We start from the raw sequence: 61,434 nt of genomic DNA, 5'->3' as shown, positions 1-61,434 counted from the left end.
TGTGGTAGAGGTGACCATACTGTAGTGTGGTAGAGGTGACCATACTGTACAGCGTGTGGGTGAATGTCTTACGGTCACTTCATTGCTCTGGTCTTATTCTACCCAGATTTGATTGTTTTTGGAGTTTCAGATCAAATGTTTCCTTGAGGTGCTCGCTCGCTTTATAGAGGGGAGGACTTTACAGATGTATTTGCATTCACTATATTTTTTTCTTTCTTTTTAAGTTTTATGAATCATGGAGAAAGTACCTAGTACTTTGAAAATACTCTAAAGTATTTTGTTACAAATATGTTTTTAAAGTAAACGCCAATTGCTCAAAAGGTAATACAAGTAACAGAGATACTGCTTCTTTCTGATTGTAACCTTTCCAAATATGAAATAGCTATTGTCTCTTTCAGGCGGACATTTTCAATTTTTAGTGTTTCTCTTTTTCCGATTATTTATTAAGAGGTTTTTCTATGTCAAAGTGAATACTTTTAGGGGGACGATTCCAGTAAAATAGCTTTTGTAACGATTTGTGTGAAAACTATTTACATTATTAATGGACTGCATTACAGTAGCCAGATTAACGATAATAATATAATACTAATACCGATAACTGAGCTTAAGCTCGACTGCTGATGCCAGAAATGCTCCGCCGCACCTTACACATTAATTTAGTTTCTCAATGTACGGTGTTCACTGAGCTGTTTCTAAACCGGCTGATCTGGGAACAGAAGCTGAAGGCGAGTGGAGAGGAAGCGTTTCCGGTAGAGAGACCGCAAACTCGTGTTACATCATGCCAGAAACACCAGAGATCTTTTCAGAGTTTATTTTCTGGCAAACAGCAAGAATGCCACACTTTGCATTGTATATCCAGAGAATTAAACCAACATACGAGAAAGAAAAAATGAAAACAATCATCGACCTTCATTTTTACAGACAATATTTTAGCCAATAAACAACGAAGAGATTTTGGGGCGTAGTGTCACTAGCTAATCGCTCGCTGGACAATACGGTTTGGATTTTAATAACACAAGAAAGACAGAAATTCAAAGAAAATCTCGCAAAAAGGCTCTTAAGAAATACAAAACAATATTGTAGGAAAATACCAGATAAATATCACATTGTCACGTGTCAAATTATGACCTTTCTTGGTGTCGGAACCGAATGAAAGTAAATTCAGAGCCTTTTTAACATCAGATTAAATAATGAAAATGCCTGTTCAAATAAGAAAAAGAATAGCTCAGTCGCACTACGCCCCAAAGAATTCCTTGTGATCTTCAAGCTGTCCATTTAAAAAAAAAAGTAACAACGGCTGCTAATAGTTTAACTTTGCAGTACAAAGAATGAAATCAAATGTACACTCAACAGGACGTCCGCACCGTTTCCCCTCATGCTTCATGCATGACTCAGACGGATCAATAACGCGACTTCAATGTGACCGACGGTGATCTGCAGCCAGTTGAGACATAAGATGATGGATGTCACACAGTGACAGGATAAATGAAGCCACACACATTATCTGTTTGCTCGAGCCGCTAAAAGCTAGCTAGCTAGGCTATCTAGCTTAGCAGGTGAGCCACAGGACAGCCAATGGAATGTAGGAAGGGGTGGAGGGGGTGGGGGGGGGGGCAAGCGCCAGCCACTGAAAATCCGTACTGGGGCCAGTTTTGGCACAGTCGGCAGAGTGTCGATAATGTACACCCTCTTATCTCAAAATATAACAATAATCTATGTCCTCCGGCTTAATAACTCAGGAGGACAAGTGCAGGGAATGCCGTCGCACAGCAAACCGTTCTGACGCGACAGGAGAACCGCCTTCGTTTGGTCCGTCTCAAGATTGTCATTCATTGACACTTTCAAATCCATTTTTTTTTTTTTAAAGTAGCAACCAAACTGATTTTGTTGCTGCTCGACTACTGAAGCTACAAAGACCTCGAGTATTTACAGTTCATCTGTTCATTTAAAATCTGCATTAGTGTGACAACACAACCTCTTAGTGTAATGAAATGTCCACTGCAGGGTGGTCCAATTGGAATAGGCACCTGTTTGGAACTCAAGGAAGCACTCTATATAAACCTAGTAAACCGATAACACTTCTCTACTGTCTGTCAATGCACATTCTGAAGCGGCTGATTCTTACAAAAGATACAAAGTAAAGGCCTAACGACCCCGATCGAACGGCTACGGATTGTCAAACTGTTAAAAAAAGAAGTTGGTCCGACATTTGTGATATCTAGTTTCTAAACAAAAACATGAAAGGCTTTGTCAGCGGTGTGAGCTATCACTATGAACTACAAGGGTTTAATAATCCCATTGAATTAGACAATAAAACATAACTCTGAAGTGATAAATGGAGAAAATTGCAGCAAAAAAAGAAAGCCATTTAGATGATCGACCAGGGAAAGTCAAGGTAGAACACTTTTCTGTTTTGACACTGAAAGCTGTCAATACATTTTGAAGGTGAAGCTAGATGGTTCCATCTGGGCGGAGCTAGCTAAAGCGAGCGCTCCGCCGGTGCTGCTCCAGTGGCCGGGGCTTGGCACAGAGAGAGACACGAGATGTTTCACTCACAGCGGGACGACACCGGGACTCGATGATGGATGGAGCGCGCACACCACAGATGTACGAGGCATGGATGGCGGGACACGGCACAGGGTGATGGGTACGAGATGAGCAGGAGGGATAGCTGACAGCACGCTAACAACAGGTGATGATGATGATGATGATGATTATGATGCATAGGCGGTGAGCTGCCGGGCTGTGACAGGAAACGTATTTCCTGCACCACCTTCCCGTCTGCAGCTCTTTATTTAATTTTTTTAAAGATGAAGCTTCATGGCTCAGCGTTGCTGGAGGGGCAGAGTGTAAACATCACCGGCAGAGTCACGAGATGGAGGCAGAAGCTACCGCTACATGTTTGGGATGGAGGCACTAGCCACGAACGAGACCCACACCGCATGCTAGACTGGGCCGCTGCATTGCGAACGAAGCATGTTAAGGCCAACTATTGATGCGTCCAGCTCTCCCTTCCTTCACTCCCCCCACCCCCCACTCTTCTTCACTAAAAGCCAAAATTGATAATGATGCGGTCCTCGAAGATGGCGATGAGCAGCATGATGGCGAACCCGGTCAGCATGCCCAGGTTCTGCAGAACGAAGTGTCCCAGCTGGCAGCGCTTGTGCTCCTCACTGTCACCGTGAAGCATTTCTGGCAGCTGTGAAAGAGACAAAGTGACCAGTTGGGATCAGAGACCGAACGGGGGGTGGGGGGGGGGGCGGGGGGCGGATGACGACAATTATCACTCTGGGGCCGTCGGCTGGAGCGAGCTAAACTTACCATATCCACCAGAGCCACGTAAAGGAACATGCCAGCCGTGATGGCGAAGATCCAGCTGGTGACGTTGTGTGTGTACTGGCCCACGGCGGTGCCAATCACCATGCCAAGGTAGGCCATGAGGGCGGACAGCAGGTTGTAGAAGATGGCCTGCTTCACTGACATCCCGGCTTTCAGCAGCACCGCAAAGTCACCTGTCACACACAAACACCATTAAAGCTCCTGTGCACCCGTCTCTTATTCTGAGGTACCCAGCCTCTGTGTCTTGAGTGATTACGTTTGCTCGCAGGTTGTATATGGAAAGGTTAAAAGTAACAGGAAGTGTAACGCAGTGACAGCCGTGAGTCCGATTCTTGTGCTGCAAAGTGCGCGAAACCCTGCATCGGTAAATAACTTGGCACTTGCCACGCCGCGTTCGGTTTTTAAATCTTATTTTTTGTCCCGGCCTATTATGCCTCTGCCTTTCGATGACGAGGTGAGAGCACTCAAAGCGTCTGCCTCCGCTGTCTGCCGTCGAGCAGGTGGGAAAACAGACCAAGAGCCGCTCTCGAAGAAGAAATATGTCCTTTAACTCCTTTCTGATACGCTTATGATTACACATGCATGCCAAAGCCTCGCTAGCCTCTTCAATCATTGCCGGGGTCAAAAGCGGGACGAGGCCTTAAGTCTCAGCGGAAACGCCCTGGATTTGGAGAGAGAGGGAGAGATGAATACTTAGAAGCGGGTGGCCTACATTTCCTGCACCGTGTAACAAGCGGCCTCTTTTCCTAGCTAATTACCCTCAATGAATATATTACCGCTCTGCTCTCATCCATCAATCAAACCCAGAGTAAAAAGAGTGGAGGCGGGGGGGAATTTAAGAGACAGTCCACACCCGCCTCACTTCAATGGACTTGTTTTTTTTTTTTTACTCCGGCGTTTCCTGCCTCCCTGGTTCCAATCCGTCCGACAGTCAGACACGCCTGCCGCCACCTCATCTACTGCAATTAACACACCCATCACTGCCAATTAGCTTCACTCAGGGTGGTTAAAGAACCCTCATACTCATCTTTGCCATCCAGCTGCCTGGCTGGGAGGGGGGGGGCTTTTGTGTTGAGGAGCCGAGAGGTGTACTTGTCAAACTGCTGGGTTTGTCTGACGTGTTGGGGGGGGGCGAGAGACAAAGAGAGAGACTAATCTCGAAAATCTACACGTGCCGCTTGAGACGGGCGCACTCAACCATCTGGAAACTCGAAACGGAGACAACATTTTTTTATTAAAACGTTGGACCAGAATCAAAGCTCCTCTGTGCGATCCTCACGGGCCTTGTGACAGCCAGTCACTGCAGACTTCTCTTTGGCAGTTAAAAACGGCAAAACACAAAAACATCACTGACTTTTAAGCGGGCGGTTTGCAGCGTTAGTTAAACCCAAATGCATTTCACCTTCCCCTTTCACACGTCGATGCTTTTAACAGAGGCAGATGCCAAGCGAGGAGAAGAGTGATGGTTATTGACACCGCCGTGTTCTTTAACAAGTTCCGAGGGACCGGAGAGGACGTGAGACTCCCACGGATTAAAGTTCCCGAGCAAGTAAGAAAGAGCCAAGTTGTGACGCCTTCGCTTTCCTTGTTAGGTAAATGAGAAAACCACTTGTTTGCTTTGGTCTGACACTTCCCTTCTGTCTCACTCCACTTACCAAGTTCGTGAGGTAATTCGTGGCAGAAAACAGCCACCGACGTGCTGATGCCTCCCGTCAGGTTTGCACTGAATGCCGCACCTGTGGAGACAACAAAAGAAAATGAGGAATTGTCCCATGTCTGTCACGCTACATGTGAAGCTAGAGCCAACTAGCTTAGCATAAAGACCAGCCAGGCACAGTGACTTTCTGGAGTCTCTGCTCCTCAACACTAAAAAGTAAATAACCAATAACCAACCAGAACTTCTTACCTATCGCCAGGCCGTCACTGAAGTTATGCATGCCATCGCCCATGATGACCATCCAGGCGATGCTGGCTATGCCGGCATCCTTCATCTCCTGGTCGGAATGGCAGTTCCCTCCGTGGGAGTGGCCGTGGCCATGCGAGTGGCCGTGATGCTTGGCCTTGCCCCCGTTCTCCTTGGTGGGCGACTGGCGGCCCTGCTGGACGTTCGTCGGCGCCAGCGGCGTCTTGTTGGTGGGAGAGTCGGGCGGCCGCAACTCCGAGAGCTGCGTGTCGTTATGACCATTGTCGCAGGAGACGGCGGTGCTGTCAGGGTCTGGAGGGGTCGGAGGAGGAGAAGCGTCACGGCTAACAAAAGGCCTCGCAAAGAAGCTGGCAAAGGCTGTCGATCCGCCGTGGCGACCGAACACTTTCTTACCTTCGCTGAGCGGCTTCAGGTGCAGCCACTCCGCATCCGAGCGCCGGTTCAGCTTGTGGTCGGACAACTTCCTGCCGATCTTGCCCTCCTCGATCGCCTTCTTCCTGCCCTGTGAGCGGCAGAGACACGTCATTCTATGCTCCGCCCACAGGAACGTTACACATGTCGGATTTAGGTGTCTGAAAACCGCGGGGCTCGGCCTAGTCCACCGTCCTCAGCTGCGTCTCTTACCCGGTGGTCTTTGTAGTGCTTGAACATGCCGATGCAGTGTTCGATGATGAAGAGGAGGTAGATGCCAGCCAGCGCCGTCAGGCCCTTCCACACCCCGTCAAATTTTGTGATCAGATCAATTTCCTCAGTCATCCCGTGCTCCCCGTGCGCGCCGTGCTCGTGTGGCCCTTGAGACTGTGGACGAGGAGAGGAGCAGGGAAGGAGGGGAATGAGAGAGTGCGGTGTGGGTAATCACACATTTGTCAGCACTTAGATTTCATTTCCTCGAGTCACACGGATCCATTCCCTGAAGACTCGTACCGGGACAAGAATAGAACGAGGATGGTTGATCTGACTGCACACAGGTGGACTCGGTGCGTTAGACATGTACTGGCACAGGGTCAGAGGAAAGAGTGGAAATACTAGAACACGACTGCCCTTCAGAAGAGAAGGACTCCTAAATGAAGTGGAACATGGTAACAAATGTCTGAAGGCTGTTTAGTCACATTATTTTGCTCCGACGCCGACAGACAGGAATAGGACTCAGGAGAGGATCAAATGTCTGATGGTAAGTTAATAAAAGATGAATAAGGTTTCTCCCACATGTAGCCATAGAGTAAAAAATGTAACGGCATGATGGGTTCATCGGGGATTCAATTAAATGTTTGCACGTTCGTCAATAATTATATTACTCAAACTACAAATACAATGAAAGCAATGAGTTTGAAGGCAATGAAACAGAACAGAATTTTTATAAACCTGCCATTAAACCGTTGACGAACGAGTGTTGTTTTTAGGTTGACCCGTTTTATTTCCATACAGTCACTTCATAGGGCCTCAGCAGTTAAATGACCATTTAACATGTTCGCTGTAACCTCGTTAGATTTGTATGAATAACACGGCTAAGTCAGCTAATCATGACATGGTGCTCACGAAGCTGTGACGAGTGCTGTGAGGCGGCCCTCACGGGTCACCTCTGCTGGCCCGCTATTGGCTGATTCAAGAGCTTGAGATGATGATTGCAGTCGGCACTGATGAATCACACTAAGACGTTGTTCAAAGTTACTTTTAGCTTCTTTATACAAATCTTTATACAAGAGATTTCTCTGGCGCTATATAAATCCCAACTGGGGTTTTATTTGTCATGCTTCTACTGTAAAAAATTCCACAAAACCGCGTGTGCACAAATGGTGGCGTACTCACGTGAGGCAGCAGATGAAGGAGGGCGTCACCGCTGAGCGTGCCCACTGCCAGCGCCACCAGGAAGGTGAGCAGGAACTTGAAGCAGGACTGTTTGAGGATGGGCACGAGCACCACGCCCAGCAGAGACAGCAGGCTGATGATGGTGATGGACACAAACCCCCACAGCCACACCCACCCTGGAGAAAGAGGGAGACAAAGTTACTCCACGGCCAGGGGTCAGGAGCCCCCAGGGCTTATTAGCCACATCCAATGTTTTGGAGATGTGTCTGTCCATAAAAAGGAGCCGCCACGGCTCTATCTGCTGGCTGAAGCTATCTTCTCCCATCCACTTCACATGTGAAGGGAACTATCCTTCAGAGGGTTGTTTCAAACCCTCGCGTCCTTGTGATGACACACGATACAAAAAGCAAGAAAATGTGAAGTGACATTTCAGCAGAGCTCGACTCGCCTCGTTTTTCCATTCGAGGCCGCCCGACGTGACGCGGACGAGGGAGAAAAAGTCAGAAAGGTACACTATCATTTAAACTGTCAGCCGAGGACGCCTCTCAAAACAGACGCGAGGCGGAGTGAGACAAATCGTCGCAGAGGACAAAATGTTTAATGTCGTATGAAATTCAATGTCACGTCAAAGCTGGCGACGTTCGCTTATAGGACTGGAGCACAGTGTGCATGTAATGCACGTCTAACAGGCGATTGACTCCCGTGAGGCTTCTCAGGGGGAAAGTCAACAAACTGTACATTTAGAAGTGAAACGGTGAAGCAAATCTATGAGCTGGTGATTTCGGATTGGAACAATGAAACTTAATTGCCCGGGTTGTCAAGGTCATAGGTCGTTTGACCCTGGGAAATATTGAACCATTACTTGTGCCCCGATACATTTTGTCAACACAGTACACACTAGGGGTGTCCTTGATTAAGAATGTACATAGTCAAATCTGATTGGTCAAGTCCCGTAGCGTCAAGGGATCTTTTTTTCTTTTATCTTGCTCATGGATTGCCTTCTGTTTTATTTAAAAGGCCAGGGAAGTGAAGGGAAACGACCAGGAAGCCAATCAGTCTCCTTGCATGGAGTTATCGAATAGTTGACTACCCCCACCCCCCGCTAAACTACTGAGATGGCTTGATTCATCTAAACAAAAGAACCAAAGCTGACATCTAGCCAGAGGGGGAAGATGACTCATAACAGCAGAATCACACTGGCAGACACACTTCCTCTCCTCATGTAATCGGCCCCAGGTGGTGTCGCTGGGAGAGATGATCTGAAACATGTCTTATGCCTGACAGATTGCTCTTAAGAGAGACTGAATCAAGCTGTTACTGTCCCATTACCCAGCTGTAGGATTAAAAAACAGTGCAAAAAAAAATAAAATATGCCCCGCCTCCCCTGGCAGCAGTCTCCTCACTCCAAACAGGAGTTCCTCCAAGGAAAATATTTTAACTGAAGAGGAAGGCCCCGATGCTCGAGTGCTGATTACAGACACTTTCTCATTTTTTTTAGGAAGCTTGCTATGCAAACCTGACCCTCACTGCAGGTCTACGCACGTCTTCTGAAGCCATGACAGAAAATCTCCCCTGAGTGTTAAATTGGGTGGAGATCTGGTGACTGTGGAGGCCTAGCTCACACTCATCACACCATTCAGTCCTGATTGGAAGCGTCAACATTAGTTATGTCTCTGCTCAGATTATCTTGAGGAACCCGCTCATGTTTTCTGTTGCTGTGGAGTTTTTCAAATACATTTTATTTTGGGTGCACCACAAACCGAGGGCCGTAAAGTTCCATTATAGTGGAGAGAAGGCAAACACTCTACAAAAACAATCAAGATGGATGAATAGCACTATAAGAGTCTTTTTATTTCATTTATATTTGTGTGTGTGTGTGTGTGTGTGTGTGGGGAGAGGGGGGAAGGGGGGGTACTGTCCCTTTAAGGCCAAATTGACTATGCAGTGTGCAAGCCACAACTGAGCCCCATACTCATTCAGGACTCTTTGAGCTCTTTTAATTTAAACCATAAGGCATATTTACATTATGTATACTGCCAAACTATTTTTTTGTACTTGGGGAACTCAATAACCTGACTCGCCAGATGGTTTGCTATGCAGAACCATCTGTCATTAGGAACTGTTTGGAAAAGGGCAGGCACTTTAAAACAAAATACTTGGCAGGTGATTTGATGAGCAATCTGTCAATCAAACTCTTGCTGAAGCCAGTTGGGAGAAGAGCGAAGAAAGTATATTTTCCAGTGGAAAAAAACCAGAGTGTTTTTCTTTGGTCTTCTTCCAATAAAGAAATACTCTCCAGTTTGATATCTAATAAAGATACCGTTGGTAACACGGAGTAAAATGTGGATCCAGAATCTGTGTCCCTGCTACGTGTCAACGTGACCCTTAGTCCATAGTCTCTATAGTCAGAGAGACAGTTAATATAACTGGATCAATATTTCAGACCACATATTGTGAACAATAATGTGACATCTGCTGCAGCTGAAGCACGGAGCACCAGTTTACCAACGGTCCATATTGTGGAGAGAAACCTCATAATTATGAGACAACCTGGACCGGCTGAATCCATTTCCTCATCACAGATGAAAGTGTCGTTAATGACCCTCACTTCCTCGTTCTATCGTCTCCAGCGTTCTCGCCGTGCCTTACAAAAGTAAAAAGGCGCTGCGGTTGGCTGCTTTCTTATTTGTTGAATCGAGCAGAACAACGCGCGTCTCTGAGAGGCAAACTGTACATCAGCCATCAGACCTCAGACCTGCGGGGTCCCCGCAGGTCCTTCGCAGGTCGCACAGCTCATCGACTTCTCTATCTCATTACACTCCTGCAGTCCTGGTTCTGTGTGTCGACGTGGAGGTAGGCAAAATGGGCGAGAACGACCAAAGGCGTGATGAGGGAACAGAAGAGAGGAGAAGAAGACCCACTGGTCTGTGTCTTCTCTCCAATTACGCATCTCCTATCAGCCGTGGCTCAGACTAAAAATGGCCCAGGGTGTTGCTAAGGTTCTCCTAATTGGCACAGCGCAAAAAAAGAGAGGGGAGTGGGGACCGGAGGAGAAAGCCGGCTTCAAATTCCCCCCCCCCCCCCGTAGATGCCGACGGGAGGTAAACGAGAGGTAGCTTCCGCGGCGTGTGGCGATGCCTGCGGTTGACTCACGGCGCACAATCGCAGACAATGGAGCGGCTCTAGTTTCCCACTAATGAGGAGCCTTTCCTGCCCTTTTGACTCGTTCGCTCTGCGTTGCTCGTTCATCATTATCATTTTTATGACTCGTCAGGGCGGCACACTGCCACCTGAGATACAGGTGTCTCCGGAAGGGGAGTGTGTGTTTAATAATTAAAGATCTAAGAGGACGAACGGTTTGGGATTTCCTCCAATCTCACGGTTGAACTTAAGTACCAGATGCTTTGACAGTTTAATTCAGTCCTAAAGTGTTCACAAAAACTATTGCAGACACACACACACACACACACACATTAACATTGCACGTTTTACACACGCACGCACACACTAACACCTTTATATATACTGTATATATAATAAAAAATATATCAGGTTGTGCAGAACATCTTGTGACCCCAAACTTCCCAAGTTGTTTACAGTAATAAACTTCCTACCTACTTTGTAAAGGAAAACTGAAACCCAATTGAAACACGGTGAACAAATGTGCCAGGTGTAAATGCAGCATGGAGAGATTGATGGTCTCAATCCACGGTGCATTTCCATTCCAGGTGGCCACATGTTATCTGCTCCTCGAGATTTACATGTCGGACCCACATGAAGAAAGAAAAGCGCCTTTTTCTGCCGCTTGCTGTTTTTGTGTGCAGAAACCAAGATCACTGGACCGGTTTGATTTACAGCCCACTTTTATGGATCTATGACCTATATTTCACAACCTGTAACTCATTCACTTTAAAAAAACACCGCAATTTTATATTTTACATTCTCATAAACTGCCTCACACTGCGAGGTCCCAAAACAGGGCTTTGTATTGACCTTCATTCTTTATAGCTGGTCTCTTAGTTTCTTTCGGAGTTTTAAACTTCATTAGTTCAGGGATTTGGAACACAAACTGGAGGAAAAGAGATCGCTGCGAGAAAGTCTCCCTTTCAACAGAAGTGGGAAGAAAAGTAAAAGTCCCTTTTGTAGTTTCATGCACATGATTGGGTCAATCATTTGCTGCCATGGCTGCTGCAATTATCCAATGACAAAGGACACACATTGTCATGGAGAAGTGCCACAGCCGGGTGAGTGAATGATCCTGATTCAGTGTGTCAATCCTCGAGTGTGGGCTGCTCCATTAAGAGTCAGAGGTTATGGCAAATTGGCCGCACCCATTTATTGGAACGTGAACTTTCTCCCACTGAAAATGGCCCACGGTGACAAGGTGACATGGCTTGTGGACTTTTCTACAGATTCTGTAGTGTGTTCACTTGCCAATCAACTCCCGCTGATGGCCATTAGCTAAGCATGACGCTCACTGGGACTTGTGACTGACCGAAAGAATCAATCAATTCATAATTATGCTAAATACTTCCTGCAGCAGCAATCACATCTAAAAATAGCCAACATCTTTTCTCCACTCATATGGTTAATGCAGTATCAATACTACAAAAAAACAAACATGTAGGCTATAGAAGGTCACCCCCCCATACCCCCCACTTCCATGCCATTCACATTTTTCATATGGATCTGGATGTAGTTGACCAGGACAGGGCAAAATAGAAATGTGGGTGTTCCACGTATCAACCACCAACTTGAGTGCCAGCCCAAGAAATGAGTGGGTGAGTCTGAGAGGGACCCTCTGCATCGATGAGCGTGCCCATGAGTAAACCATTTAGTCCCAGACTGCTCCAGTAGAGTGGTCACATTCAGCCCTTTGTGTACAAATGTGTCCAAGAAGCACGATTTCCTGACGGTTTGAGAAAACCTTTCCGAGTGTAAACAAATGTGTTGAGATGAGTCCGTGGTGGTGTGCGGTTTCAGACTCGGCGCAGCGTTATCCAGATCAAAGAGCACGGCTAACAGCGAACAGGAGAAACCTCTTTTCATTATGAGGCCTTGCCAGTGATAGCTAATCCGTCTGTCTCGCATCCAAAAGTCATTAGACAGTGAGCTGTCGTCATCTGTAAATAAAAGCCAAATAAGCGTCGGTGTTGCAGAAATGCAAGAGGCTCGAGATTAGCCAGCAATGGCTGACTCCTAGTGTCTGGGAGCTGCGCTCTCAAATGACTTAAATAAGCGTGTACTGACTGTCAATATCTTGTTTGTTTGTACTGGAAACTACTATCTGTGTGCTTGTTACGCTCTGGATGGCAGAAAGGGAGAGAAAAAGCCTGCCCTATCAAAAACTAATACTCATGGGATTATGGTTACAATAACTGCTTCACTTCAGTTATTATCCCTATAAAATATGGCTTGATTATTTCAATAAACGTTCTATTATGCTGGTCTGCCGCCACTCCTCATTGAGACTAGCTGCAGGTTATAGATCCGGATCGCATCACATTATAAACCTAATGATTTATTGCGATTGTTCCTGTGGTTTCCTGCTCATGAACATCTGGCCGATGGTACCAGATAAGACAGGAACTTTTTTTCCACTTTCATAGACCAAATTCTTACCACTGTACAAGTTGCTCTATAGGGCTGTGAGAAACTATATCGATACGCTTGAGTATTGCGATGAAACGTTTTGCGGTACAGTGCGGATATCGCTTTTTAATTCATAGTTTGCGTGCAAAGATTTGTAGATTGCACAAAAAATATTGCTATGATGTCGGATGTTACAGGGACTGTGATGTTTGGACTCGATGCATATCGTGTGTCCTTTATACTATGACAGTTTTCATCAAACTAGATTTTAAAAAACATTTCAATACATCGTATCGTAAAATACATACACTGTGTATATATATATATATATATATATATATATATATATATATATATATATATATATATCTCACTCTTCCTGCTTCTGGCCTTTTTCCCCCTTTTCTTGTTTAGGTAAAAGATACTGTCTGAGGATCACAGTCATGATGATATCACTGTGTTATTGGGTTCTGACGAGGAAACAATGATCTACAGTGAACAAACACGGCGGGTGGATTGTGTTCCAAATGTGATTACGCACCGATGGGTTTAAAGGAACTGTTACTTGATCCATTGTGCAAACAAAGTTCATTGTGACTCCGTTTGGCCACATCGGTGTCGAGAGGACACCACTTTCCAAGGCTGAACACTGGCGATATCTAATCATTGCAATTGTGTTGCTTTGCTGTGTAGAGGGCTATTGATCTTTACAAGCCATGTAAAGAAGAACAAACAAAAACTGAGAGGATAACATTCAGCAGTGTATGGCAGCCCAGCAACAGATTTCTTTTGTTTTTTTTACTACGATCACAGAAACTTGAACAAACTGGGCACACACACACATCACAGGAAACATGTGTTTCTGAAGAAGAGTGGACTGATGCTGGCACGCAATTTATTTATATGCAGAACAATGTTTAGATCAAGAACTGCAACCGCAAACCCCAAACATGCATAATGAGGTAAAAACCCTTCAAATGTTCCTTTATATTCACACTTTAAAACATAAGAATATCCCCAACAACAACCGGACAGAACGAGTACAGTCTGCTGGTCACAGCCTTATTTGGGTCGGAGTAAAACCCTGAGTGAGGTCTCAAAGTCAAAGTGGCCTGGATAAATACAAAACTTGGCACTTACCGGAACTGACTGAGTCCATGGCTTCCTGCTGCACATCCATGTCGTGATGGCGGATGCAGACACGACTATCTATCTGGTAGAGCAGGGCAGGACACAGGTAGGTGAACTGGCTGGGGGAGATGAGCGAGTTGGGATTCAGGCCGTAGTAGGCGAGGAGCTGAGTCAGGTTCAAACACTGGAAGGAGAAGGAGACAGAACAGTATTAACAGTAGACTTGGGGGGTCGGGGGGGGGGGATGTAACAAATTAAATGATGGTGTAACAATATCCACCTCTATACTCACCTCTGTAAACTTGAAAGGTGGCTGTAAAGCAACGTGACCCAACAAACTATGGACACTGAGGCTAAGAGGTTTCTGTGATTTACTATGAAATCAAACACGTTAAGAAATATCCAATACTACTATTATGTTAATGTTCCACACTCATATTCAGATGTTTTCTCTTCTATCAGACTAAATGTGCCATTTCTAGGAATGAAACACAAGTTGTGGCTAGTGGGTTCGAACGAGTCCTACCTCCTCATGCTGATGAGACAATCCTAGGTGGCCAGACAAGACCGGGACTGGCAAAGTGGGGTGGCTGGCAGGCCCTCCGGTTGCTTCTCTCTTTTCTTTATGAGATACGAGGCTGTGACTGTGTTCGGATTGATGGTCATGGTCATCGGACTGCGGTACAAGAGGCGAAGGGGTTCTGTTTCGCATTCGCTGTGCTCTGGCCCTGGTGGGCTTTCTCGGCTTCTTGGGACGACTTTCTGTGGTGGAGGGAGAGGACTGTGCCACCTGAGGGACTTGGGACGGCTCCAACTGAGGAGAGGCAGTAATGTCTGTGACTGTCTGCAATTCGGGGACATGATTGTGGTCATCGCTGTGGCCATGGTCGCTTTGGTCGCGGTTGCTGTGATCGTGATCGCTGTGATCGTGAGCGCTGTGATCGTGATCGTTGTGATCGTGAGCGCTGTGATCGTGAGCGCTGTGATCGTGATCGCTGTGATCGTGAGCGCTGTGATCGTGAGCGCTGTGATCGTGATCGCTGTGATCGTGAGCACCGTGGTCGTGATTGTCAGCACTGTGATCGTGAACACTGTGATCGTGAGCGCTGTGATTGTGAGGGCTGTGATCGTGATCGCTGTGACCGTGATCGCTGTGATCGTGATCGTTGTGATCGTGAGCACCGTGGTCGTGATTGTCAGCACTGTGATCGTGATCGTGAACACTGTGATCGTGAGCGCTGTGATCGTGAGCGCTGTGATCGTGATCGCTGTGATCGTGAACGCTGTGATCGTGAGCGCTGTGATCGTGAGCGCTGTGATCGTGATCGCTGTGATCGTGATCGTTGTGATCGTGAGCACCGTGGTCGTGATTGTCAGCACTGTGATCGTGAACACTGTGATCGTGAGCGCTGTGATCGTGATCGTTGTGATCGTGAGCGCTGTGATCGTGATCGCTGTGATCGTGATCGCTGTGATCGTGAGCGCTGTGAGGTTGGGAAGAGAGATCCTTTTGGTTTGAGTGGACCTGTACCGGCTCACGTTTGTGCTCTTTGTCATGTGCGTGATCATGGCCGTGATCATGATCGTGTGTGTCCTGCACATGTCCATCAGAATTTCTCTGGTCACTATCCTCTACCTTGGTGTGGTCATGATTGTGTTCTGCGTCATGTTTGTGGTCGAGCCCTGCGGCTGCACCGGCAGCTGGACTAGCAGCAGTGGTGTGCTGGGTGCAACTTGTGGGAACTTGTTCCGTGTGTGGATGGTGGGAGCCGGGCTTGTGGTGCGGATGGCCCTGCCTGTGACCCTGGCTATCCTCTTCATTGGCGGACGAGTGCGAGTGAAGCCCCTCCTTCATATCCACCAGGTCGAGGTGACTCACGTGGTCATGGCCCAGCTGCTCGTGATCCCCATCTAGCACCTTCACTTCACCCAGACCCAAGCTGAACAGCATGCTCTGAAATCCCTGGAAATCCAGCCGGTCTTTCTGGCCGTAGCGCGTGAACAGCTGCTGGATGTAGAAGCGCTGCTCCTCCTCTAGAGTCGGCCCTTTAGGACTTTTGGAGTCTGGGGACAAAGTGGCTCCTCTCACGTACGGGGCCTCTGAAATCTGCAGGTCGCTGTGGGTGTGGTCGGCATGGGGATGTCCGCCGTGCTGGTGCCCGTCTCCATGGCAGTGGTTGCACTGATGGAAGAGCAAGGTGAGCACGCACAGGAAACAAAACTTGGTGTGCACGTGTACTCGCATGGTCCCCTTACTTCTGGTGCCCTGCCAAAACAGGAAAGTAACAGAAGCGGAATTTAGTTTGTTAACATCATTCATCATTTTAGTGGCTAGTTTTATATCCAGTTGCTCAAAAGGATTGGCTGCCTGGACCTGCCTAAAATATCAGGATATTGAAAGTTGGACTGAAATATTAAAATATTCATATTTTCCTGACTGATATATACCGGCCCAAACTGTTAACAAAAAGGCACAGCTGCTCAATGTTACGGTATATCCTTACTCATTACTGTTTGTTTAGATTCATTCTTATGATGCCAGTAAATCAAATCAATATCGGCCTTAGAAAAGCCCCATAAGAGCTTCCCTAGCACAGTGCAATGTTAGTTCCCACTTAAATATAAATTACACACATTAAAAGATTTAGGATAATAAGCCTGCACACCACACATAAAGACTGCAGACAACCCCTGAAAGCTGCTACCTTCAGTTTACCATAACAGATTCTAATAACTGAATCAGGAAGCCCCCTGGAGCAGATTTTCCACTGTGAATTGTTTAACAAATAGCTTGTTTTCCCCCCACAGAGTAAAAAATATATATAAAAGAAGCCTGAAGCAGCAATATCATCCCAGTCAAATGATCCTCATAAGGTCTCTTGTGAAGCCTGTGGGTGGAGGAGGAAAATGGGAAAATGGTGCACACAAACACAGAGGTCTCTGGCAGCCGGCTGGTTAGCAAAGTGTGCGCTGGATTTACAGCTTGTGCGTCTTGAGGGATTAGACGTGTGTTGTGCTGACTACGTGTCCTGGGCTAAATATTAGGAGACAAATGATAGATGCTCCTCACAGTTGTCAAGGCCGGCAACGACAGCCTGCACACTGTGGGCAACAATAACAACAAGGAAAGAGCCCTGCATAGGTTTCTATACATGTGTGTGTATGTGTATATATATATATATATATATATATATATATATATATATATATATATATATATATATATATATTATGTTGAATACACAAGGCGTTGGTGATAGACTTACAATCGGCTGTTGTTTTTGGGTAAAGCATGAAAAAAAAGAATAATCTACTGATTTAAATTATCAATCCCTAACAATACAGTGTTTTTATTCAGCCCACTAAACAAATTGACAGAACACACAAAAAGATTCAGCTCGGCTCAAACAAAGCCCTTGTTAATGCTCTAGGGCCTTGATCAAGGTGTTGACGACATCAACATCTTATCAGCTGATGACCATTAGCTCGTCTTGGACTTCCTTCTCCCCATATAACAAGATCAAGACAATGTGCAAAAGCAGTCTTTTGTCATCAGCATTTTGAAAGTGTGTAGGTGCTTCAGGTAAAGTCATATTATGGGTAATGTTGTCAAAATGGAGACAAGGAGCATAGCCGTCACTGACATTTCTCTGCAAACTACAAGATTAAAAAACGTCAACAACAAAAAGACAGCGGTGAATAAAAGATTTAGCAGTCACGTTTAGAAAGTGGAAACGAGGCTACTTACCACTGTGTGCTCTTGAAAGTATGAAATTAAGTTTGGCCACGGAGTGAATGATGCTGCTCTGATTCAAGGCTGCAGACAGTTTAGTGTGGCTACAAGTCTCCTTCACAGTTGTCTACAAGACAGTGTTTATAAACATGAGACAGCAGTGACCTATGAACCTTTACAGCACGGGGGGGGGGGGGGCAAACCCAGGACCTATTTCTAAGAGCACACCCTCTTAGCAGCAACAGAGCCTGCTGTGTTTTCCTGATTGGACTCTTTGTTAGTGCTTGTTGTTTGGAAGGGAACATGAGAATGACTATTTATTATGAGAGTTCAACTGTGTGTCACACCAACCACAACCTATTTTAGTACGCAATACAAATTCCTTTTGCAGCCAATGTGTAACCTGTTTTTTTCCCTCTAAATTGAGATTGAATATCACCTTATTTACTGTAAACATTTACAACTTCACATTCTAATAAATGACAACAAAATACAGAGTGATCTGCACTGCAATACGCACCACAGTGCCACTCGTTTGTTTTGATTAAAATGGATCTTAATGCAGGAAACGGCGTATTACCTAAACTGTCGGTGATGAAATCACCGTTTGTTTCAGGAACAACAAGACAAGAAGAATTATCCCGTTGTTGTACAGCACGGTAACTCACCGTAATACGTCTCCTTTAGCTTGGCCCCCCAGTCCTGATACTGCTGCTTTTTGGGGGGGGGGGGGTTCCAACTTGTCTTAAATTGTGCACTCTGGAAACAAATCAAAGAAGACAGACAGTTGAAATTGGGAAATCACCCGGACACAATTGTTACTTCGAACCAGTACAATTTTCGCATGACAGAAATTCACAAGGTGAGTAATGTGACAAACCCTTACTTACGAGATACATTTGTAAAATGTCTTCCTCACAAGGGAACCATGGCAACTGTAATGTATGTATTAGTGCAGTCTACACTTGATACTTAATTTCTTCTTTACAACTGACATTGTGGTGGGACCAGCCTCGGGTGCCTTCAAGGGCTTCTCCTGAACAATCAATTTAAAAGAGGACTCGACGTGTACAACACAACCATGACTGAGAAGGATTATTAGCAGCTTGTTTAGCAATATTCTAAGAAGAACTTGTGTTCAAGGCAGGTTTACGGAAATCTTTAGATGGTTTGTTTTTGTAAATAGTTGGTCTTTCATGAATCCTTCGGATGTGTAGCTCCACCCTCTCGTGTCAAAAAAAGAAGAAAAAGACGACAGCCAAAAAACCAAGATGGCGACGACCAGAAGGCCAAACTCTGGGCTTCAAACGGCGGTCCACAAACCAATGGGAGACATTGCGGTGACTACGTCCACTTCTTATACACAGTCTATGGCGACGCCCCACCAAATGGCATTCAAAGAAAGTCACTAAAGCCGTGATACTGACAACTATCCCGAAAAGGTTTAGGCCATGAAAGTTGACAAGACAATCCAATTGTTTGTTTCATCACAAGGGGATTTTTGGGTTGATTTGACCAACAGTGTGGCTCAGTATGATGAATTTGTCGCTAATGTTAACAGTAACACCTGGGCTTTTCCCACTACAGATGTCCGTTGCTAAAAGAAGGCCTATTAGAGACCACAAAGTTTTGAAAATATATGAAATATGCCAGGGAGTCTTGTGAGGCCAACACACTGGGAATTACAAGACAGGCTGAGGAGTAATACAAACCTGTATATCAGTATGTGTTTTAAATGAAATAACCAATTAATGTAACAATGACTTCTCATTGGCTCACAGCAAAACAGGGAAGAAAGAAACCCTCCCTGTGCACATTCAAAATGCCCTCACGGATCGACAGACAACCAGACAGAATTGGTAGAACAGGAGTTGAATAAAATCTAATTATGAGATAGAATTACAAACCCGGCTGTTCAATATTTAAAGATAAACTTTGACTATGACCTCTGTTGTTCTCTGTAGCAAGTCTAAACATGTAAGATGTATTAGAGTAGTAAAAGAACAACTTCATTGTCTTTTTATTATTAGCAACAGTGAAGAAAGACTACACCTTAATGGTACATAATACATAAAGCAGTGTATACTTTTACACAACGATTCAAAATCCTCTATAAAAATAATACTATTGCCTGATCTGAATGTCCTCAGTTCAGTTTTGCAGAGGACAACCACCACAGGTATGACATTTGTTATGGCAAAACAATATGGCAATAAGGAAGCTGGCAGCTGCCAAACCTGACTTCATAAAACGTATTCATGTAGTTTATTTTTCATGATTTCGCCATGTCTTTTCCAGGTTGCTAATGACAATAGGAGCCCTGTTTTTCTCTCAGAAACTTGCCTCAGAAAAACGGCTTTGGCCCCTAAGCTGTTTCATATGATTTTCACGCGACCATGCACATCCTTCCCATCTCAGTATTAAGCCGCTGTCTGCAGGGACGGAAAAAGAAAGAGGAATGAGTGATACAAATCTCCTCCGGTATTCAAGAAATGGCACAAACTGGCAAATGCTTTTGTTACGAAACAAGTCGATACATGCATTCAAATACATAACCCATGAACATATCTACAATATTTGTTAAACAAGTGTGGCGTGTGAGAGAGAGTCATTGTGGATCTGCATGCTGCAAAAAGCCAGGGAACTAACTATACAGCCAAAGCTTGCACTAGGTAAGGAGTGGGGGTGAGTCATAGGACAACTACAAACATGAAAGAGTGGAAGGTTTGCAAAGAGGGCAGATGATGGCTGCAACCTGGACCCAACCCAAAGCCGACGGTTAGTGTGAAAAAGCTTATGGCTTTTTCACACTTAAAAGTCTGAACCAAAGGGTGGTGGTTTTGTCAGCCTCCATTTGTGTACATTTGATCATTTTAGTTTTGTTCTCACACTGCAACGCTTCACAGCAGGGCTATTTTCTACCTCTGTAGACGCTTCATTGTAATGAGGCACATGCCATCCACATGATGTAGATCCAGTATATCCAGACGGACATGATACCAAGGATGCCTCATGTGTAATGTCAGAGATCAAGACACACCCTTACACTGACTCCCCATACTTCCTTAAAAAGGTTAACAACAGCTCCTCTAAAGTCCCAGTGAATTTCTGTCCCTGTTTAAAGTGTACATTCATCTATAGTTATATGCCAAATGCGTCTTTAAAAAGCACTGAATAATAACTATCATATTTTGGTGTAAACCCCTTTTCTTTTGTATTCTGTAAAGTGGATTAAAATGTTCAATGACTCAGCATTTACAGAGAACGCCTAAAACCATGCCTGAACTTCCTGTTGGTTCACTCAAAAAACATGCGTTCATACTGGAAACAAACCATACCATTGGTTCAATTTCATCCGGATAAAGACGACCTTGAGGTTGCTGTTTCGTCTGAGGGGTGGGGGGGAGGACTATGGTCCCCTAAGAGGACCATAGTCTGCTGATTTCAGTTTTACCCATCGACGTTTCCTAAGCATTTACTGAGACGTTACCAGCGCCGGCAGACAGAACGTGACATCATTACAGCTCAAGCGCTTGCAAGCAGCACAAGCTAGTATACACGTTTTTGTTGCTGCTGCAAAAGAAGAGGAAGAGAAAACAGCGACGAAAGTAGTCATTTTGACACGTCAAACCAGCAATCCTTTGATCAAGAGTAGCTATTCTGTGGAATTTGTCATGCGGTAGGTCTCCTGCAAATATGACTCAAAGTACCAGTTAGTCACGACTACGAAGAAAAAGCCAGCTTGGTAATAGCACTCATTATAGCAGACTCCGCACAGGTGGTAGGTGAAGACACATGTTTACGTGTGAGTTGATCTCTGCGCCCTTGTCATCACCTGAATTTGAAGAAAGATTGATGACGATATGGCTGTGGGGTCACCGTGACACATTGCAGGTTCAAATTAAAGCCAAATGCAAACATGCCACAACCTCCCTGAACTTCTCACTGAGCCAAACAGCCCCCCTCACACCGCATCCGATTCGGGGTTTTGTAAGCACGAGGCCACGGAGTCGCTGAGACAATGTTGCCGTCGGAAGATGCTGCCGTGTATGGAATCAAAAGGAGCAGCAGAGGCATCACTGTGGCGAGGCGCAGCTGCACAAATGATGCTCCGTGGCCTGGAAGCGCATTCCTCCATGAGAGGGTAAAAGAGCCGAGAGGACGAGTAAACGGAACAATCAGCTGAGGAGTAAGCCGCGCAGGTGGTGAAAGAGAGTGGCGCTTACCTTCAGTCGCAAATAAGGCCCTTCACAAAACAACAACAGGAGTTTGCGCCACACCAATACAAAAGCGTTCATGCCAGCACCGACATCAATAACAGGTTGAGTGTTTTTGAGGATTTTGAGTCAAGTGACTTAACTAATTTGTAGAGGGAGGAGGGGAGGCACAGTGCGGGAATGTGTGTGTGTGTGTGTGTCTGCATTTTTGAGCAGCAGTTTGGGAGCACCTGACCAGCTAATCACGATGTGGCTGTAAGTGTACTATTGGTGGGACAGTCTGCCCGTTTTGCCTTGATGTAAATCAGCAACTTGAAATGCGTAAAAAGATATCAAAAGGCCACCGCGGTGTTGTCTTTCGCCTCCTGGTTTATTAAAAACAGTGGAATGTACTTGAGAAATATTATCCTCGGTAAGTTTGCAGAAACGTTTCAGCTCATCCACCTACGTGCCTCCTCCTGCACGCCTGGTAACAATAGATTTATTCACTAAACCGATGCTTAATATGGACAGTGTTCGAGCTAAAAGCTGATATTCAACAAAACAATAATAATAATTTGCTGAGGTTGGAATGAATGCACTGGTTTAAAAAATGTTCGCCAGCATGACTCAGAAAATGCCCTGTCTGCATGAAAAGGGCCGTATCGTAAAACAGCAGGAGTGTGGGAAAGGTGTTACGTGTGCAGCAGATTGCAAACATATTGAGCACTAAAACAAATTCACCCGCCAGGCCCCTGTATACACAGTTCGTATAAGAAGCATGCAGCTGGCAGCGACGGGGACTTTCACCGAGGCGTTTGTAAAGTATCAGGGTAATGTTACATTTAAAGTTTAACAACCTCCCGTGCTTTACCATTATTCGCGCTTTAAAAAAAAGGGAAGGTGGAAGTGTATCCCGAATTTAGGACTGATTTTTAACATCTCTTTTTTGTACCTGTACGCTCCTGCGGACACTGGCATGGAACCAGCAGACAAATGTACGCAAAGAAACAATTTAGCTCACACAAAAGGTGGTTCATAACCCTGAACATGAATGAAGCCCTAACACTCTCAAGCTTCCGGGCTGTTGCACTCCTTTCTACAGATTGTCCATCGTAACAAGGTACTGTGGGTTATTTTGCGAATAGTCTAGGTTTTGTTGGCCAGACCTAATATCTTTTGACATAAAGATTATAATATTACAAGAAATCAGGGGATGGACCTTATCAGCAGATGGGTTGCCAAAGGCCAAAAAGTGGCATACTAGTAAACATATAGGAGGCTGTAAACAATATTCAGCCATGTACAAAAGAATATTACCCCAAACGTTAATTTGTTCATTTACATTAGTGGTTGGGAGGTTATTCTTGGATTTCTGGCTTGATTTCAGCATTCGCATGCGTCATAATAATGCCTTTTTATTGTACTTTGGAGGGATGTTAACGACACTACAAAAGGCAACACAAAATGCGGCAGTGAGTCAGTGCACGATATCCTTTATAAAAATTGGCCATTTTGATTGTCTCTCACCGGCTCTCAACATGTCTGCAGCGGGCCATCGGCCCGCTGCAGACATGTGGTGACAGCAGCGCGATAACGGTGCAAACTACGGGCGACGCACTGACGGAGCCAACGCCGTATGAGAGCGGTGCCGAGCATGTGTCAACGGAGCCAGGAGAAGCTCTGATAGCAACCCACACACACACACACACACAGTGAGTTACTTCATTCTTTGCTCAGGTAGATGTGACGCCACCCTATCTTCACATAGCTAATTGTTGTTTGCTGCCACGTCAATGTTCAGAATGTAAAACACAGCTCCTTTAAACTGTAATTTCAAACTGCATGCTGCAATCATGAAGCCGTATTGGTGTGTTGTAAATACGGTTTGGTAACGCAGTGCTATTCTTCAAGGGGAAATTTCACCAATTTCACACACAAAAAGTTCAGTGTACTAGTCATGGTGAGTCCTCCTCAGACTGTGGACGCAGTTGTATAATGTCTTATGCGGATCTGGTGGAGCTGTTAGTTCTGGGAAAACATCATGTGATTTAAGTGAGAACAGTACGGCGGACAAAAACATAACTAAGCCATTCAAGACCTGCGTTATTCATCCACTCTGGAACATGCGGGAGGCACAGATTTACAGAACGTGGCACAAATTAAATTGCAATGGATATTTTACAGAGCAACACTGAAGCTCATGTGTTATATTACATCAAACATTCTCTAATCCCAGGGGCACAGCATTTCTTTGTACCTCTTTTATTAGACTGGGGTTGACGAGACGGAACAGTTAATACCAGGATGTTCCCCACGGCAAATGTACTGGCTCCAACAACAAATATAAAGCCAGTTCTACCTGCTTTACTGAATCAATTTTGATTAATTTTATTTTTTAACTGTGCACTTACAGAGTTCTGTCAGTTGCGTTTTGAACATTTCTTCCATAACATAGGACAGTTTGCATACTGGTATTATATATATTAGATATTACATTACCTTAACAAGACCGGGCCAAAATAAAAGCTACATAACATATGTTGTATATTTCGAGCAACATTCAAATGTAGCCTAACTCTGTACCAGGAGCTCATATGGTGGCATTTGTATGACTGGTGTGTGGCTTAAAGAATCCAGACAGAGAAACACATACAACGTGTTGCATGTCTGCATATCATTTCACAAGGATCACAAGAGGATATTTTAGGCGACAGGAGTTGTGTTTAATCTTTTCCATAAAAAGATACCTTGAAAACAAACACTGATTACATTCTTAATCCACAGACATTTTAATATTGCAGTTTAACAGTGAACGGACTAACGAGGATGCGCTGTACGATTAAATGAAAAAGCACATTTTACAACACGCATTTTTGGCCATAGTTCTGTTCATGTGCTGCTGCGTGTATGTGCCAATGAATGCGCGTACTTTATAGCACACTGTTACTGACGCGCGCTCTGAATAAAGCTCTTCAAATGTCTCTAGTACCTCACAATAAGACGCACTGAATATGGATCAGCACGGACAATAATACTTAAATGTCAAATTTACATAAATAACACACATTCTGCATTCACCCGATAAGGGGGCGTGAAAATACACTTTAAACGTGTGTGTGTGTGTGTGTGTGAAATATTGTTATTTTTAACAGTAACTCGGTCACGTTGTTAAAAGAAGCCCCGACGCGATATACCGCCCGCCAAGCCTCGTCCACGGAGCGGGGCTTAAAACGCCGCACGTGGTGCGCATACGGCAAACGCCGAGCATCCCTCTTCATTGAAACGTGCCTTACCACGCAGTGGGGTTTAAAACCTGATCAAATACGTGCTCCGTCGGCACACAACTCGTCGCCATTGTGCCCCGGAGGGCTGCCAGGGGCACGAGCTCAAAGCCGCCCCCCAGAAAGTGTGTCCAAGAGTCGCTCCTCGCGGACCGGCTAATGCTAACGCTAACGCTAGCCCGGAGAGGAAAGCAACTATTCCGCCAGCTAACGTTAGCTAGCAGACGACTCGCTGGAATTTGTCTCTCCGCCGACTGAGAGCAATGATAACGTGTGCTGCTCGGATATTCCGTGACACGCGCCCACAATAGTGGTTAATAACATGTACGCGTCGCGGCGAACGCCGCCCGGGTCCATGTTGTGGGAGTGAATGACAACAAATGGGTTTTTATATAGCTACCTCACTCGAGTGCCGTGTGCATCTCCTCTTCGCTCGGTACCAAAAAAAAAAGAGAAAACTCCCAGCCCGTTTTACGTCGACGCAAGGAAGGCCTGGCATTCACCAACGCGTCTAACGAACTTTCCGTAGGGTGCCGACAGCGGCGGACCGGCAGTCTGCGCTATTTGCGCAGGAGAATCGAATAACTCGATGACGGTTCTTTCCGCCAGATTGTGTCTGGGATGTCATCTGACTGGCTCAGGAAGTGATGCTCGGATGCTCAGGTCCAGGCAACGAGGAGCAACTGCCACAACTGCGTCATATGCACCCTCTCATTTTGTTTTCTGTCTTGTGGCAGTTATTGCAGATCCTCACAACAGGGAGCTGAAGTCATAACACTCTGACACTTGTTTTGTTAAAGGGTGTAATGCCATTAACAAGTGAATGGTAGGAGGAGGTCTCTGAAAGTAGACAGAGAAAGTAGATGTTTTAAACTCGTTTTAGTATAGTTTAATCTTCATTTGCCAAATCAATATGTCACAAAGCTGCATATGTAAAATAATATTAACAATGACCATAATAGCCTAATACTATTAAACTGTATTCATACAGCACTTTAAAAAAGAAGAAGAAGGAACAGAGTTACATAAGATTGTTTAAACAAGAACAAAATAAAAGTCTGCATTTTGAACCAAACATAATGAAGACAAAATGGAGGAAAAAAAGTTTGTTTTAGAACTTCTTACAATCCTGTCCGACAACATTACGAGAGTGTGACGCAACCACTGGTTCAACTTGAAAGTAGTGCAATTTGTTTTTGTACAAAGTTTATACATGAATGTGAAGGCCTGGACTCTGCCAACATACCATCACATATAGGCTGGTGATGTCTGTGTGAAATGCATACGCTCTTTTAGAAGCCGAGTATCTAGTTTTATACTAAATACATATTTTGATATTTACATTGCTTGGAGAGTGGGCGGATATCACGGCACTATTAGCGCAAATTCAAACTAAATCCAAGCAATATACATGTAGGTGAAACATTATCTGAGATTAAGTACATAATCTCCAGAGTGGTTTTATTCTGCACCTTTTTAACCCTGGAGTTAAGGTTAGTTTCATAACTTTTTGCTACGTAAAACATTTTTGTTATGTTCGTTAAAATGATAACAAACTTAAACATTTTTTTAAATTTTTTAAATTTTCTTCTATCTTGGGTATCGGGGTATCTGACGATCTGCTGCCCTTGGCATATATTTCTGCCTGAATTAATAACAGTCTCCCTTTTGAAATCCAAATTCCAGCCCTGGCTCCTGTTATGGGTTTTATAATTGTTACATTAAATACATAACATTTTGACTCTCACCAACATTGGCATACATTATTTGAAACCTGGGGCCGTAAAGAACTGGTTACCCCGACTCAACTCAAAAGGTTCGTGGCCAAAGACATCACGTGTACATAATGAGAACATGCTTTGTGATCGTTGGATTATGCTGTGTGAGAGCCACATGCGGAAGAAGGAACACATGCATGACTGGACTCAAAGCAACACTGTCGCTTTTGTGAAACAACGCCCCCTGTGGTCACAGGGGGCTATTACACAAGACGTTGAGTTTCACTTTATTTCCCAAGATTGTGCGTGTGTGTGTGCATGTGTGTGTGCGTGTGTGTGTGTGCGTGTAAGAGCGCAAAGCTCTTGGACGCTCTGAGCCGAACACACCGCTAATGTCTGTCGTCCTCCCACCAGCTGGGTCCAGCTCTCATCTCCTCCCGACTCCAGGTCTCACGTCGGCTGTCCCTCCTGATCACTGAGAGATTAATATCAAGTGATTGGCAGCCGCGTTCCCACTTAGCGCTCCAGTCAAGGTGCCCCGGGGTCTCTGCCGGTCGTAAAGCAACGGTGGAAGTGCCATTGTGGCTTTCACTGTCATTTAGCCGGTACCCGGCCCCGGCAGACGGAGGATGAAAAGTGCCGACGACCGCATTGAATTATGAGCTCGACTCAGCCCCGGCCCTGTATATACAGCCCGTTTCCCGTTGAAATGCCTCTTGCTCTGCAGATTACTGAGTAATATTTCCTGCACTGCAACTGGAGTGGTTACGGTCCGCAGGCAATCTACCTGACGCAGCTTTTTCCCACGAAGTGACGACTGGCGTGAGAGACGAGGCCACGACTGCTGCTGAAATTGCTTCTTTTTTCTTTCATTTTTTTTTTTTTTTATCGTGCGGCGGTGAAAAAGTGCTTCTCAATGAGGACAACAAGTCAAACTTTACACAGCTGCCTGAGGCCACACGGGCTTGAACTGCCATCGTGTGCATAATTACCGACACAAGTGAAATAGTACATTCCGAGTCATATACCCTATTTTATTACCGGAGTCAATGTTGAATCTCAAAGGTCGTCCGTATTGAATGGGTCTTTCAACATGATGGAAATAGGCATTTGGGACATTCAGTGTGTGTGTGTGTGTGTGTGTGTGCGTGTGTTCTTGGCTGCAGAGCAATATTGGGACAACAGCGGACTCGCTGGTGCTCTGTCCTGGAGGGCAGCCAAAGGCAGAAAAGAGAGGAAGGGGGGAGAGAGGAGAGGTGTGGTGGTGGTGGTGGTGGGGGGGGGGGGGGGGGGGGGGGGCAAGTGACGAGTTTTAAATATCAGCTCATTAGCTACCTGTAAACCCATCTAATGAGCCTTCATGGATTTTTTTCATTCCCTTTAATTGGGTGGAGGTTGGAGAAAGGCGAGTGCACTTGCTTGTTTCCCCTCAGGTTTGTTGTACTTTGCCAAAGCTATAACACGCACACACACACGCACACGCACACACACGATTACTACGATCGCCAAGCAACAGCCACCCTCTCCAACTCACACACTGTGGATCGATGGGAGCAGAGGGAGAGCGCCCAACCATCTCCATTAGGCTTGCTGTTGGTCCGTATCGTTATCCACTGAGGTAGAAGGGACTACTTTACAGTATTAATATTCAACATGCACAGAAATGATGACGATGATCTCATGTCGTCTTTTATTTTTACACCATTAAGCTTCGCGGAGAAACCCCACTCACCTTATTATGTGAAATAATTACTGTTTGATGCTTTGCGATAGAGACGCATGCATCCTCTCCTCTCCTACGTGCCCTTTAAAGTTCCCTTTGTTTGACGCCTGATGTCCAGACACTGAGACTCTGCAACTCCGTTGCTGTGGACAGCTGGGCATACCAGGTGTGTAATTATGGTCTGAAGATTGACAGATTGACAGGTTTTGTTTGGCCACTTGGGGGCAGTATGATATATTATGACCTTATAAAGCTTGTTAGCAAAGCCCCCCATCGACAATGTGTCTCCAGTACAGCCCAGAGAGGTCAGGGAGTGTATTTAATTTGCGCTGATGCATATCTGAACCTGAGCGTAAGCCCTAAATCGCACTACGGAAACTCTAAAGACTTTTTTTTTTTTAAACTGATTTTTTTTATAACCATAAACTACATGAACAGGTACTGAAGGTACCTGAGATGTTATTCACTGCTCCACGCACAGTATGGGCTGATTTCTGCTCACAATAAAAGAACATTAATCTTTCAAGCCAAATCCTGTCTTTCTCCACACACAGAGGAGTGCGTTTGATTCCTGACAGCCCTGACATTTTCTTAAATTCAGCCGCAGCTACTCCTGTCAATAGCAGCTTTGTTGCTATTGCTCCCACTCTGAGATCTTACAGGGAAGGAATCGGGCACGTTCAAAGGCTGCCTGCGGTGAAACATCATTTCAAAGGTGCTCAAAATCTCAATGTCTACACACGAGGGTCGATCAAAGTGAAATGTATTTCATTTGCTCCAAGTGACGTGACCGAGATGAAAGGAATTATTTAGCGACATTGCGCTCTCTATTCTGCCCCGTAAGAAGAGTATGTACTCTGTCCTGGCCATTTTGTACTTGTTGTAGAATGTTGTTCATAAGTCAATGGAAAACTTTTAAAAGTTTGCTGCAATGCAGATCTGCTGAAATTAAACCATCTCCTGCATGGGTGCATTACAGATTTGTTCTGTCCCAGTGTGAAGGCGGAGCTTGACCAACATCTGGGGGTGCTAAGAAAATCAATTTCCATTCGATATAAATGAAGTTTTTAATTGAATTTGGCTAAAGACTAACCAACGAAATAGCTCTAAACCTTTTACAAGTGAACACAAGTTCACGACGTCTTGAACATGCAAAGGGGACAGATTCAGCACCGGACAGCGCCCATGCAGCCACAGCTGATGTTCACAACACAATATGACAACAACAACTAATGGAGCAAGTTCAGCAGACAGGAAGACCATACCCCTCAAGCCCGCCTGTCTGAAGGGCCGATGGTACGCGGCCCACCGTCCTCAGAATCAAAAATTAATTTGAAGGAATTTAAACACAGTTACTGTGTGGAAACATAAAGTGTGACGCAACGGTGCAGACACAGTGGACAGCGTTGACCTGACCCGTTCTCATCACCCAACCCGTCACATCCTGACGCTCGGTCAGGACCCCTTAACGTCACTGGGTAACCCTGTGCGTCAAACTATGATGCTGGTGGCAGTAAACACGTTTCTACACTCCACCTCCCCCCACCATCTCTTTCTTTCCATGTCTGCCACTTATTGTTTTTGTTACATGGTGAGAACTGTCGCTCATTTGAAGCATACCTTCTGGGTGTCATTCTTTACCACCCGCCCGCCCCATTCATTTGCCATCCTCCTCTTTTTTTTTTGTTGTTGTTGTTTTTTTGTCCCGCTTCTTTCTCTTTTTCCCTCTGCAACAAGCCCACAGACACACAAGCACACAAAACCATTGCGTGCAATGTACGCACATTTTTATTTCTCACGTCACATGTGATCAAACACACACTGTAGTTTAGCATTATTATTGCCAAAAAAAACCTCATGTTACATAATATAGAAAGCTTTCCTTTCCTCTCTCATATCTTCCAGGTATATATGGCAGTCATCACAAGTTGGAATTGCAGCTCACACACCATGACAAAAAGAAATGATTACATTTTTATTTCACTCGCATGGGAATTCTCCATTTTGATCATTTCTTCTTGGAAAAAAAATTAAAACTCCTTTACACACAGAGCCGCTAATGCACAATCACTCCTATTCGTATATTCAACGAAAGCCCGCAGCTCAGCATAGCAATACAAAAGGTGATTTGATATATGCAGATTTTATTACACTACCCAATCATTATCATAATTTTACGAATTTCCCGTCACATTTGTTATGAAAACTGTTCTTCTGATGGCTGTGGCGAGCCTCTACCCTGACATCACAAATCCGTTTTGCCACATGCTGTCATGATCCATCAGTTTAATTTGAGAGATCACAAGCATACTTAGCCACAAGCGTCGATGCGGTTATTCAATAAGCTGTTTCATTCTTCATCTGTCATGGAACCGGCGAGAAAAGTACAAGGGGAATGCGACATTCCTTTGATTCTGAACAAAGACGGCTAACTAATGTGACCTGCCACTCGGAGATCAGTGGACATAAGATCAGGGGATTTTTTCTAAAAGTCAAAGGTCAACCGTATGAAACTCATGTCTTGTTTAGTGCATATGAGAAGAGACGAGATGGGAATGTTTCGGAGGAAGAGGGAAAATTATTATCACCCTCGGAAATACATTCAGGAAATAATACAGGACATAAAAAGACAGCTTTCTAATTGGAATACGAATAATTGGAATAACCCAATAATTGTATGAATTGGATTATTCCCACAACGGTAGATCCACATAATTCAATATTATTTAAAGAAATAACCGGATCATTCCTAATTTTAGAATGTTGTCAGAATTATGTCATTACAACATTTTGGGAAATACAATTACTCGCTTACTTATTTACTTCCCGCCTCGGTGATGAGGAAAAAATGCCGCTTGCTTCACTCATAAACAACACGGGTATTAAACATTCAAGAAAAAACCTCTTCTTTGTTTGTTTCAAGAACACCATCAGGAACCTTTAAGTGAAGTGAATTCTACTACTGTAGACACATTAAGTGACCTACAACATTAACAAGATATTCAGGATTGGTTGTCGCGGTAACAGCCACCCTGTATTGGACCACTATGCTAGTCTGGGCTCCAGCAAGGAAATTATATCACCAGCATTTTCTTGCAACATCTTGGAAAAGGATTTAATCAAATTATCGAGCAGGTCGCTCATGTCATCAAGCACTTGTCTGGACATCAAGGCTCACTGGTTTTTAGAGAACAAATAGTCTATTTGTCTCCACTGACCGACTGGTAATCTAAACCTTGCAACCTTTTAATTTGAATTGAAATGAAGCCTTTGTTGAGTCACGTAATTAGTCTAATCAGTACAGGTGATTCAGGACTATCCTTATAATCTGAGAAAGGCAATCTGGTGTTAAAGGCCACTTCATTTTAGTGCTAGGCCAAATCCTTGTGCTGGAAATTTGCCCAAAAATATGTAACATTGTAATTTGAATGCTGGTCTTGAGCAGCAGATTATTGGCGTATGCCTCAGGGAGGCAGAGCATTCTCGAAAGAACAGACGGCTTCATCGCAGTTGAGAGGAGAAAAAAACAAACTTGTTTTAAAAGTCCTCGTGCATGGTTTGGAGTTTCACCAGTGTTTCATGATGTCCGATGACATTTAGATACAAGGCAAAGGGCTCTCTGTTTGAGTTCATTAATAAAAGTCTGCAAAGCACAGTGAAGGCACATAACTTATTCCTTCTAAAGGTCAAGTGGCTCTCATGCAATTACTGAGTGACGGGCCAAATGTACAATGTGCTGGAATTAATCAAAGAAAAGAAGCGATCGAAAAGAGCTACTTATTCCCCACGTACGGTAAAACCACTTTTACATTTTTGTTATTGATTAGCTTGGTTGAAAGGCCTCTGAGTTGTTCAAGAGAAGCTGCAGATTTCAAACTAAAAGCTTACCATGCATATCTTCAACGATTCAAAGAAACAGCCTTGTATCGAAGGCCTTCTGGTGCATATTTGTGACACAGTAGCTACAACATCTTGGAATAATTGCTAATGTTTGTAAAAGCGTGCTTCACAGAGTACAAGCACGCTATTGAAATCCTGTCTCTTGCTCACTAAGTGCATGTACCTAGCTGCCATATTTAACACATACCGTGCTCATACACGTTTACATATAGAGTGCACGGAAAAAGTATTCGTCAAATGGATTTGTAGCCACTTTGACAATGTCAACTGGTTGGCCCCAGCACTGAGAAACATCTAAGACAGCTATTGGATGAATTGCCATTACATTTTGTACAGACATTCAAAGTCCGTTGAGAACGAACCGCTCTTATTTAAGCCGGGACTTTTCTTTTGAAAATGGAGAACATGGTAAACATTATGACTGCTAACCAAAAGCTTGTTAACCAGTCATTGTGGCTATGTTAGCATGCTATTGTTAGCATGTAGCTCAAAGCACAAAAGTTAACAAGCTATCGATGTTGGTGTCCTGCTATACCTTCTGCCACGATAATGGGATCCAAATTGTAAGTCTCGGATAGAGCTACCCATATTTGTATCACATCAATACAACTTTCCATTTATTAATTCAATACTAAGTGACATACTAACAGTCTCTCGCTGGTTTCCTCACTTTGCGTGTGTCATGTGACCTGTGATTATTCGGTTGTGTTGTTTGCGAGTGAAAGAAGGAGACGGCACGTGAAGGAAAGCAGGAAAGTCATCAAGCTCTAACAAGTAAACACCTAATTCATGATCTGTGTCTAGCTGTAGGGACACCTTTTATTTTGCAATCCTTCACTTTCATCTTGTCGAAAAATATAGTCTCTCTCTCTCATTATAAGCCATCCGCCAAGAACTCTCTGGCACCAGAGCACAGAGACCTTTTGCATCTCTCACCGTGGGTGTTATGTTGGAATGTGACACCTCCACCACAGTTGAGACAGCCAGTGGTCCTGACATTAGAGCTGAGCTCTCACTAAATTAATGTGCCATTGTTTCATAGGGAACAGTTCTCTATTGTCAGGGGTTGTGCATAAAGATATATCACGGGGCGGTAATGAACTGTCGTCAGCCAACACTGTTGCTGGCATGCTCTCACGTTGTTGCTCGCAGGCAAGTGCAGGATGTCCTCCCGGGGCACAAGGACAGGTTCAATAACGTGAATGTCATTAGTTTTAAACCAACTAATGACCAAAGTATTAAAGACAAATTATACTTTTGACCTGATGACGGTGCTGGATGAAAAGTTGAAGTCGACCGGGACATCTTGTCAAGCTATGAGGCTCCAGGTACTCCAGGTGTGGGAGTTACATGCATCGTGTCTTCAGTTTAGGTTTAGGCAACAAAACCCCAAAAGTTGAGGAAAAGAGCGACTCTTCGTGAAGCAACGACGACTAGGCGGTGAAGTTGATGAAGGCACCTTTTTAACCCAAGCAGAGTTTAGTGACAGAAATTACAAGTAAAAAGCACTTACTTCTCTTCTTGAGTGAAATAAATGTCAGTACTTTTTCAAAGACTCCGGATATAGATAATAGGGCTCACAGCTCTTTACTTCGGGTGGCACAACATGAAACAAGCGGCTTGATACATTTTAATTTCTGATATACCCCATTCATTATGTATAAACACTGTTTGGAAAAGAATAGCTCCAGCATGTCTCTGGTGAGTCGAGCAAGTGAGAAAGAGAAAGCTTCTCTAACCCACAATGTGTTTTTGCCCTTTGGGAGGTAACCGTCTTCAGTGCAGATTGTAAGTCATTGAACCATTTTGGGCCAGAATGAATAAGTAATGGAACCCGGAGTAAAGCAAGAACAAGCTGGCTAAATATTTCATCCCTCCAGCTCTGTGCTGTGACCTAAAATATGGACCACAACAACAGAATAAAGTGGCAATTCTGAAAAGAAATTAAAATGAATTCTTCCCACTTTTGGCACTGAGGGGTTTGAGTCCGTGAGGAAGATTGTAAATGCAGCAAACCCTAAAAAGCTCACATTGAATATGAGGCAAATCAAGTGTTTTCAGACGAGACGCTACAGGCAAAAACATTGTATTTTGCTTCCATAACATGTCGTCTTTCAGACTCGTGGGTGGAAAACATCCATAATACATATGTAGGTGTTTATTTTACTACTTTTTCTATTTGTGTCTGAATATTTATGTCAGTAATCACCCATGAAGTTTCATGGTGATATTCTTTAGTTGTTAGTTTACCCTATTCACCGGGAGTGTCTTCAAAATGTCATTTTAATTATTATAAAATGACATACATTGTGAAGATAAGTGCAAATAAGTGTTTTTTCATACCCTGAGCCAGACATCTTCATTGCAGTAGCACTTTGATGAACCAAACTTTACATTACAACCTATATTCTGAAGGTTTTGACAGAGGCGATATATCATTAATAGCCGGATTTATAGAACATTTAACTCCCCAAAACATGTCGATAATACAATTTTCTTGGCATATATTATATATCTTAACATACATGTTCAGAAAACATGTAATACAAATAGGGACTTATCATGATGATAACTATTAGCTGAACCTTTTCATCCTATTCCCCTGTAGTGTCTCCCTTTGAATGCTGCTTGCTGCTTGAAGACCCATGTCAAGTAAATGCAGAGCAGAGGTTCAATAAATGCAGTTTTTTAAGAAGCATGCTGATTCGTGTATGCTTCTTATTTGCTCCATATAAACGTCAGACCTGTCATATCGATGATCTCTACTAACCGGGTTCACTAACAGCTTCACAGTCTGTCATTCATCTTTTAGCTTATCCCTCAACAAACAAAAGGAGGAGCGTTTCCTTGGCGTGGATGGAAATTGGCTCAGATGCTTCACCTGGATAGTCCATGTATTGTACCAGTGACATTCAAAAATAATAAAGCATCAGATCTGTCACAGAGCAGACTCCCTCCGGTACACCCACAGGACATATTCATCCATGAGTCAGCGTTGTGGTTTCACTGAAACCTATTCAAGTGCATGAGCCGTCGTGGTCCGTGACTATCAAAAAGTCTGACAGAAAGTGTGCGGAACTTTTGATGTCAGCTTCTTGTTGAGTTACATTAAAATCATGTTATTAGCAAAACCTGCCTGTCAACAGATGGGTTGACTGGCATGTAGATAGGACGACTGACAGATTTAGACCTGCATTGTTCAGGCTGTGAGTCAATCAATCACCCTTTATTTGTGAAGCACCTCTCATACAGGTTAGTGCAGTTCAAAGGGCTCACACGGGGCGAGCCGAAGATAAGTCTGAACAAGTGTGGACCGGGAAAACAGAAGAGAGGACAAAAACAATTCACCAATTGAGCAATTTGACAATTTGATACCAAGGCACATACAATAATGTGTATGTACTACAGTAAAAATAAAAATAGATAAATGATAAATAATAAAATGACAATACAACAGAATACTTTTTTACAACTTAAACACAATAAGATAAGTACAAAAAAAAAATGTATATAAAGTATTCTGAATCAGACCCTCAGACTGATTGATGAGCCAAAAGCTGAGCCAACGTTTTTAGTCGTGCACATTGGATCAACTAACAGACTCGTGCCAGAGGACCTGAGGATACTGGTTCATAATACACTGTAGGCATGTGAGAAATGTATCTATGTAAGACCAGGTGCTGAAACAACAAGTGAAAGAATTAAAAAATCAATACTGACTTGCAATCAATGTAAGGACTTTAAAACAGGAGTTACGCGTTCTCTCCTCTCCCTATGGTCGGGCCTCAGAGCTGTGAATCAGCCGATTAAAAACTGGAGCGCACCGCTTGGTAGGAACGCATTTGAGCAATACTTTTGGGGAGGAAGACAAGGAAGTGGAGGTGGAGAGATGACAACAAACCTGAGACAAGATGCTGAGAAGAGTGAAACCCGAATCGGTGCTGTGGGAACAACAAATTGTGGTGCTTCAAAGAGACTTAAAAGTGATTGAAAACAAGAAAAGATGAGCGAACTGAGACACGTTTCATGTGCAGAGCAGAGGACGCAGCTCCACGTGTCCACGTCGACAAACTGACAGCCGAGCCTTCAAACGGGGCCGTGACTAGAAAAGGATGATATACACAGGGGAAAGAGGATCGTCAGCATTTTGAGCATTGATCGTTTCATTCGGAACTGAAATCAAACATGGAAAATGATGTCAGTTTCGTTCCATCGAATGGTAGATTGAGAGAGATCTCACGAGGACATTTCTTACATAACAGAGAGACAGAGAACACACCGGTAACCAATTAAAATGAAACTGCCGTAAAATCTGTGCCTGTTTCTTTAAAAATAACAATGACTGTGCAGCTGAAGTTATGACATCATTTCCCGTCTAGCCTCTCTGAAATCTTGATCTTTCATCGTAGGGCCAGATTTAAGCCCATGCACGGCTGGCTATTTGCCTACCACTGATCTGCAGGCTTATGGGAAATGTTGTTAAATAATTACAGCTAAAGGCAAAAATATGAAATAAAGAACAATATCATTTCAGCTGAGTGCGATGGATCTTTATGAGGTTTCTCTGGCTTCTGCTCTCTAAAAACCTGGTACATTATTTCTGCCTCGTGTCAGCTGCTCGCATTAGCGGAATTTTCTTTCAATTTCTTAGCCTCCAAATCACAAATTCCCCATTGGTATCATTAGAGGTTATTTATTAAAGATGAGGCCTCTTAATGACTTTGACAAAGTGCAGGGAAAGTGAAACAGTGACTTCAGAGCTTTTGTTTTCGGCAGCAGAGACCACCATGATGTTTATTCATACCTCCGTCGTGTGCCGGTCCCCCCCCCACCCCCCCTCCCCTCTGTTGGGGCAAATATGAGACGGCTCAAAAATGGGCAGCGCGAGAGGGGGAAGGACTTGATTCACAACCCTTATTAAAAGTCGAAAGCAGTGGCACCATCTAATTATGAAGCTCATCCATCAGCTATAACAAGGGCTGTCATCGATATTTAGTTGGGCACAGGAGCCGGCACGCTCCGCTTTATATGCAAAGCGAGACGCCACGAAGAATTTGCAAGTTCCCCCGATCTTGACACTAATGGCTTTCAATAATTTGATGAATTGTGTATCAGACCGAGGTGGGAACCAGAGAGAACTGGAGAAAATGAGCCGGGACATGCAAACAAAAATCACCCTCTGTAATTTACTTAAGGAACTCTTGACCTATGTGCGGTGGGGGAAGGCGGCGCACTGTCACCGCGCCACCTGGCTGAGCCGAGCTAGGGACTCGAGTGTTAATACCCTTTATTTTATTTTTCCTCTCTGTGGCGAGTTGTCATTGGAATGCGAAGGCCGGCTCAGTCTCTTGCTAATTAACACCTCTTAATTATAATGAGTTGACTGATCAGCCGTGCATGTCAGCAGCAACATAGGAGCCGCTTGGAAAACAGTTGATGTTATCAGTTATTGCTCCTCGAACCACGGCACACAGCAGTTATACGGCTGTATCTATAATGAGCATTGTGAGCGCACAACCTGACACCATGTTTTTTTCTTTCTGCAGATGACAGTTAATAAACGGAATAAACGTTATAATACTTCTGACTTTGGCACACAGCAAAAAAGGATGATTGATTCTGAACGATGGGATTAATCCCCTCAATAAAACACGGGTCGTTATTCGAAGCAGCTGCTCTTCAACATCATGAACCGCAACATGTTCATTCATTTTCCGTCATTAAGAGAAACGAAGATTTGTGTTTGTTACAGTGGGCTCGGCTCTCTCGGGTGGTGAGATAACGTGCACCACCAACACATGCTCATTGAAATGCTTCCTTACAGGGCTGCGATTCTTCCCTCTAATGACGCCATTACTTTTGCCTGTATCAAATTTGGTAGCGTGATGTTAATGGCTACATTAGGCAACAAACCACCATCCAGGGCCTGTGTAACGCACTTTGCATGTCCGGTCTTGGCTATATTTCATCGTTTGCCATCTATGAACGTATTAAATTACAGGGAAATGGATTAGCTCGGGCTAACAATGTGGAATGCTTTTTTTTCTCCTTCTTTTTTGCAGACTACAGTTCAGTGCAACAATTCATGGCAACGACAGGGTCTGTGCCGATGATTTAGCACCTTATGGGCGGGATGCCAGCACTCTTATGTGTCGAATGCCTGGGAGAGACACACACAGAAACAAATATAATTAGGGGGTGGAATAAAAAAAGACTCTTCCAGCCTGGTCCTGTTTTTGGTCAAAAGTTGTTCAACGCAGGAACTTTCTTTTACTCGTCCCTTTTTCATAAAAAACTCTAAAAACAACTTGGTATCATTAAACCAGAACTCTCCTGGACATTGTAGAAAGTGTTGGAAGAAAAAAAGTTGATGACATTAATAAGGTCTATTCTTGACTATTTACAGCTTCGGAGTGTACAACAATCAACAAATAGGATGCAACATTACAAAGTTAAAGCTTCAGTAATGGATCTGGCCACCTAAAAAAAGCTGTACACACGACATTATGATAGTCTACAGTATGAACACCTTCTAATTCAGCAAATAGTGTAATGCAAAAAAAAGAATAGTGTAGCCGGATCTTTATCTGCAACTGTGCAGAAATACCCAGTTTGAACACAATGAATACACAATGTCACAATGCGCCTGACTTCTTCATTTTAGGAACAAATGGACACGCAGATGGGTGCAAGTCCATTTGTCTCTTTCACAATGTCTGCGCTGGGCGTCTAAATGACGCCTGCGTATGTCTGAAACAAGCAACGACGGTTAACGCTGCACCAGAGTCAGACAGGGCCAATTGTATAACGAGTTAGCAGTTATCTATTTGCACATCCAGCAGATACAGGGCAACATTAGCATACATTTTAATTCTACTTTTCTTCCTGTCTACTTGACAAAGTCTCCATCCTTTTAGCTCTGTGTGTCAACTCCCGAGGGGGAATATTTGTGTCTCTGGTTGCTAACAGCTCCTCGATGTTTACCAGCTGGTTGCTCACTTTGTTTGTCTGCTGTTTGATGCTGAGCAGGAAGCGCACAATCACAAACGAAAGGCCTTTTTATACTCTCATGGGTTAAATTATTGTGTCTTTGTCACTCGATAGAACAGTTTGGGTATTTTAAAGTGGGCTTGTGTAAGATACTCAGACAGTGTTCGATGTGTTTTTATAGAGAGAGCATACATACGCTTAACTTCCCCGTCATAAAGGGCAAGATAAAGGGGTGCACATACTCTAAATATAGTGTACACTTTAGCTGATATACATTATTTTAGCTGTCTGAAATCTATTTTGCTGCAGCCCCCGTCTTCAGCAGTGCATTGCTTTGCTACCGTGTTGCTCCTCCTGTCTGCTTCTCCAAACTGAAAGCCGCTGACCGCCTTAATGGAGATACACTGACTACGGATAAGTACCTCATACAACTCCACCGAAAAAAATCCAAACTCTCCCTTTAATGTGAAAGCAGCATCTTAACTGTTGCAGCTCGGTCAAAGTGGAGCAACTCTCTTAACTATGTTCTCTTCGCTGTTGGGTAATCTACAACGAGGCCTCACATTTTACATAACGTGGGTACAATATTCTCCTCTGAAATGTTTAAAGTAGCAGAACAACGTAAATGCTCAAATGCTTTGAATAAAAACCCCGATGAGAACTGTGTCACACAAGCGTTGTGCAGTTCCTTCTGCACATTCACCCGGGAGGGCGAGGTGTCAGCTTAGAGCAGCGTGCGATCATTTCACGGCGTTTGAAGAAAACAATTATCAATTATTATGAACCCTTTGAAATATTGACATGCGCCTGTGATGCGTCTCGCTGTAATACGCAGCCGTTCAACTGAGTACCATTCACACGGCAGCAGGCGATGCCTCATAGCTTTTCATGCCCCTCGAGTGTTTGACTGATTCCATTCCAGGTGAGTCTGCGACAATCACCGGCACCATAATGGAGTTGGAGGGGGATGGGGGTGGGGTGGGGTGGGGTGGGGGGGGCGAGGGGGTTCTGTGGCGATAAAAATGATAATCAAATGACAGACAGAGGCCGCGTCGAGCGAATCACTGTAAAGCTGGCGGGGTGAGACGAGTGCCAAGCGCAGCCTCGGGAGTGGAGCTTTCTTGAAGTGATCTTATCTTAAATGAAAGGGTGCTATAGACAAAAATAAATACTTGTTAGGCCCCTCTTGAATCAAGCCTGGCCGCCCGCGCTCCTCCTGTAAACAAAGCCGCTCGAGGCAACGCCGGCAGTGTTTCTTTCTCATCAAAAAGCCATCCCATCTATTCGTCACATCTATTAGATGGTGTCACAGTGTCACTGCTGCGAATAACTGCCGGCTCAGGAGGACAAGTGGAACATTTGCTGTAGTCACAAATGGCACTTCATGAATGTCTCGTCAATATTTGGTGTGTTTCTGCAGCAATGTCATTTCTCATTTCTCAAGCTCTCTAAGTGTTTGCGTGTGAAGTCTGACGCTTGGGCTACGTGGTTAAGGACAACAACAACAAAATCTGGTGAGGAGCACTCCGCAGTTCCCATTTTTCATGAACCTAAAAATGTTTGAAGAAATGTCGACTTAAACACCGCGTTGTTCACCGGTAGTTGTGTCAAGTCCCTCGGCTCCTTTTCAGATGATCTGTAAAAATGTGATTTGCCACGCACAGGTTTGATTTTAAATTGATGTTGGTGAGACAAAGTAGAGCACTTAAGGTTTTCGCCACATTACAATTGACAGTCAAGGATGTATTCCGAATGCATTTTTTTTGGTCTACTTTTCTTTCAATTCATTCACAGCCACAAGAAAGAAACAAAGAAACAAACTCTGCTTGGGGGGGGGGGGGGGGGGGCATGAAATGAAAAAAGAAATTTCACCACTAACATTAAAAAATGTGCTAATGCACAGTATGTATTTCTCATGATGAAGCGTACAGAGAAAATCATTTTCACCAGCCTATTTCAGTAACTGGAACCAAAACAGTGACAGATGTGGAACTAATATTGAGATTTCCCCCAAGTGCCCATGCATCATGATTACACAGAAGTGCAGCAGGAACTCCTACGCATCCATAGACCAGGCTTCAGTCACACACAATCTCCTTTTTACCTTTTGGGTAATGTTCCACCTAAATTAGATTAATCTGTATTTGATGGATAATTTAATTACAAGTGATTAGAGATTTGAGACTTCCAAGCCCAGCTGTAGTCTAAATTAAAAGATGATGGGGATGTAAACAGATACCCCCCCCACCTGTGAGTGTAGTAGATGTCTGCACTGTATGTGAATGTCAAGTCTGAACATTTCATCCTGTAATTTTGTGATTGCTCACATGACTCGGGAGAAATATGCAGATTCAAACTTAAAGTGAATGGAGCTCATTCACGGAAGAACGCACACTCCAAACAAGAGAGCTCTGATGCTGGAAAGGCGACCGACATTCGGGTCAGCAAAATGTGTTCGGACAGAAATAATAAAGACCATGAAATACGAGATGGATAGACACGTGATGACGAAGAAAAGAACAAGTGAGCAAATGCTCCACAAAATAAATACATAAGAGCATGTATTGCTTTCAAGTTCACTGTCAAGATAACATCCTGTCTTTCAGTGTTTGGGCAAAGACTCTAGCATTTCTCTTTTCTACAACAGAAACTGATGAATAATAATTAGAAATATTAATTCATTATTTTATTTCCAGTTTACTCAATATTGATATCCGTGGCTAAAAATAAATCAATTCATGCATTTGGGAGACAGGTGGGGTGACAGGATATGAATGTTTTTCAGGACAACCACTACTTAAATTAATTTACAATGACTTAACAAATGCATTATGTATCATTGCATTTCAATGCATATACATCATCATCAGTTATGATAACGTCTCAACATGACATATTTTTTATAATGGAGTAACTTAATCCTCTCGGTGACTATAAAGTGATGACAGTGCCTGGACACATTTTGCAAAATTCGATAATTCAAGCATCAGTTGGCCAAAGGCGTATTAAGATAATCGGATCCAGTCATCCAAGATGGTGCTCCATTTAATCCAATGCTTTACAGCTGTTTATTTGATCATGACTGCGTACGGGGAGAGGTGTTTCTGGGCCATTGTCCGTCATGTGACCTGCAAGAAAAGAATGGGGCTCATATATAGTTGAATATATATGCATGAAGGTACCATAACGAAATGAGGTCAGCCTGATGGTGGACGAGGTCTAGCCAAATCTATTCAGATAGCAGAACAACTTGGTGGAGTACGAGGCATTGTGTTGTTCTTCACAATACCACTAATGTAGCCACATGTTGATCGTTCCTCAGAGGGGAAACAATGCCACTGTATCATTACATAAGGTCAGAAGTAAAGGATTAAGAGAGCTTAAATTAGCTTTCTGTGCTAATGCTGTCACACTCAGCCCTCTCCTTAGCCAAAGTTGTTACACTCTCATGATTCGTGTCCCCGGCTCACAATAACGATCTCCTTTGAGGCCGTGATATGACTGAAGACGAGAGATTTCAGGAGAAAAAGCTCAAATCGATGGTTAATGAACACCAATCAATCACTGGCTGGGAAGGTGGAAGTTTGTATAGCAACAGAGAGAGCTCTCTCGGTCTCTGGCATCTGTTTGATTAATGCCTTGTCTCGCACTACATGGTGACCTGAACTCCCATAATGCATTGCAGACCACTGTCTGGAGACTTTATTTTCTTTAACCTCAATCCCCCAAACCCTTTCCATCCTCTCGTAGCTTTGCGTGATGATGCCTCCCAGCTGACCGAGGCAGTAATGTGACCGTTGATAGTGTTGCCACGGTGATTAATCACAAACCCTGACCAAGTCAAAGCTCTTTGTGCTGTCTGAAACAATAGATCTTGGGAGGGGGGCAAGATGGCTACACATTACATTCTTTGCCCTTGGTGTGACTCACACTTGCAGGTGCAAAGCCACAATTAAAGCATTAAATCAAATCAATGAATCCAGTTTATTACCAGAATTGGATTTAGAGAAGAAAAGTTCTGTTGTATTCTGGTTACGTGTCGCATGTCCCTCACGGCAGCTGCTGCAGGTGACAATAGGTATAACAAATGAGATGAGGTGTGAAACGACAGATAAGAAGAAACTTAATTGGATCCCCGTGGGGAATTAGACCACTTCAACAGGGAAAGAGACAAAGATAATGAAAACGCACGGATGAAATTAAATAAAAAATATACATTCATTGAACAATAAATAAACGAAATAAACAGCATGGTGCGATAAAAGTACACTTGTCTCTGTTTAAACTTTAGAGGGGTGAAGATATGAGGAATGGGTACGTATAAAAATGTGTGAATTCTAGTCGATAAAACATTGATTTACAGTTGGTACGTACAAACTTTGCAAGTGGACATAATTTCATATTGCAAGGACCTTCAAATAAACAGTTGACATTAAGATAGATGCTGGTGGGAAGGCTTAACATTTACCAAACACTCTCTCAGAGGGAAACATCCTAACCTTACTCAGTTGGTTCCAATCTTTAGGAATGAACTCTTGAACAAAACTGGGATTATTTAAATAGAAATGATGTGATGGTTCCATGTCTTACATTATAATAAACATACAATCTTTGTTTTGGAATATTAGACAACCCCCCACCCTCAAACCAGTGTAAAGATGTCACCTTATCTTTTGCTTGAAAATGTAATTTTTGATGGACATTTTTCCTTATTTTACAACACCTCATCATCATGTTTTAGAGGCCCAATAATTGATCAATGAATCAGTGAAATAATGATTAATAGCAGCCCCAATTTTGTCCCACTTTGAGGACGTCCATAGCATTTGTTACTTTGGCACGCACAATATCAAAATCTTGTCGAGTACACACCTCCTGCTGTGGGAGTCTGGTCGTCACCACCTCTATTCCTTTTTATTCTGATAAGAGGACACACATTTCAGATATGCCAGCCGGTATACTTCACTCCAGACAAGCACGATCAATAATGGCAGCACTTACTGTCAAAACACGCCCCAAGACTAATTTTGGGGCTCAAGGGAAATTTGTTTACAGTCTTTAGAGAAAAAATTAAGCTTTAGCCTTGAGCGCCTAAAATGGCTGAATATAGAATTATTGAAATTGTGGGCATAGATCTTTGCGAGTGGTCTTTATTGCCTCCCCTTTGCTCTTGGCTCTTCAGGGGCCACAACGAGTGCACACGAGTAAGGCCTGGATTAGCGGGTAATGGCTGGCATCAATATGACTGTAATGTCATTTCCTGATGCATCCCGGTCGTTACTGGCCCGGCAAAGAGTGGTCCCCAGCTCGCTGTAATGACTGGGATGTCAGGAAAACAAATGTTATTACGCAGCAGTATTAAATATAGCTGTTATTTCTGTGACAGAAGAGAGCAGTCAGCTGATTTCTAATGCGTTCCCTTCCGTCAGATGAGAGCGAGCTGCTCGGCGGCGCAGGAATATTTCACAAATCCAGTTGCTTTCTCTGGATTTGACTGAAGCCGTATTCATACATTTTTCTAGCTGTCAAGAAAATGTACTGTAGCTGAATATGATGATACTATTTTTGTTTTTTACTGTGTGTTAATGCAAAATTCACAAACCAAAAAGATCATTATTAGCTAAAGCTGTGCCAGGTGCCTCTTCGTTAGCGGCAACTTTGGGAGAGAAAGTTGAAATAACGAGTTGGCAGTGAACCACAGATCAACTCACTACTCTGAAACTGGAAATGGAACAATCAGCCTTGCGGCTGTAATTGGGTACATTTACATTTGAATTTAAAGTGTTCATTAATGTACATTTTTGAACAAATAAAAACTTGAAACTTGAACCAACAGTAACTGTTGTTACTGAAGCAAAAACGGAATCGCCCTGTATTTGTATTTATTAGTCAGGAAAGGGTGTCGTGTTTAATAATGGTGCTTGAACTGATAATTCAGATTTTACCGGTGGCGGCTGATGGAATTTATTTTTGGTAGGGCCATCCAATCAATTTCAGCAAACATCCCAGAGTGATTCAATCCAAAAAAAGGATCAAACACGCATTTCTACTTTGTAGTTAAATATTGAACATTTATTCCAACACTGACACAATAAGGACATCTTATTCATACAATTCAGTATATATATCATATAATAGTATTCAGTATAATATGATATATAAATACCATATAATATAAATATACAATATAAATATCATAAATATATTATAATAAAATATAAATATCGTATAATATAAATCACATATATATATATATTAATAAAATATAATATAACATGTTAATATATTAAGATGCCCCTATGAACCTTGTTAGGTTTAAAGTGGGCCTGTTTTTATCCACCTCCTCGTTGTGTTTCTTCACCTCAATCCTGTGACCGTCGTCCAGCTGGTGGTGACGTTCACTTTACCCAATATGGCTGCTGGAGGGAGTTATCCACGTGTGTGCTGGTGTTCTCATGTTGGTGTTCTCATTTTTCCGACAAGTGATTCATGTCCCTTACACTTACTGTGGCTCAAGGTGGGTGGGGCCAGGCCCCGTGGCCCTCTATTGGCCACCCGCCACTGGATTGTACTCTCCTTTTCAAGCCTTTTTTAATGACTAATAAGGCATTTATTATTTGTATGTCTTTATGTTTAACAAACACTCGTCTTTGTATATAGATCCAAAATGGAAGGCATCGGATAATGAGAAGGGTTTCATTATTAGTCTTAAGGATGTTGCTGTACAGACTCTTGTTGTTTGTTTTAACAACAAAGAGCTTTGATTCTAAAATCCGGGATTGGTTTGAGTCTTCCCACACAGCTTTATAGTGACAGCACACATTTGCTGAAGGGACAATGGAACATTTGTATGGGCATTAATATCTCTGCCAGGAGATTATGTATTCGCTTGTGTAAGTGCGCTAACCGTTAGCTAATACAACTAACCGTTAGCTAATACAGCTAACCATTAGCTAATACAGCTAACCGAGCTAATGGAACCCAGCACGCAGCTGGACTGCACGTTTCTGTTCAGAGGACAGCAGAGCTGACGCAGACAGCTGCATGGATTGAAATGAGAGTGCATCTGAAAGACGTGTCGGATTCACTTGCAGTCTAGACAAGGGAGGGGGGGGGGGGGCAATCGCGGTTGCCCGTCATTCTTTGAAACATTACAGCCGTGGTCGTTGCAGACGAACACTGCAGGAGATCTGCAGTCTACCGAGTGCAGTTTTCTAGTTGACAAAGGTTCACAGTAGATGGCGATGGACATGCAGCACAACAGGGCATCTTTTAATGAGATTGGCGGAACGGGAGCTGCATCCAAAGGAAATAATGAGACAGCAAGGGATTGTTGTGTGATGTCAGTGTAGCACTGTGGTCCGCTACTTGCCATCATTTCATCATATGCGACGAAACTGGTGTCTTCCTATTAGTGCAGCCTTGTCCTGCATGGATTTCATCTTTTGGTATAAAAAATTAGGATTCAGAGATTCATACATTTTGCACTAATCTGAGGTTAAGGAAGGCATAACATTCTATTCAAATAACTCACTACATTGTCTGGGCGAGTATGTATTTAATGGATGTACCTGAATTCCTTTTTCTTTTCTTTTTTTTGCATCTTGCACCTCATTTTCTACTTAAATTGCGAACCTAATGATGCTTTGATTTTTCCCAGTTGTTCACAGTACCAGCATTACTCAGAAGCCTGCAGAAGGTCAGACTGCATTGCTCCCCACCACTGTCCTTCATTATAAATATGTTGTTTTTACTGCCTCTTCAAAATTGTCTCACAACTTGTTATTAAAAATGGACATCATCTCTCTGAGAGCACTAGAGGATTTAGGGTAATGAGGGAAATTGGCCGGCAGTGACCCCGAGCTCCACTCATCCAGCATCAGTGCTGCTCGAGATGTCTGGCTCGCTGCGTAATGAGAAATTTCGCAGCGAAGCGAGAGTGACGTCTCAATCAGCCCTTACCTCTGCTCTGTATGCATTATGTCAATATTACTGTTGACACAGGCGAAGGAACTTGTCATGTTCCCTGTGTCAAAGAATAAGTATGTGCTGATGTATGGTTAACATTGCCTATGGGTAATATCCATTTAACCATGATCCAAACAGGGACGTTGTTTCCAGAATGCTATTATTTAGAGACGGTTGCACAAGCAAGTGTTATTGTCCCACATGAGAGTTCTCTGGCGGATTCACTGATTAGCTGGGTGTTGAATGTCTTTCTCACCTGGCTTTGTGCGCAGATGATGCCCAATCGAAACTGTGAAAACATGATGCTTTCCTTCACACATCTGATTTAAAATGACTCGAACAATAACAGGGATAAGGACAGGCAGCAAGTCCTCGTGTTTAAAGACTGTAAATAGACAGACAAAGGTTTGGTCCTCACAACTTTTGCTTTCCATTACTGTCTAAGTGCTAATCAATATCTACATCAAGTCTCATAGGGTCCATTGGACCTGGCGGTGTCTGATGCCTGGTGAGCCGGCCTCCCGCGTTGGCCCTGCTGATCGCCCCGCCCCCCCTCCTCTCTACCTCCTTCTGTTTCATGGATTGTGGAGGTCCATTCATACATTGTCATATTCAATGAATGTGTTGTAGCTCTGTAATGCTGTTCATTATGTACACATGACATCTATTGTTTCTGTCCATCCGGGGAGAGGGATCCTCCTCTGTTGCTCTCCTGAAGGTTTCTTCCCTTTTTTCCCCGTGAAAGGTTATTTTTGGGGAGTTTTTCCTGATCCGATGTGAGGTCCTGGGACAGGGATGTCGTATGTGTACAGATTGTAAAGCCCTCTGAAGCAAATTTGTAATTTGTGATGTTGGGCTCCTCACAACTTGTACTTTCTTTTACCATCACCGTGTCAATAACTTCCTCTGTGAACCAGTAATTGGTCACTCTACAAGCTGTTTCAGCTAAAATGTCAGTGCCTAAAGATAATACAATATATTCAACAGTCAGACACACTAGTGCATATCACCGTTGGCTCTTCATCATTAACAAGCAAGTCTGCGCCGATTGTGACATTTTGGATCGACCTAATTTGTAGCTTTGTGAATGAACTACATTTCACAACCACTCAGTAGAAGCAAAACATGCACTATATAGCTGCCATGTCATTTTTACACTTGGGGTTTTCGTACGGATTAAACTAAATATATAAAAAAAATATGTTTGTGAATTTAAGAAAATGTTGTTACCTTTGGACTTGTGTTGGAATACTGGTACCGGTTTGGCCAACAATTATAATTCCCGCCGTTACCGTAAGACACAACGCTGCTTTCCATGATTTCCAGTCAATTAATTGTCTTCAACTTTGAACAGGCTATACTTGTTTATAGTGTTTAAAGTTTATTTGACAAATTATTCTGCAAACGCTAACAAACCGTTCCTTGCTCAGTGCGTTGGGTTTTTATCAACTCCATTTAAATTCCACTTATAATTCACAGAAATATAATATCCCCAACTTCTGGTCCCTCACAGATTAGAGTGGTATCAATCTTTCTCATCTAACTTTGAGCAGGGAAGTAAATACGTGCATTACACTAATTGTCTAATTATTCCCAACAGGACGACTTACATTATAATTTGACCCACAGACCCAGACATTCGGGGGTTCTGATCATTTATAAAAGCACATTGAGACTTATAACATCATGCCACGTAGACTTTATGAAATGACGTGGTTATTTATTATTATGCAAGGCAAGGCAAGGCAAGTTTATTTGTATAGCACAATTCAGACACAAGGCCACTCAAAGTGCTTTACAGGGGCAAGATTAGAATACATAAAACACATTATAAAACATTTAAAAGCGAATAAAAGAAGCGAATAACAAAAAATGAAAACTCGATTTAAGCAAATAAAAGAAGCAAATAAAATGCATAATTGCAGATTAAAATGGAAACAAAAAAGTCTTCAGACTCGATTTAAAAGAACTGAGAGTTGTAGCAGATCTCAAGTTCTCTGGGAGTTTGTTCCAGATTGTTGGTGCATAATAACTAAAAGCTGCTTCTCCTTGTTTAGTCCTAACTCTAGGGACTGTAAGTAGACCTGTCCCAGACGACCTAAGGGCTCTAGACGGTTCATAACTTATCAGCATATCAGTAATGTATTTTGGCCCTAAACCATTTAGTGCTTTATAAACCAACATCAGTATTTTGAAATCAATTCTTTGAGTGACTGGAAGCCAGTGTAAAGACCTCAGAACTGGGGTAATGTGATCTACTTTTTTGGTCCTAGTGAGGACTCGAGCAGCAGCGTTCTGAATTAGCTGAAGCTGTCTGATAGATTTTTTTGGAAGGCCAGCAAGGACACTGTTACAGTAGTCAGGTCTACTAAAGATAAATGCATGGACACGTTTTTCTAAATCTTGCTGAGACATAAGCCCTTTAATTCTTGATATGTTTTTTAGGTGGTAGAAGGCTGATTTATTAATTGATTTTATGTGTTTCTTGAAATTCAAGTCGGAGTCTACAACAACACCAAGATTTCTGGCTTGGGGTGTAGTCTCTAACATAATGGATGTAAGCTGTGCGCTGACTTTTAATTGTTCATCTTTGGCACCAAAGACAATTACTTCAGTTTTGTCTTTGTTTAATTGAAGGAAATTTTGGCACATCCAATCATTGATTTGTTCAATGCACTTACTCAGTGCCTGTATCGGACTGTAGTCTCCTGGTGATATGGTTATGTAAATTTGTGTGTCGTCTGCATAATTACGGTAGCATAATTTATTCTTATTCATAATCTGAGCTAGTGGGAGCATGTAGATGTTAAATAGAAGAGGGCCAAGAATGGAACCTTGGGGGACCCCGCATTCAATATTTGTCCGCTCAGATGTGAAATTGCCTATTGACACATAGTAGTCTCTATCCTTTAAGTAGGATTCAAACCAGCTTAGTACAGTTCCAGAAAGTCCAACCCAGTTTGCTAGTCGATCTAGTAATATGCGGTGGTCAACTGTGTCAAAGGCGGCACTGAGATCCAGTAAAACTAAGACAGAACTTTTGCCACTGTCTGTGTTTAAATGGATGTCATTGAGGACCTTAACCAGAGCAGTCTCAGTACTGTGGTGTTGTCGAAATCCTGACTGGAAGATATCAAAGCAGTTATTCATTGCTAAGTAGTTATTTAGCTGTTGATAAACAGCTTTTTCAATGATTTTACTTAAAAATGGTAGGTTAGATATGGGCCTATAATTTTTCATGAGTGATGTATCTAGATTGTTCTTTTTTAGGAGTGGCTTGATGACTGCTGTTTTCAGGGCCTGTGGGAATACACCTGTCTGAAGGGACATGTTGACAATTTGTAGAACATCTGAGGCCATACAGCTAAAAACAGTTTTAAAGAAGCCTGTGGGCAGAATGTCAAGGCAACAGGATGAGGAGTTCAGGTGTTGTATAATGTCCTCCAGGTTTTTGTGGTGTATAAGATAACATTCTATCATTGTATTTGAATTGATTTTAAGAGGGAACACATATGTTGAATTTGTTACTGATGCATTGACAGCTTGTCTAATTTTGTGAATTTTCTCAGTAAAGGAGGCAAATTCATTGCAGGCCCTCGTGGAAAGATGCTCAGACTCTACTGGCACAGGAGGGTTTGTTAACCTGTTGACAGTAGCAAACAGGGCACGTGCATTGTTGTTGTTTTTGGTGATGATGTCAGAAAAGAAAGAATGCCTTGCATTTCTCAGTTCTGAGTTAAACGTGCACAGTTTCTCTTTGAAGATGTCATAATGGACCTGGAGATTTGTTTTTCGCCACCTGCGTTCTGCTTTACGGCACTCTCTTCTTTCTATTCTGACCTGCGGGGCATTTCTCCAAGGAGATCTTTTCTTACCAGAGACAACCTTCATCTTAGTGGGCGCAATAGCATCTATAACACTTGTAAGTTTGCCGTTAAAGTTGTCTAAGAGCTCCTTAACTGAGTTACAGGGGAGGGGTGGTATTGAAGAAAATGCTTGAATGAATGTTTCACTGGTATTTTCTGTAATATACCGCTTTTTGATTACTTTTGATTGATCAATTGTGTGCACAGACATTGTACTCTCAAAAAATAAACAGGAATGGTCTGTGAGGGGACCCATATCTGCCACTGTTATGTCTGAAATGTTCATTCCTCTGGAAATGATAAGGTCCAGCGTGTGCCCTTTGTTATGAGTTGGTTTGTCAACATGCTGATTTAGTCCAAAGTTGTCAAGGACACAGCACAGTTCTTTAGGACATCTGTCCTCTGGTTTGTCAGTATGAATATTGAAATCTCTGACGATTAATACACAGTCAAACTCAGTACATATTACAGACAGCAGTTCAGTAAGTTCATCAAAAAAGCTTGCATTGTATTGTGGTGGCCGGTAGATATTGATGAAAATAGCTCTAGAGGCTGAATATAACTGTAGAGCCACATACTCAAATGAATCAAAATTTCCATAAGACATCTTTTTGCTTTGTAGAGATTCTATTAGAGTGCAATGTGATTCAAATATCCTTCACAAAATCCTACAGTTTGACATTTCTTGTGTTTTGCTGAGCACAATCTTTAGATGTGATGATGTGAGAACAGGTCTAGGTGATTAACCTCAGGTCAGAGTCCCCATGAGACTTTGCCCCCCTCTCACTGTAACCCTCTCTATAGGTTCCTCAAGATCAGACACTCCCTGTTGGCAACTCCTAACTACTGTGCTCATCAAGCACCAGGCTGAATCTAGGTTAATTCAAATCGCAGAGATGAAACCCCCCGTTCCCTTTAATGTACCGCTTAATTTACATAGACATCAACGCTCATTAATCATAATGAAACAAAAATATTCCAACAGTTTCACATCTCTCTTAAGCAATCCATCCTCATTTGTTACTATGTGTTCACCAGTAGGAAGTGCTTTGGATGGTGACATTTTACCAACAGCATCTGCTAAGCTCCGAGGAGGAATTCTTTCAACCTTTCCAACCTTTTTGCTCGTGAAGGTTTTAAAGTCAGGGTCTTCTCCGAGAAGGGGCTTCAGAATGGGGAGAAAATGGCCAAAGAAGAAAAGACAGACGCGTCGTTGAGATTTCCTTACACTGCCCTTGCAGCTAATTACCTACTGTACAAGAAACCTCTGAGGAGGATGAAGTGTCGCGTCAAAAGCATTGGTGGTCCTTTTCCCTCTCTTCCTCTTTGTTGATGATGTGAATAATGAGCCACCTGTCGCGCTGCAGCCGTGCAATGTTTCACTCAGTATTTCATCTGCCGGAGCGCCAGGGATAAAGTGCCCAATGTGGTATGAAAGAACACAAAGGAGTAGCAGATTCTTGGCTCACTCGCTCAACCTTGCACATTGCACTTTTTAATCTTATTTTCTTCTTCTTTTTTTGCAAATTGTCTGCACCCAATCTCCAGACTTTCTCAGTTTTGCACTGAGGCTGAAAACTGTTATGTTTTCCAGTAATATTCCATTATCATATCCGACTGCTTGGTGAAGTTTCCATAGTGACGTGAAACCTGCATGGCAGCATAAATGTTCACACATAAAAGCACACTTTTAAAACTTTTAAATCAAGCAAGTAGGCCTAGTAGACTCAAGACACACATCAAATTAATTAGCAATGTATTTTCAGTCACAGGACAATTTAGTGTTCAAATAGTCCTTGATCCTTTTGTAAATTGTGCGTGCTTATAAAATATTATAGTTTAAAGTCTCTGCAGCTGATGAAGACAAGATGAAGGTGAAAATCCGTAAAAGCACTTTCACCCCAACAGTGAGTGTTCTAGGAATGGTCTTTTAAAAAATGTCTCGTACTCATAAATGTTAACATCGGCGTGCTAACATGCTCCCAATGATAATGCTAGCATGTTGATGTTGAGAGGGTATCTGTTGACCATGGTCGCCATCTTAGTTTTGTTTTCACATGCTAACATTAGCTTATTAGCATATACTAGTACTGAATGTTGTTAGTTTTATAGGTATTAGTTTTAATGACCAAGTAAGTGTGTGCACATACAACACTTATGAGAGTTCTCATTGTGAGAATGGACACATTTTACTTAAACAACAATGAACAACCAATACAATGTTTTTTTTCATTTTTATACATAATATTTTGGTTTCAAATGAAAATGCATCAACCGGGTGCACAATCTGAGCAATATTAAGAGGCTAGATCTATGAAGAACTTTGCGCTCTTGTAAACACATTTTGTGCTCAGACTTGAATTATAAACATATTGTTTGTATAATTATGAATGGAGATGACACGGCGAAAACATCACACCCACAAAGCATGGTATGCAAGGGTGCAGCGAAGAGTCCACAGCGTGGTTCATATTGCCTACTACATATGAAACTGGTTCAATCTTTAACCGCAGCAAAGTTGTATGAACAAAATGTGTCTAATAGTGGGCGTGCAGCAGCTGTGCTTGTTCTATTGCTCAGGCACCTATATATACAGCCATGCTTATATTGATGTATAAGTATAAGATGTTAAAGAACAATATTTAAACTCTGAAATATATAATTGACTGGTGAAAATAATTTACACTGTATGAGTGATTAAACTGTTCACCAGAGTGATGTTAATCAAAGTAATGGACATAAAGACATGTCAACCTGACAATGATACTGGAAAAAAGTCAGAGGGTCATCAAAGTAGTTCAATTAGTCCTCAAATCCATTCAATAGGCAAGATAATTCACCCTGAACCACAAACACCAACCTCATCTGAAAGTATAGACAAAAGCACCGTTTTACTGTCTCAAAAATGTACATGTAGCCTATTATTGTTGCAGATAACTATGTTCAAACTGAAAGATGTTATGTATTTTAGCATTGTAGGTTTCTAAATGAAAAGAAGTTTCCTACTTATACTCTGAAGACAATGTGCTTACCAGACAGCTCCAGTCCAGTTGTTGTGCACAAACATTCCTCTGCCTCCCCTCCGCCCTCACAGTAGCGACGGAGATGGTGGAAGGAAAGCAGTAGCCCCTGCTATGCAAAATGCAAATGTGAACTTTGCAGGGAGACCAACTTTGATGCCAAGGTCTCCTGAGCTGAGAAATAACAAAAGGACCCGTTGATGTGCCTCCATGTATGGCGAAGTGCCTATTTGTGGTTTCAGTAGGTGGATAAAAAGAGTGCTGCGGTGAGTGCACCTGCTGATAACACAACGGTGGTCATGCTAACCTCGCGGGTCGGTGACTCGCTGCATAGCACTTTGAATGAGGTGGAGTATGCACAGGTGGGGGACTTCCCTGAATTATGGATCGCTTTTAGCCCGACAACTCTGGAGGTAGCATTGTTGTTGAGCTAGCTTGTAATTGTAGTCACAGGGTATTTAGCTACCTTTTTCAAATGAGCTATCCTTTACAAGAACATCACGGTGAAATGCTAATTGGGCCTGGGGGGTATACGCGTTTGTCAGCTGTGAAGCACCTGCATGAGCACAGCTCTACAACGCTGGAGGGTGGCGAGGCGCATCGAGGAGGAGAACGACGCAATCGTAAGGCTGGTTACTTTTAAATGGCAGTAACGTTGTAATGTTATAGCACCCAACATTGATAATAATGGCGGGAAGAACACCATTGTAGTTATTAACCCGCAGTACAGAGAATTATCAGCTGAATCTGCAGCTCCTCTCGGCTTTGTAGAGCTTCATAATGAGTTTCAGCTCATTACTGTCGGGCCTACAACAGTGCCGTTCACTCTCACTGTTCTCATGGCATTGTTTCGGCTGCAGAAGGCAGCTGTTCTCAGCCGAAACGCTCTAAAAAGCCACTGTACACTGCTCAGTAGCAAACAGCATGCGGAAACAGTTAGGAGACTAGCTGGTAAGCATAGCGGAGCATAAATGCAGCTAAAGAGTCAGCTATTTCCCTTCGAAATTGGTACGGAACAAAATCAGAGCATTGATAAAGAGAAGGAATATTGGAAACACAAGTCTTCGTAGCGTCATTGAACGAGGAAGGATGTCAGGAGCAGCACACACTGTATGCATTGGGCAATCCCTAATGGCAGTGTTTTTACTCGTCCGTCTCACGGAACAGACACACTTCTGTTATCAAATGAAACAATCGTCACGGGTTCCAAGCGGTGCTTAAGTGATGAGCATTACTACTTGATCCCCTGCTTTCTTTTACACTCAGAGTCCATTTGTCATTTTCGTGGATGTTTAGTGTGGTGTTATCTCTGTAGACAGCTGTTCAAATCACACATTTCTCCAGCTGTTAAAATGTTAAGGCCCCCCGGTTTCACAAGGAGCTTTCTGATTTTACGATAGCCATTTAGATCTTTGTTGGGCGGGAAACAAATAAATGAGAACCCTACCTGAAAAGCTGTTTTCAAACATTCTTCTAACTTTGATTTAAGTTTGTCTGTCTGCTTTTCTCTGCTAACAGAACAGTTGCATCTCAGGACGGCTGTGCTGTTATGGTCGGAGTCAGTGTGGATGAAGGGATGGATGCTTCACTGACATAGCATCTAGTATGAATTCCCAGGTTTGTTTTCTAGTCATCCATCCCTATTCCTTATGTTAAAAAAGACTGCATATTGACCAGCTTTTGTGAAATAGCAGGAGGTACCAGAGTTTAATGGACATACCAACACAGACACATTTCATATAATGTTAAACTCTATTGATGAGAAAGGTCTCATTTCTGATTGACTGCTCTGATTTATTTATGCTGTTGCTTGAAGTGTTTCTTATTCAAATATTCAACTTCTTTTAAGCCTAGGGACATGTTTTACTTCTGATAGTTATGGCCCAGTTATGGCTAATAGGGTCAAAAGCATTGTTTATTTATATCCCAAAATGTCACACAGTATAATCAGTAAAGCCAAACTTGATATGTTTGGCTCATTTTGATTTGGGATCTACACCATCTTTATTCGGGAAGAACAACAGCCACAAGGCCAAGTTTTTGTTTGTGCTTGTCCCTGCATAAAATATGGATGTGGTCTCCATAGCATTACTCGTAGGTTTCTGAAGAGCTGTTGTGAAGCTCAAAGTGGTTGTCGAACTCCCGAGCAATCTTAAAATGGGCAAAGATGTGGCTCGTCAGTGGAGCTGAGGCTGGCCCCATCGCTACAATAGAGGAGATAGCTAGCAGCGTGCGACCTTACACAACACCCAATTGCCACTCTAAACGGCCACTTAATTATTAATAACTTTAGGTGAATTATTTTTAAAATCCAACATTTTATTTGGAGTCAGTCTCAAGTGGCCATTTAGGGGACTGCAGCTTTTGGCCCTTCGGCGTTGGCTTCATTTCAATACTAATTACTCCTAACCAGCATCACCACCAGTGAAACTGGTTAAATAACAGCCCCTGTGGCATGGCTCTCTCTATGGTTCATTCCTCTTCTATATGCTCAAGACAGGCCTCGATGCCTATCAAATTGTTACATCGGCTACATTTCTTAGAAGCTAAATCTAGGAGAATATTTTCAAACCTAAGCTCTAAATGTAACAATTGCAAACAGACCCCAATGACCATCTACCATATGCCGTGGTCTCGCATAACAATTCGCCCTTTCTGCTCATCATTTTTTGATACAATTTTCAAGACATATGGCTGTAATAATATTATGCCTTCTCCAACAATTTCTATATTCGGTATATTCTCAGTTCCAGGCAACTCCAATGTCCCTGCTCACTTACAGAGGGCCATTGCCCTTTCCTCTCTATTGGCTAGATGCTAACTTTTATTCAAATGGAAGGATGTAACGCACCCATCACACATTAATGGATCAAAGATGTGATGCAGGACATAAAGTTGGAGGAAATGATGCAAACCTCAACGGCTCCATTCAGAGATTTTACAAAACGTGTGTGAATGGCCTCCCTGGCTTGGGACTATGAACTCATGCCTCGACAGGTGGTCTGTCCCATTTATGCTCAAAAACACTGGAGATGCACGTTTTTTTGTTGCTTTTAAGATGTGTGATCTTTTATGATTTGATGCTGTTGTGTTGTTTTTGCTGTTTGTTTCTTTACAATATTCTTTGTCGCTCTGTACATATTTGTACCATAAAATGATATGGCTTATATCAATGACTCGTTTGATAAATGGAAAGCATCTCTATAAATAAAAAAATAATCCCCCTGTTCTTAGGAGATGCTTTGTGTAACTGACCTGGTTGCTAAGCAGGTCCATTAGATGGAGTTCATTGGCATAGATTGTCACAGCTGTGTAGTGAAAGATGGGTCAATAAGCGGCGTTGCATGCTGGCATGTTTATTGCCTTGTTTAACAATCCATCTTCATCTTGTGAGAACAGACTGTATCATGCATTTGCATGATGAAACAATGGGGCACATTTAGGGTGTCAGCTGCTTCTCCTAAATGATGGTACTGTGATCATGAGCAGTGATGCGATGCATTCTATTGAACAATATCTCTTTGGGTAAACTATGTGTCACACACGGTATGGGTTGTGGAATGTGGTGGTGAGCAATGACGGTTGGATTTTCACCCACCAAAAGTCATTTTGTCAGTTTGGTTCCAATGTCATCATCCCACATTGTCTGCTTCAAATGTATGCAGCAGCAGCAGCAGCAGCAATTTTTGAAAGGCAGAAAAATAGCTACATTTTCACTGGTGATTCAGATCCAGGGCATTTGGTCCTGGCTAAATATTGACCATATATACATTTATGTGGGTTCAATGGAGAAATCAGACATCAGAAATATAGCTTACTTTGAAAAGAAAAAAAAAAAAAATCAACCTCCTGTTCAGCATCCCCAGTTGGCTTCGTGATGGAGACTTTTCTTCCATGTCACCAAATCCACCATCGTCCTATCGTCATTTTAATGATCATGACTAAACAGAACAAGACATAACCCAAACTGCGAACTGCAAACTGTTGACTTACCTTTTGAATGATTTTGCTGAGTTTCTTTTCATCCTTTACTTTGTCACAATTTGTTATTATATTGTAGCCCTGCTTTTTGTAAAGCACAGACTATGCTGCTACCTCATCTAAGCAACATTGGAAGAAACAAACAGTGCCATAGCTACAGAAGCTTTCCCAGTGAGCGTGTTTTCTCAACCTGTAACACAAGTAGTTGAAAAAAATGGTGAATTGGGTTTTATTGGGCAATTAAATGATTGACGTGGAATAGGGGAACAAAACAAAAATGTTGCTACTTACACAGTCTGTTATTTTCTGAATGATTGTCATAGCAATTGTCAAAAGCACAGGTGTAACTAATGACATTAACAATGGCTCTGTTCTAGTCAAGTGTCCCAGTAAACCCGGAAAGAGTGGCAGTGAACCATCAGGCACAATACCTGGACCCTGAAACTGAAGCAGCAAAATAGATTTCAGCCATCATTCATTTTATTATGTACACTTGTGCTTTTCCTAGAAGGTCTGTTGTCAACAGAACTAATTGAAAGCCTGCAGCCAGGCTCATTTCAATGTCTTGAGCATTTAAAACCATCACAGAAGGCTAAACAACTAGCTAGGTCCACTTAACAATTTTAAGAATGAAAACTAAACTTGCTTGCTTTTTGAGTTTGTGTCGATTGACACTATTGTCTCATAATTTATTGGAAAAGTGGTGACACATTTATGAAATTGTATAGAAACACCCGAAGCAGTAGTCAAAGTGAGTCATCTTAAGATTTGTCTCACGGAGCTTGTTAGATATCTGCACCTTTTGTGACTGATCAAACAGCTTTTCTACATCCTCCCATTCCCTCAGTGGCCCAAGTCACTCTTTCACTGCAGCCGTTGTTTTACATTCTGAGTTTTTGTCACTGCCATTTCTGGCTCCCCCAAGGTAACAGCTGCCTTTTTAATCTCGGTGTACCCACACTGGTACGCTGTGTAAAAATACAAACGATAGAAACAAATTGCATTCAACCCATCCCACCCAAAGGAAAAAGAAATGCTCTGAATACTGTACTCTATGCTCAGTCAAAATGCATCAGAGCATTGACCTAGATGAGCGATCACAGGGTCCTTCGAGTGACTGGGCGACCGTTCATCTGGAGGCAGAGGATAATGGGGGTTTGAACATGGCTTACAGAAGCGTTTTGGACCAGCTGAAAAAGGTCTGGTGGCAGATGCAGGAGCTCCTCAAGCAGGAGATGATAAACGCCTGGATCATCTCCCGAGTGAGACACAGGTGGCTCCTCTGACCTCTGCATGTTTTAATAAACTGGAAATCTAGAGCGGGCCTTTGATGCGTTACTCTGCAGAAACAACGTTGTTAACGGTGACGGACGTGTCTCTGTGCGATCACTTCTTCCCCTGAAGGAACACAAGCCTAGTCCTGTCTGAGTTGAGTTTTAGGTGGAGCATAATGGAGCGTAGCTTTAATTAAGGCAGATCACTGAAGTTGCACTTCATTCCTGCTCCACCATCATTGGCTAATTCATCAGCTGTTTGGCTACCAGCTGACAAGTAACATCCAAGCATGCTGTTGTACATGGACTGGAACCTTGCTGGCGACGACAAGACAACTCTTTTCAAATTTATATTTTCTATTTTTTACAATATCTATCTATACAGGTCAATATGTATAGACTATTCGACTATTGGACCGAGTATACAATCAATTATGCTTTGCTTTTCAATATTCTGGTACTTGTATAACTGTGTGTACTCTATAAATGTGAGAGCAGCTCATGAAGTCAAAGAGGTTTTATTATATTATATATATATATATATATATATATATATATATATATATATATATATGCTATGCACGTTAACAGCATTATTTTTTTTGCATTGGGAGGGGCTTAACGCTGCTGCACACATTGACCGAGAACATGGAGAAATGCACTTTTCATTTAAAATCTCTACCAGATGGCGTAGTTGATAAAAGCAAAGTTATTTGTAACCACTCAAACTGGAGTTATCTTGTCACCGGAGGACTACGAGCATGAAGTACGTCTTAAAGGCGTCACACAGCATTGATGCCAAGAGCTACCCAAACAACCAGTGGAGTGAAAACTTCGTCAGACTACTTTGGATGCGGCGTATGGGAGAGCTGTGGATAAACCAACGCAGGAACAATGAACACATGAACCATGAACACAGGAACAATGAACACATGAACACAGGAACAATGAACACATGAACACTTGAACAATGAACACATGAACCATGAACACAGGAACAATGAACACATGAACACAGGAACAATGAACACATGAACACTTGAACAATGAACACATGAACCATGAACACTTGAACAATGAACACATGAACACATGAACACAGGAACAATGAAAACATGAACCATGAACGCTTGAACAATGAACACATAAACACAGGAACCATGAACACTTGAACAATGAACACATGAACACATGAACAATGAACACATGAACACAAGCCTCGGCCAAGTGGAGAGCAGCGGACTGCAGACCGAGTCCTGTCGTGGAAGAGGTCGGTCTGAGGAGCGTCCTGAGAATCACAACAATAGACGGCGTATGAGCCTCAGGACGCACCGTCGTAAGGAGGATAAACGATTTGTATGAAACGGAGCGGACTACAAACATGGCGGCGGGTCAGTGTAACTGCTCAACCTGCATCACTGAAAGTGTTTATTTTTTCAGAGGCTTTACAGACTAAAAGTCCCCTGCACAATAAATTCCAGCTGTGTTTTTTATTTAATTTTTTTTGCTAGACCTGTTCGGAATTTTTTTTAAACAGATTTATATTCTGTATGTTAACTTGCTGATGCTCCCAGAGTGCCTGTTATAATGTTCTGATAACATTACTTTAAAATAAAAGCGTGTAATACACTAGTTTTTAATTCACTCTTGATTTTTTGCGCATAATGCGATTAATCGCTGTTAATCACAGAAAAATTATTTTGTTGATCACAGAAAATTATTTTGTTGATCTTTGCCGAGCACTAATATACATATATATATATATATATATATATATATATATATATATATATACATATGTATATATATACATATGTGTATATATATACATATGTATATATATACATATATATATATATATATATATATATATATATATATATACATACATATATATATATATATATATGTATGTATGTATATAATATTCTTTTATGGATCATTGGGAAGCATTTGACCCTCTGCTTTATGCTGTTTTGTCTGAGGTTA

At 42.8% G+C, this 61,434-nt stretch overlaps 1 protein-coding gene across 1 annotated transcript; it reads right to left on the bottom strand.

The window, feature by feature from the left end:
- Nucleotides 1–1,836: 1,836 nt before the first annotated feature.
- LOC117750218 (zinc transporter ZIP10-like) lies at nt 1,837–25,845 on the bottom strand. Its single transcript, XM_034561311.1, has 11 exons — nt 25,406–25,845; nt 18,194–18,284; nt 14,319–16,058; nt 13,802–13,976; nt 7,070–7,245; nt 5,888–6,061; nt 5,657–5,765; nt 5,246–5,554; nt 4,995–5,075; nt 3,322–3,512; nt 1,837–3,199 (listed from the first exon to the last, which is right to left on the bottom strand). The coding sequence occupies exons 3-11, from the start codon at nt 16,035–16,037 to the stop codon at nt 3,047–3,049; spliced, it is 3,087 nt and encodes a 1,028-aa protein (XP_034417202.1). The 5' UTR covers nt 16,038–16,058; nt 18,194–18,284; nt 25,406–25,845; the 3' UTR covers nt 1,837–3,046.
- Nucleotides 25,846–61,434: the final 35,589 nt, after the last annotated feature.

Source organism: Cyclopterus lumpus, chromosome 21 (genome assembly GCF_009769545.1).
Source record: "Cyclopterus lumpus isolate fCycLum1 chromosome 21, fCycLum1.pri, whole genome shotgun sequence".
NCBI classification, from domain to species: Eukaryota; Metazoa; Chordata; class Actinopteri; order Perciformes; family Cyclopteridae; genus Cyclopterus; species Cyclopterus lumpus.
The sequence above is the reverse complement of the archived record's forward strand: the minus strand, read 5'-3'. Positions and strand labels throughout refer to the sequence as shown.

Coding starts and splice junctions, on each gene's coding strand:
- LOC117750218 (XM_034561311.1), bottom strand. CDS start 16,037: ATGCGAGTACACGTGCACACCAAGTTTTGTTTCCTGTGCGTGCTCACC. Junction 6,062..7,069: donor TCCTTCATCTGCTGCCTCAC/GTGAGTACGCCA, acceptor CCTCGTCCACAG/TCTCAAGGGCCACACGAGCA. Junction 3,513..4,994: donor CGAATTACCTCACGAACTTG/GTAAGTGGAGTG, acceptor TGTGTGTGACAG/GTGACTTTGCGGTGCTGCTG.